General features: G+C 46.6%; 1 protein-coding gene across 1 annotated transcript; it reads left to right on the top strand.

Moving 5' to 3' along the window:
- Positions 1-407: 407 nt before the first annotated feature.
- LOC121007870 lies at positions 408-38485 on the top strand. The gene is made up of 6 exons (XM_040440127.1): positions 408-447; positions 8296-8369; positions 14431-14815; positions 31339-31453; positions 34805-34878; positions 37727-38485. Exons 2-6 carry the CDS (start codon positions 8316-8318, stop codon positions 38053-38055), a joined length of 957 nt encoding a protein of 318 aa, XP_040296061.1. The 5' UTR covers positions 408-447; positions 8296-8315; the 3' UTR covers positions 38056-38485.
- Positions 38486-60948: the final 22463 nt, after the last annotated feature.

Here is a 60948-nt window from a genome sequence, read left to right as displayed (position 1 = left end):
GTCAACAAGCAGGCTTATTCTATGCCAGGGACACTCAACCTGCGGGTTGCAAAACTACAACTCCCAGCATGCCCTAATAGCTGTAGGCTGTCCAGGCATGCTGGGAGTTGTAGTTTTGTAACAGCTGGAGGGCTGCGGATTGGGCATCCCTGTTCTGTGGCATATATCAGCATTAAAGGGTTAACGACCTGCAGTCCACTGACAGCAGGACGCTCAAAGTACTAAAGAGCGACATGTAATAATTCCAATGGCAATAGATCAGTCAACAGCAGCCTGGCTGAGGATTTCCAGCTTCTTTTTCGATGTCGTCTCTGTCTTTTGCACAGGTCAGTTGCGCGGTCGGGATAGGGTAGAATGGGACCGAAGCCTCAGACAAAAAGTCAACCTGATTCGTGAGCAGTTCCGCAATCGCCCCATGGAGATCGTTGTCCCGGTGTTTGTATACAGGTACTCACCTCAGTTCTGCTGATTTTGGGGCCTTTAATGCAAATTTATATAAAAACCGCCCACTTAGAGGTCAAATGATAGCATTTTATACTATCTATATGATAACGGGGTCGTTGGCGCCAGGACGTCTACGCTGCATGGCCGTCGTGGATCTGTAAACCAGGTTATGGGGCAAGAAGCAAAGCAGGCCGCCACACCTGACAATTTGTAGGCATAATACTACTCACATATAGTGCCGATATACAAAACATCCATATAGTGTCCAAACAGCGTAAAGCATCCAATTAAGACTATTAAAGGGAACCTGTCACCGGGATTTTGTGTATAGAGCTGAGGACATGAGTTGCTAGATGGCCGCTAGCACATCCGCAATACCCAGTCCCCATAGCTCTGTGTGCTTTTATTGTGTAAAAAAAAACGATTTCATCCATATGCAAATTAAAGGGGACGCGCAATCCTGGGCCTTTTCTCTGCCGTCCGGTTCTCTGGCCCTCCGGTCGGTGGAAGAATTTTTTAAAGACTTGGGATTAATTTATGATGATCCAGATCGGGTCTCGATGGCGGAATCTAAATTGCGTAATTTATTACAAGGTGAACATACTGCCGAGGCTTACTGCTTTGAGTTTAGGAGATGGGCTACCGAGTCAGAGTGGAATGACCCCGCGTTACGTAGTCAGTTTTGTCAGGGGTTATCTGAGAGATTGAAAGATGCCCTTGCCTTTCATGAGTACCCGGATACATTGGAGAATGCTATGTCTTTGGCAGTACGGTTAGATAGACGTATTAGAGAGAGGTGTAAGGTTCCCTCCGCGCAAGGGATCCCTTCTGTGAGTGGTTTCGTCTCACCTGTTCCCCAGGGTGATATGACATGTAACTCTGGGGTAGGGGAGGAACCCATGCAGCTGGGTCAGGTATCTTTCCGTTCTGGTAGTAGAGACTTTAGGAGGTTGCATAAACTTTGTTACTACTGTGGGAAAAGTGGTCATTTTATTTTTGCTTGTCCTTTTGTTAAACCGCAGGTTGATGAGATAAAAATCACAAAGAGGTTTACTTAAAGAGAAAAAAGAAACATCCCTGACTCTTGGTAGTGTGAATGAGGTGGTGGAGCAAGCAGGTATACAAGCTCCCTGTAATACTTGTTTTCTCCTTCCAGCTATGGTGGCGCTAGACTCAAGAATTTTTTTTGTTGAAGTATTCATTGACTGTGGTGCTGGGGTAAACCTTATTGATTTTCTTTTTCTTCAAAATCTGGGTCTAAGTACTTGCACTTTAGAAAGAGAGATTCCGGTTTTCGCAATTGATTCTTCCCCTCTTTCTCAAAGGAGTCTCACTCATATTGCTCCTGGTATTCTGTTAAGGGTGGGTGATTCACATGTTGAGATCATGTCTTGTTTTTTCATGAAGGACTTGCCCACTCCTATAGTCTTAGGGTTACCGTGGTTGACAAAACATAACCCTACCATAGATTGGCAAGCAAGACAGATCATGGGTTGGAGTGAGTTTTGTTCGAATAATTGTCTTGGCACATCTATCTCTGGTGTGTCTACTACGGCTCTACCTCAGTATCTCTCAGATTTTGCGGATGTCTTTTCGGAGGGTGGGGCTCAGGAATTGCCCCCTCATCGTGACTATGATTGTCCAGTTAATCTCATCCCAGGGGCTAAGTTGCCAAAGTCTCGGCTTTACAATCTTTCTCAACCTGAAAGAGAGGTCATGCGGAAGTATATTGCTGAGAGTTTGGCAAAAGGTCATATTAGGCCATCTAAGTCTCCGGTGGCAGTGGGTTTATTCTTTGTAAAGAAAAAGGATGGATCCGTGACCCGTATCCCCTTCCTTTGATCTCCGATCTTTTTGATCAGATTGTTGGAGCCAAGGTGTTCTCCAAGTTGGATTTTAGAGGGGCCTACAATCTGATCAGAATCAAGGAAGGGGATGAGTGGAAAACGGCCTTCAACACGCATGAGGGTCATTTCGAGAGTCTGGTTATGCCTTTTGGGTTAACTAACGCGCCAAATTGGAGAAATGTGTGTTTTCGGTGCAGGAGCTTCCGTTTCTGGGATATCTGCTTTCTGACTCTGGTTTTCGTATGGATCCTAAAAAGGTCCGGGCGGTTCTGGAATGGGACCGACCGGAGAATCAGAAAGCTTTGATGTGGTTTTTGGGGTTTACTAATTATTATAGAAAATTTATCTTGAACTATTCTACCATTGTAAAACCTCTGACCGATATGACTAAGAAGGGCGCCGATGTCTCTGTCTGGTCGGATGAGGCATTGCAGGCCTTTTCGGCTATTAAGGAATGTTTTGCAACTGCTCCCATTCTGGTGCAGCCCGATGTGTCTCAGCCATTCGTGGTGGAGGTTGATGCATCAGAGGTGGCGGTTGGAGCTGTGTTGTCGCAGGGTTCATCCCCTGGCAAATGGGTTCCGTGTGCTTTTTTTTTCCAAGAAGCTTTCGGTCGCCGAGAGGAATTATGATGTAGGAGATAGGGAATTGCTGGCCATCAAATTGGCCTTTGAGGAATGGCGTCACTGGTTGGAGGGGGCGTCTCATCCCGTTACTGTATATACGGATCATAAGAATTTGGCTTACCTGCAATCTGCCAAGCGTCTGAATCCTAGGCAGGCCAGATGGTCACTGTTCAATTTTGTGGTTACTTTTTGCCCGGGGGTTAAAAACGACAAGGCTGATGAGTTGTCTCGCAGTTTTCCTGGGGGATGTTGTTCAGAGGATCCTGCTCTGATTTTGGCTGATGGGGTGGTGGTCTCCGCTCTGCACCCCGAATTGGAGATGGAGGTGTTCGGAGCCCAGGAGGGGACTCCTGGTTCTTGTCCCCCAGGGAGGTTGTTTGTTCCTGATGGACTGCGATACAAGGTATTCAAGGAACATCACAATACTGTCCTTGCTGGACATCCTGGGGGTAAGTCCACCTTTGATCTTGTGTCCCGGAGGTTCTGATGGCCCGGGTTACGTAAGAGTGTTGAGGATTACGTAGCAGCTTGTGAAACCTGTGCACGGTCAAAGGTTGCTCATACTTGACCTGCTGGTTCGCTTCTTCCTTTGCCTATTCCATCTAGTCCTTGGACGCACTTGTCTATGGACTTTATTACGGATCCGGTTGTTGACCGTTTTAGTAAAATGGCTCACTTTGTATCGTTAGCCAGTCTGCCTAATGCCAAGACTCTTGCTCAGATTTTTGTGGATAATATCGTGAAATTGCATGGCATTCCCTCGGATGTGGTTTCTGATAGGGGCACGTAGTTTCTCTCCAGGTTTTGGAGGGCATTCTGCTCTCGGCTTGGCATTCAACTTTCGTTCTCTTCGGCTTTTCATCCGCAGTCAAATGGGCAGACAGAGCGTACCAATCAAAACCTGGAGACCTACTTGAGGTGCTTTGTGGCTGAGAATCAGGAGGACTGGTCCTCATTCTTGTCCCCAGCAGAGTTTGCTTTGAATAACCGTAGGCAGGAGTCCACAGGTAAGTCGCCATTTTTTGGTGCATACAGTTTTCATCCTCAGTTTGGTACCTTTTCTGGGACTAGTTCCTCTGGGATGCCAGAGGAGGAGAGATTTTCTTCTGCCTTGTCTTCTATCTGGCAGAGGATCCAGGTGAATTTAGAGAAGATGGGTGAGAGGTATAAGCGAATGGCTGACAAGAGACGTATGACTGGTCCGGACCTGTGTGTGGGTGATCTGGTGCGGTTATCTACTAAAAATATTAAACTGAGAGTGCCATCTTGGAAACTGGGTCCAAGATTTATTGGCCCTTACAAAATATCTGCGGTGGTCAATCCAGTAGCGTTTCGTCTGGATCTTCCACAGACTTGGAGGATCCATGATGTGTTCCACAAGTCTTTACTAAAGAAATATGTGAAACCGGTGGAACCATCGCCATTTCCTCCTCCCCCTGTTCTGGTTGATGGAAATTTAGAGTTCGAGATCTCCAGGGTTCTCGACTTAACAGTTCTTCGGGGTTCCCTTCAGTATCTGGTACACTGGAGGGGATACGGCCCTGAGGAGAGGATGTGGGTTCCGGCTGTGGATGTTAATGCCAGCCGACTGGTGAGGGCTTTTCACAGATCCCACCCGGATAAAGTTGGGCCGGGGTGTCCGGAGGTCACCCGTAGAAGGGGGGGTACTGTCATGCCCTGCTCAGGTCATGTGCGGAGGTCTGCTAGGTTAGCAGCACATGTGTAGCCTTTTATTATTGTTTTTGAGTGGAGCTGTATCCGCCTCCCTTCAGGTGCACTGGGTGGGGTCATTGGTAAGAGTTTAAATTACGCCCACTCCCAGTGTCCTGGGCGGGTTATAGCTTCTGTCTGGCTCAGAGGAAGGAAGGAAGGATTGACTGTTCCTGCTCAGCAATAGATAAGTTGGTTTTGTTTTATTGTGGTTGTCTGTCTAGGCTGTTAGAGAGACGCCTGCCCCCTCCAGTTCTGAGGGAGCAGGCTGCCTCTTTTCCCCTTTCACCATCTTAAGGATTCTAGGGAATCTTCAGCCCAGGCACGAGGACACATTCATTCCCACCTTCAGGGTCTGAATGTGGGCATAGTAGTCTAGGGAGAGCTGGTAGGGATTTGTCAGGAGGTGACCCCTTTCCCCAGCTTCTTGCCTAGACACTTGTTTGTTATATCCTGTGTATCTTGTATCCTGTCTGCCGTGACAGATATATTGGTATTTGGAATGTGCACCATAGTTTCCTTTAGGTCCAATGTACTCCTGCTTTAGGACAGTGCACCTTCCGCGCTACCGGCGGAGCTACTAACTCCAAACCACAGGCCCTGCCTTCGATGGGGGCATCCACATTCTGATATTTTTTCCATATCCGTCTTCTACTTTACATTTATATCCATGGAGAGCTAAGAAGAACCACCTCTCTGGGATTCTGTTCCTTACACTAATCCATCCAAGTCAGGGGTCATGGTCTGAAGCCAACCTATATGACCTACCCACCTTCTAGAACCAAAGGGCATCCATTGTCTGCTTTATGTCCAGGCATTCCTCCCTTGATGACTTTCTGCTCAGTTAAACCACAGGATCTTCTTCCTCGTTCAGATCGGTGACAACACCGCACCCAGTTCTACCTCTGAAGCAATATATTGGACAATATACTCTTTCTTTAAATTAGGAACCGGTTTCTCACAGTCAGCGTCCAGTGTATTGTAGCAGGTGTAGACGATTTTTTAGGTCAATAAGTGTTGGCCCCAAGGCAAAAATTTGACAAAAATTCACCAGGAGTGGGATCATTTTGAATTGCCTTGACTTTGTTTAAAATTGGGGTGCAATTACTCCCCTGCCCATGATATTGCCAAGACAATTGGCTTCTTGAGGTCTATGGAACATTTTTCAGGACTGGCGTTGAACCATGTTTTCCTGAGGGAGTTGATAACTTTTTGTGCCTCCAGAATGTATTATAAACCACAAAGTCATCTAAATGATGCCTCAGATCCAGGTCCATAACTCATCAAAATGTGGTCAGAGCACCTAGTGGACCAGATGGCATGTTCACATATTGGAATGAGCCATCTGGGGTAGAGAAGGTCTTCTCTTAGGATTCCTCAGACAGAGATATTGGCCCCTTAACCTTTGGTGAGGTCTAGAGATGTTATACCTCCGACTGGCTGAAGTCTTTCGGTTACTTCATCAGCTTGGAACATGGGGAGGGTACACATCAAACTTACAGACCTTCATCTGAAGTCAGAGCAGAACCTGGATTTTCAGAACCTAGGACATTGTTGTGTGTTTGGGATTCAATACGAGCGTGCATTCACTCGGACCGGGGGATCTCGAACACAATTTTTATGATGGATTACATCAGTTTGACCTGGTGGCTCAGTAGAGATGTCACTCTTACTTTGAAAAAACTCTTTTGCTTCTTGTTTTTGTGGTTGTAACTCTTGATAATTGGACCTTGGGGCCCAGGAGATTCACTGCTTTGCACTAAAGAAGGTCTCAATGACTGGGAGTGGGACAAAGTGGTATTGAAATGTCCCATTGGGATGCGTATCTGGCACGTAGGACAGAAGTCTTTAATGTCTTTGTATCCTGGGCCAGAAGAACCGCTGCAAGATGTTCTCCTGGGTATATCTTCCCAAAATGTGACAGTGGGCCAGTTCAGGGACATTGCGCCTTTAAGGTTAAGGTCTCCGTTCCCCCCACTCCAAAAAAAAAAAACTTCCCTCACATCATCCACTCTATACAATAGAATGTGGATATTTTTTTCTGGGAATTTCCAAGTCGGGCAGTTCCTGTGAGGAGAGCGCTCTCGGGCTTAGTGCCAACTAAAACACAAGAGGGGAAAAAGAGTATTTTCAACACAATCAGCAATAACAGTACCACTGGACATATTTGCTGTGTCCTCTTTGTCGGACTATCTTAGGGTCTTTACCCAAAGTGACATGAACAAGGGAAAGCCACAGCCAAGAATGAGTTCACGTAGGAGTCCAGGTACAGATGTAGCACATGTTAACCTGACACTTAATGCAAAATACAGTTACAGTACACTTTAACTTGACATTTAAATGGCTTTCCTTGCATTGTCAATTTAAAGTATGCTGCAATTAATGCATTAAGTGTAAAGTTAAGGTTTGCTATATCTGTGGACCTGAGCTTCGGAGGTCCCTGAGCCATTGGGTATTCTTTTGTCTCCCTGTTCACCCACTATTCTGCTGTTTATTCTGAAGCTGCACTACTTCAAACCAGACCCCCACACACAGGACAGAGGGGTTTCCACCTAAATCCCTTTCAGTGACCCTTGGGCCATTTTTTCCACTGCCTCATTTGCTAAAAGTTGTTTCTTTAAAGGGTAGAGTGCGAACCAAGGTTTGACCCCCAGTAGAAAAGGAGAGGACCCCAACTAGGCCCCCCTCTTGCCCTGGTCTTGCATGGTCTGCCACTATGGTAGTTACGCCTCTGGCCCGAAGTAAGGTGACTACACCACCTGTGTCCAGAAGGGCTGGGCACCATCTGTGGAGGCATTCTCTAGGGTTCAAGCCATGTATCAGGCATCTTGGGAGGTTTACTGGGATCATACTGCTGATGATGTGCCCTCTGGACAAAAGCTGAGCTAAAGTGACCCCCTTCTCCCCCGGGGGCACAAGTATTTCTTCTTTAAGCACCAGGTCTCGTTTTGCAATCTCTGCCGACAAGTCACGATAGACTGTTAGAGGTACCATCAGCTCCTTAGTAGAGCCAAGGCATGGACGGTCTCAGCAGCCTCTCCTTCCACCGTCTATCGTAACCTCCTGAGCAACCTTCTTAGAAGTGCCCTGTGGAACAGTCCCAGACGGCTTTAGCGCTGCACGTGGCTTCATCATGGGCAGGTTGTTTGTTGCTGGGCCTGCATGATCCCGCATGTTGCTTTGTATCAGGTGCTGCACCGACTGCTCCATGTGTGTGAACAGCGACTTTACTTGTTGGCTTTTGCAGGTATTTCTTTACGTCATTGCTCTTTGCAATCAAGAAGTAGCACCGACAGTGCCCAATCCTCCACCCACCCTTCAGAACAGAAACCAGCGGCTTTATTTTCAGTCCAAAAAACAAGTTTAGCTTCTCTTCATCATAAAAATGAACAGATGATAACAGAAACAAGCTTCTCATGCTGCAAAAATAATTATACCGCCCATTACAGTGCATATAGAGTATAATTTTTATGATATTTAGAGAGCTACACCATAGGTAAGCTGCCCGTCATCTATCATATTGTGTTTTTTTTGTGTTTTTTTTACATATAGGAGTCTCAGGGCTCCCTAGGAAGCAGTTGCCCAGTTAGCCACCCCATCAAACCAACCCTGAGGATAGATCCCTTGCAGGCACCATATAACCAGCTTTGCTCCTCTATTTCTTTCAGCGCAGAGAGTTTACTCACAGATGAGCGATATGAGGAGATGGAACCCTTCCTCCGAGGAGCTCACAACATCACAGGTAACATAAACCTCCCGAATGTGTGTGTCATCAACTACATAAATGGGTTATTCAGGAGTCTAGGAAATCTGGAGTGGAGATATGGCAGTCGTATGGTTACTCAACATTCCTAGAAATAGATCTAGAACAGAATGGAGGACCACCCAGCTATGGAGCTAGGCAGGGGGATTTGCAGGTGACCACTACCAGTGGGATCCATAATTTCAGTAGCATTGGGATGGGGGGGGGGGGGCAGTTTCAGAGTATTAGCGCTGTATATATGTTTCTTGTAGATATCTATCCCATTGTTGTCCTGACCAAGATCAGAAGTCATGCAAATATGGCGGCCAAGTGTTACGACAAGTTTAAGGCTTTGGGAGCCATCCACATCTTCCAAGTAGAGAACTACACGGTGGAAGAACATGAGCATAACCCTGAGACGCAGACGGAAGTGCTGAAATTCCTGGACACCTGTCTTCAGGAGGTGGACGAAAACATCTCCAGGAGGACAGCTATTGATCCTCAGCACGTCTACGTGCATCAGGCTATGGAGCAGGTGCACAACATGATACAGAAACAAAATGAAAAGAACGAGATGAAGGTCCAGGTCCTAGAAGAGAAGTGTGAGAAGGGTGAAGAGGAAATAAGACGAATGAGACAAATATGTGATGAAAAAGATCGAGAGCTACGAGAACTGCGCCAGTCGAGGAAGAAACCCAAGTGCAGGCTGCAGTGAGCATGTCCCCGGACCTGCCTGCTCTTCTCTTGTATATGTATTCCTCGGTTATTCTTTCTGACATTCCCATGTCAGTAGGGTGGGTCCCTACACAATTTGATGTGTCAGCGCTAATTGGACAGATAGTGTAGGGACTCATCTCATGGTCATCAATTTTTTCTTCAGTGCAAGAAATAGTAACAGTCAATAATAATCAATTCATATGATGAAACCTTCTCCCGGAAGAGAGATTGGGCTAACGTCTAGAATCTCTAAGGCCCCTTTCACACGGGCGTTGCGGGAAAAGGTGCGAGTGCGTTGCGGGAACATGTGCGATTTTTCCGCGCGAGTGCAAAACATTGTAATGCGTTTTGCACTCGCGTGAGAAAAATCGCGTATGTTTGGTACCCAAGATCAATGTTCTGTAGATTGTATTATTTTCCCTTATAACATGGTTATAAGGGAAAATAATAGCATTCTCAATACAGAATGCATAGTACAATAGCGCTGGAGGGGTTAAAAAATAAATAAATAATAATTTAACTCACCTTAATCCACTTGATCGCGCAGCCGGCATCTCTTCTGTCTCCTTCTTTGCTGATTGCAGGAAAAGGACCTGTGGTGACGTCACATGATCTTTTACCATGGTGATGGATCAGGTGATGACCGGAGTGACGTCACCACAGGTCCTTTTCCTGCACACAGCAAAGAAAGAAGACAGAAGAGATGCCGGCTGCGCGATCAAGTGGATTAAGGTGAGTTAAATTATTATTTATTTATTTTTAACCCCTCCAGCGCTATTGTACTATACATTCTGTATTCAGAATGCTATTATTTTCCCTTATAACCATGTTATAAGGGAAAATAATAAAATTATCGGGTCCCCATCCCGATCGTCTCCTAGCAACCGTGCGTGAAAATCGCACCGCATCCGCACTTGCTTGCGGATGCTTGCGTTTTTCACGCAGCCCCATTCACTTCTATGGGGCCTGCGTTGCGTGGAAATCGCACAATATAGAGCATGCTGCGATTTTCACGTAACGCACAAGTGATGCGTGAAAATCACCGCTCGTGTGCACAGCCCCATAGAAATGAATGGGTCCAGATTCAGTGCGGGTGCAATGCGTTCAACTCACGCATCGCATCCGCGCGGAATACTCGCCCGTGTGAAAGGGGCCTAAGTGTGACCGGTCTTTTAAATCCATGGAATGGGGGATATCAACCCGGAAGAGTCCCGGATGGGCAATTTTTTTGGCAAGGAGCGCCCTTCATGGGTGTCTGTGTTACATGACAATAATAATGTGTTTGAAGATCAAGACAAAATGTAATGTCCTTTTTACCGATTTCTCTGATTTGTATACGTCTTCACTATGGAGAAATATCTTCTTTATTCTATTATATAATTGATATACACATGTATAATATGGGCAGCACGGTGGCTAAGTAGTTAGCAGTGGCTCAATGGTTAGTGGTGGCTCAGTGGTTAGCACTGGTGCCTTGCAGCGCTGAGGTTCAAATCTGACCAAGGACAACATCTGCGTGGAGTTTGTATGTTCTCCCCATGTTTGTGTGGGTTTCCTCCTACACTCCAAAGACATTCAGTGATCCCTCAAGATACAATGACCTCAGGATACAATATTTCCGGCATACAATGGTCTTTTCTGACCCATCGTAAGTGGAAACCAGACTCAACATACAATGTCTCAGACTCTGATCCAACCAATCGAGGTCACTTCTCTGGTAAAGTAGTTGTATTAGTTACTAGTTAGCAGCTGTTCCTGACTGTTATCTGTAAGGACTTGTGTTATCTGTCTTAGTTATCTGCCCATTTTTCTCAAATCTTAATTTTCTCTTATCTTGGATGACATTTTGGGGCTTTGGAACCGATTACTCAACTTACAATGGTCGTCCTGGTACCAATTCATAGTGTAACTTGAGGGACCGCTGTACTGATAGGGACCTTAGATCGTGAGCCCCATTGGGGACAGTGTGACGCTAATGTCTGTAAAGCGCTGCGGAATATAGTAGTGCTATATAAGTGCATAAAATAAATAAATAATGTACACTGATGTGAATAAACCGAATATCTATGCTACATGTGGGCTGCCACGGTTGTGATTTACGATGCAAGAAGCTCAGGTAAAGTCTGTGACAGGTGTTCTTAAAGGGCTTGTCCATAATTACTGATCAGGGGCTGGGAGGCGCGGTGGCGCCCCTCCATATTTGCAGCACTGTTGCAATCCCTTCTGGTTCTTTGAGGGAGGTGGTTGTGTTAGCTCATTGGACGGCCATGAGTGGGTCCTCAGGGGTGGAGCAATGGAGCGGAGGTTTTACAAAATGACCCTCTCTTTTTAATGTATACTCCTGGGTTGGATTTGCAGACAGCAGCCATCAGATATTCCATAATGTTGCATTTAAGGATAGGACGGTTCTATTAGAGGCTGTTCTGTTCCGCATAATGTGGATTGCACACACCCGGTATCCATGTTTTGCGGATCCGCAATTTGCGGACTGCAAAACATCCAACGGTCATGTTCATGAGCCCTTACAGTGATAACAGGAATATTACAGATGGAGTATGATGGCCGACAGTCACAGCAACATGCACAAACATACGTGTGGCAGAAGTTACACATATAAGGGATATCCTGCGCTTAAGTCAGTCAGAAACAAGACCCATGCAGCGCACACCAATCACTCACTGGACACATGTGGCAGACAAGACACTTATACGTGGCTCACATGTCACATACGGCACATACACCACTGATACATAGATCATGTATAGCACACACCAGTCACACATAGGAAACACGCAATGCACACGCCAAGACATTGATGCCTAACCCTATTAAGTATAGCGCACTTAGGTCGTCTCACTTCAGTAAATGGCATTTATCATGTAGAGGAAGTTAATACGAGGCACTTACTAATGTATTGTGATTGTCCATGTTGCCTCCTTTCCATCACATTATACACAGCACGTATCCATGGTTACGACCACCGTGTAAACCAGCAGTGGTGGCCGTGCTTACACACTATAGGTAAAGGTGTCGGCCTATGCGCACTTCCAGCCTTTCCCTATAGTGTGTAAGCACGGCCACCACTGCTGGATTACACGGTGGTAATAACCACGGATACGAGCTGTGTATAATGTGATGGAAAGGAGGCAACATGGACAATCACAATACATTAGTAAGTGCCTCGTATTAACTGCATGATAAATGCCATTTACTGAAGTGAGACAAACCCTTTAACCCCTTTAAGCATAAATGTCTGGCATGAAATTTACCAAATCGTAACCTGCTCAGATTGCACATAATCTACATTATAATTAAAAGGGTTGTCCAACCATAATGACCTATCTCCTGTCTACAGGATCGGTGAGAAGTATCAGATTGCTGGGGTCTGACTGCTGGGACACCCACTGATCATGAAAAAAGGGGTCCTGAGACATTCCACTACATTACCGCCAATCTATGTGCACAAGGGTCTTAAGACCACCTTCCCTTGATCATGGGGGTCCCAGCAGTTAGACCCCCACCAATCAGACACTTATCACCTGTCGTGTCGTAGCTGTTGGACCTTCTCACATTCTCTATCCTTAAAGGGGTTCTTTGGGTGTAAAAAAATTTAATTAAAAATCTAGCCCAAAATATGTGTCAAACTTAAACAGAAATGCTCGCCTATTAAAGGGCCGGTGTCCACTTTTCTAGTTATCCTCTATCCACAGGATCGGGGATAACTAAGTGATCCGTGGGGGTCTGAACGCTGGAGCCCCCACTGATCCCCCTTCTTGACTGAGTGTCAGGTCGAGCACATGCCCTGCCTCTCCATCCATTCTCTATGGGGTCGCCGGAGATGGCGGAGTACAGCGCTGGCTATTTCCAGTGGTCCCAAAGAGAATGAATGGAGCAGCAGGGCGGATGTGTGGCCGCCACACCATCAAAAAGGGGGAACAGGACCCGTTCCTGGGATCAGTGGGGGTCGTAGAATCAGACCCCACTATTCATATAGTTATGCCCTATGGTGTGGAGAGGATAACTTGAAAACCTGGACAATCCTCCACCACCAGTATCTCTTTACATGGCAGCAGTGATGCCTGTAAATACGGAATATCATCACCAGTGATGTTCAGTTCGCCAGCGAACACATGCGGGCTGCCATCTTTAGTAAGGTAGACTCACCCGTCCGGCGAAGCACAGGTAAGCTCTTACCTGTGCCGGGAGCCGGTCTAAAATTAAATGCAGTCACCGGGAGCAGGCAGTTCCGAGAACAGCCCGATGAAGGCCCCCGGCGGCTGTTCTCGGAACTGCCTGCTCCCGGTGACTGCATTTGATTTCAGACCGGCTCCCGGCAGCAGCCACAGGTAACCTGTGCATCGCCGAACGGGTGAGTCTACCTTACTAAAGATGGCAGCCTGCATGTGTTCGCTGGGGGCAACTGGAGAAGAGGCAATATAAGTGGTGCATTTAGAGTGGGGGCATCTGGAGCTGGGGCATTTATGAGGGTGCACCTAAAGCAGAGGCATTGGGGGGACCTAGGGCAGAGTCCCCCCAATGCCACTCTGAACTCTGCAGAGAGCAGCACACATTTATAGATCTGTGTCTACTATAAACAAATCCCCTATTTCCCCCTTACCGTCTCCTACAGCTCACTACTGTCACACACCTGAGAAATCAGCCCAGCACCGCAGAGGAGTCCTTCTCTCCAGCAGCCACAGTTTTCTGACAGCAGGGAGGGCAGGAGGATGGCCAGACATGTTCTCTCCTCCTTCACTGCCAGCAGCTCGGGAGGCTTAGAAGATACTGCGTGGCCTCCTGTACAATTTACACCAGTAGGAGGCCACATCACTGTGCGATACTGCCACCTAGTGGCTACAATAGTTATCTCTCCTGCGAAACAAGAGAAATAATTACTCCTCCGTCTTATCTCTGGGCGCAGGAGACTGGGGGCCTACCGAGGATTCCCCCGTCTCCCCGGTGGGCCAGTCCAAGCCTGACTGTCGTCGTTTCAATTTTTCCCTGTTTTTTAGATCTCTGCTTGCTGTCAAACTCATGCAGGTGCTCAAAACCTCTACTGACCCAGCGCTAAGAAAGTGCTTGAATCATGAGAATGGAAGATTGGCTAGACTGATACACTGTAACAACAAACAAGCAGTGGTATCGAGACTATACGTACTATGGCAGCAAGCAGATATCTTAAAAATGGTGGTAAATTAATTTTCAAATACCAAGAAGTTGCAGGACTTTGTTCACGAGAGGCTGGATGGTCCCTTTAAATTGAGGCAGAACCTTTCAGACACCTTTTGAGATAGTTCTCTTTCATTTTCACTTTTACCGAGATATTTAAAGCTGTTTGTTCCAGCTTCCTGGTCACTCCGTCGGCAGCCTGGTCGCCATCATTCTCCACCGTCTGCAGCCCCATCGTATTGTTTCTAAGATGGCGCAGAGCCCTCAAGACATCCGCCAGAGGATTAACCAGTTCACCACTGGAAATGTGCTCGGCTATAACCGGGTGGCCTTGCAAGTCTTCGGGATGTTGGGACATGGGAAATCGTCCCTCATAAACTCAAGTGTGTCTGTGGTGAAGGATGAGGAGTATGAGAACGTGGCCGGAGCTGGATTGTCCGATGGAGGGATGACGATCAGCAGACATGAGCACGAACTTACAGACGCGCTGGTCATGATCGACAATCGAGGATTCCAGAAACTGATGTGGGAGGAGATCGTGGAGGCCTGCGCCCAGCTCCGTAAGTGGCTTTTATCGCGAGTCATAGGCCCCTTTCACACGGGCGAGTATTCCGCGCGGATGCGATGCGTGAGTTGAACACATTGCACCCGCACTGAATCAGGACCCATTCATTTCTATGGGGCTGTGCACACGAGCGGTGATTTTCACGCATCACTTGTGCGCTGCGTGAAAATCTCAGCATGCTCTACTTTGTGCATTTTTCACGCATGGTTGCTAGGAGACGATCGGGATGGGGACCCGATCATTATTATTTTCCCTTATAACATGGTTATAAGGGAAAATAATAGCATTCTGAATACAGAATGCATAGTACAATAGCGCTGGAGGGGTTAAAAAAATAAATACATTTTTTTTAACTCACCTTAGTCCACTTGCTCGCGCAGCCCAGCTTCTCTTCTGTCTTCATCTTTGCTCTGTGCAGGAAAAGGACCTGTGGTGACGTCACTCCGGTCAACACATGGTCCATCACCATGGTAAAAGATCATGTGACGGACCATGTGATGACCAGAGTGACGTCACCACAGGTCCTTTTCCTGCACACAGCAAAGATGAAGACAGAAGAGATGCCAGCTGCGCGAGCAAGTGGATTAAGGTGAGTTAAAATTATTTTTATTTTTTTTTAACCCCTCCAGCGCTATTGTACTATGCAGTCTGTATTCAGAATGCTATTATTTTCCCTTATAGCCATGTTATAAGGGAAAATAATACAATCTACAGAACACCGATCCCAAGCCCGAACTTCTGTGAAGAAGTTCAGGTTTGGGTACCAAACATGCGCGATTTTTCTAACGCGCGTGCAAAACGCATTACAATGTTTTGCACTCGCGCGGAAAAATCGTGCATGTTCCCGCAACGCACCCGCACCTTTTCCCGCAACGCCACATGTGAAAGAGGCCTTAAAGAGGCTCTGTCACCCAGATCCAGTCTACCCTACCAGGTATATAGCCAGGTAGGGCCGACGACGATGCAGACAAAAAACATACCTGTACTTCTCATGTTGGCGATCCGGTCAGGCAGAAAAGGCAACTTTTAAAAATATGCAAATGAGGAATTTGAGCACTCGGAGGCTTCTGCAACGCCCCGTTCATTGTTAATGCCGGCCTTCTGCACCTAATCACGCTCCCATGTCTTTTGATTGGTCACCTAATCCGTTTTGCCGGATCCGGCATTCCGGCAAGTGTTCAGTGTTTTTGGCCGGAGAGAAAACTGCAGCATGCTGCGATATTGTCTCCGTCCAAAAAACGTAAGAGGGACTGAACTGAAGACATCCTGAACGGATTGCTCTCCATTCAGAATGCATGGGGAAGAAACTTTTTCTGGTATTGAGCCCCTAGGACGGAACTCAGTGCCGGAAAAGATAAACGCTAGTGTGAAAGTGCCCTGAGGTGGTTGTCCCATGAAAAATATTTTACTTTTTTCAAACCAGCACCTGGATCTGAATAATTACTTAATTGTAATTACACGTAATTAAAAATGTTTTTATAGTCGCTGAGTGATCCAATAAAATTAATCTGTATAGCGCCACCTGCTGTCTGTTCTTTTCCTAATTTCCCCGTCTATCTCACCCGGAGCTGGCAGCTTGAAATAAATGAAGAGCAATGAATGTGGAGATCTCTGGATCCATGTGAGGTGCAGGGCTGGTCCTAGCTTTGTTAGAAATAGATCGTCATGTGCTGTATGATTTAGATGATTTTTTACATTTAATGCAGGGCCGGCGCAACCATATAGGCGAACTAGGCGTTCGCCTAGGTCGTTGGCCTGCTGGGGGCGCCGTGGTGGGCTCCCCATGACTGGGGCTGCAGCCCTGGGCGAGCGGCTCTTGAGTCGCCCCCAGCGCCGTTACAGTGGGTCCAGGAGGTGGAGGTCCTTCCTAAATATGGCAGAGCAGGCATCTGCTTACCCTTAAGGCAGGTGCCTGCTCTGCCAGTAAATTACCGGAGGAGAGGAGGCGGGCGGCAAGGGAGGCTGTTCTAGCAGCTCCCCACTCCTCCCTCGTGCGCCCTCTGTAAAGTCGGAATATGACGTCATTCCGGCCCCGGCATACTAAACGGCGCGCTGGAGGACTGAGGAGCTGCACCACACTGGACCCCAGGGAGGTGAGTGTTTAACTGAGTGAGTGTCTGCCTGTGTATTTATGTCAGTGAGTGTATGTATGTCTGTCTTTCTGTCAGTAAATGTATGTGTGTCTGTCATTGAGTGTCTGTGTGTATGTCAGTGAGTGTATGTCAGTGAGTGTGGATGTCTGTCGGTCAGTAAGTGTCTGTGTGTTTGTCAGTGAGTATATGTGTATGTTTGTCAGTGAGTATATGTGTGTGTATGTCTGTCAGTGAGTGAGCGTCAGTCAGTGAGTGTCTGTCTGTCAGTGAGTGTCTGTCTGTCAGTGAGTGTCTGTCTGTCAGTGAGTGTCTGTCAGTAAATGTCTGTCAGTGAGTGAGTGTCTGTCTGTCAGTGAGTGAGTGCGTGTCTGTCTGTCAGTGAGTGAATGACATGAGGGGGCGGCAAAAATCCTTGCACCGGCCCTGATTTAATGTTATATTACCTTTAATATTTAAATGTGACCGATTATCTGCTTGTGTAAATTCACCTTTCCCATGTGTGATACTATCTGCTGAGCTGTGTATCTAATCCTCTCCTGTGTGATACTGTCTGCTGAGCTGTGTATCTAATCCTCTCCTGTGTGATACTGTCTGCTGAGCTGTGTATCTAATCCTATCCTGTGTGATACTGTCTGCTGAGCTGTGTATCTAATCCTATCCTGTGTGATACTGTCTGCTGAGCGGTGTATCTAATACTGTCATGTGTGATACTATCTGCTGAGCTGTGTATCTAATCCTCTCCTGTGTGATACTGTCTGCTGAGCTGTGTATCTAATCCTCTCCTGTGTGATACTGTCTGCTGAGCTGTGTATCTAATCCTATCCTGTGTGATACTGTCTGCTGAGCTGTGTATCTAATCCTATCCTGTGTGATACTGTCTGCTGAGCGGTGTATCTAATACTGTCATGTGTGATACTATCTGCTGAGCTGTGTATCTAATCCTCTCCTGTGTGATACTGTCTGCTGAGCTGTGTATCTAATCCTCTCCTGTGTGATACTGTCTGCTGAGCTGTGTATCTAATCCTATCCTGTGTGATACTGTCTGCTGAGCTGTGTATCTAATCCTATCCTGTGTGATACTGTCTGCTGAGCGGTGTATCTAATACTGTCATGTGTGATACTGTCTGCTGAGCTGTGTATCTAATCCTATCCTGTGTGATACTGTCTGTAGAGCTGTGTATCTAATCCTCTCCTGTGTGATACTGTCTGCTGAGCTGTGTATCTAATCCTATCCTGTGTGATACAGTCTGCTGAGCTGTGTATCTAATCCTCTCCTGTGTGATACTGTCTGCTGAGCTGTGTATCTAATCCTATCCTGTGTGATACTGTCTGCTGAGCCGTGTATCTAATCCTATCCTGTGTGATACTGTCTGCTGAGCTGTGTATCTAATCCTGTCCTGTGTGATACTGTCTGCTGAGCTGTGTATCTAATCCTATCCTGTGTGATACTGTCTGCTGAGCTGTGTATCTAATCCTCTCCTGTGTGATACTGTCTGCTGAGCTGTGTATCTAATCCTCTCCTGTGTGATACTATCTGCTGAGCTGTGTATCTAATCCTATCCTGTGTGATACTGTCTGCTGAGCTGTGTATCTAATCCTATCCTGTGTGATACTATCTGCTGAGCTGTGTATCTAATCCTATCCTGTGTGATACTGTCTGCTGAGCTGTGTATCTAATACTGTCATGTGTGATACTGTCTGCTGAGCTGTGTATCTAATCCTATCCTGTGTGATACTGTCTGTAGAGCTGTGTATCTAATCCTCTCCTGTGTGATACTGTCTGCTGAGCTGTGTATCTAATCCTATCCTGTGTGATACTGTCTGCTGAGCTGTGTATCTAATCCTCTCCTGTGTGATACTGTCTGCTGAGCTGTGTATCTAATCCTCTCCTGTGTGATACTGTCTGCTGAGCTGTGTATCTAATCCTATCCTGTGTGATACTGTCTGCTGAGCTGTGTATCTAATCCTATCCTGTGTGATACTGTCTGCTGAGCGGTGTATCTAATACTGTCATGTGTGATACTGTCTGCTGAGCTGTGTATCTAATCCTATCCTGTGTGATACTGTCTGTAGAGCTGTGTATCTAATCCTCTCCTGTGTGATACTGTCTGCTGAGCTGTGTATCTAATCCTATCCTGTGTGATACAGTCTGCTGAGCTGTGTATCTAATCCTCTCCTGTGTGATACTGTCTGCTGAGCTGTGTATCTAATCCTATCCTGTGTGATACTGTCTGCTGAGCCGTGTATCTAATCCTATCCTGTGTGATACTGTCTGCTGAGCTGTGTATCTAATCCTGTCCTGTGTGATACTGTCTGCTGAGCTGTGTATCTAATCCTATCCTGTGTGATACTGTCTGCTGAGCTGTGTATCTAATCCTCTCCTGTGTGATACTGTCTGCTGAGCTGTGTATCTAATCCTCTCCTGTGTGATACTATCTGCTGAGCTGTGTATCTAATCCTATCCTGTGTGATACTGTCTGCTGAGCTGTGTATCTAATCCTATCCTGTGTGATACTATCTGCTGAGCTGTGTATCTAATCCTATCCTGTGTGATACTGTCTGCTGAGCTGTGTATCTAATACTGTCATGTGTGATACTGTCTGCTGAGCTGTGTATCTAATCCTATCCTGTGTGATACTGTCTGTAGAGCTGTGTATCTAATCCTCTCCTGTGTGATACTGTCTGCTGAGCTGTGTATCTAATCCTATCCTGTGTGATACAGTCTGCTGAGCTGTGTATCTAATCCTATCCTGTGTGATACTGTCTGCTGAGCCGTGTATCTAATCCTATCCTGTGTGATACTGTCTACTGAGCTGTGTATCTAATCCTCTCCTGTGTGATACTGTCTGCTGAGCTGTGTATCTAATACTGTCATGTGTGATACTGTCTGCTGAGCTGTGTATCTAATCCTCTCCTGTGTGATACTGTCTGCTGAGCTGTGTATCTAATCCTCTCCTGTGTGATACTATCTGCTGAGCTGTGTATCTAATCCTATCCTGTGTGATACTGTCTGCTGAGCTGTGTATCTAATACTGTCATGTGTGATACTGTCTGCTGAGCTGTGTATCTAATCCTCTCCTGTGTGATACTGTCTGCTGAGCTGTGTATCTAATCCTATCCTGTGTGATACAGTCTGCTGAGCTGTGTATCTAATCCTATCCTGTGTGATACTGTCTGCTGAGCTGTGTATCTAATCCTCTCCTGTGTGATACTGTCTGCTGAGCTGTGTATCTAATCCTCTCCTGTGTGATACTGTCTGCTGAGCTGTGTATCTAATACTGTCATGTGTGATACTGTCTGCTGAGCTGTGTATCTAATCCTCTCCTGTGTGATACTGTCTGCTGAGCTGTGTATCTAATCCTCTCCTGTGTGATACTATCTGCTGAGCTGTGTATCTAATCCTATCCTGTGTGATACTGTCTGCTGAGCTGTGTATCTAATACTGTCATGTGTGATACTGTCTGCTGAGCTGTGTATCTAATCCTATCCTGTGTGATACTGTCTGTAGAGCTGTGTATCTAATCCTCTCCTGTGTGATACTGTCTGCTGAGCTGTGTATCTAATCCTATCCTGTGTGATACAGTCTGCTGAGCTGTGTATCTAATCCTATCCTGTGTGATACTGTCTGCTGAGCCGTGTATCTAATCCTATCCTGTGTGATACTGTCTACTGAGCTGTGTATCTAATCCTATCCTGTGTGATACTGTCTGCTGAGCTGTGTATCTAATCCTCTCCTGTGTGATACTGTCTGCTGAGCTGTGTATCTAATACTGTCATGTGTGATACTGTCTGCTGAGCTGTGTATCTAATCCTATCCTGTGTGATACTGTCTGCTGAGCTGTGTATCTAATCCTATCCTGTGTGATACTGTCTGCTGAGCTGTGTATCTAATCCTATCCTGTGTGATACTGTCTGCTGAGCTGTGTATCTAATCCTATCCTGTGTGATACTATCTGCTGAGCTGTGTATCTAATCCTATCCTGTGTGATACTGTCTGCTGAGCTGTGTATCTAATCCTATCCTGTGTGATACTATCTGCTGAGCTGTGTATCTAATCCTATAATGTGTGATACTGTCTACTGAGCTGTGTATCTAATCCTATAATGTGTGATACTGTCTACTGAGCTGTGTATCTAATCCTATCCTGTGTGATACTATCTGCTGAGCTGTGTATCTAATCCTATCCTGTGTGATACTGTCTGCTGAGCTGTGTATCTAATCCTATCCTGTGTGATACTATCTGCTGAGCTGTGTATCTAATCCTGTCCTGTGTGATACTGACTGCTGAGCTGTGTATCTAATCCTCTCCTGTGTGATACTGTCTGCTGAGCTGTGTATCTAATCCTATCCTGTGTGATACTGTCTACTGAGCTGTGTATCTAATCCTATCCTGTGTGATACTATCTGCTGAGCTGTGTATCTAATCCCCTCCTGTGTGATACTGTCTGCTGAGCTGTGTATCTAATCCTATCCTGTGTGATACTGTCTACTGAGCTGTGTATCTAATCCTATCCTGTGTGATACTGTCTGCTGAGCTGTGTATCTAATCCTATCCTGTGTGATACTGTCTGCTGAGCTGTGTATCTAATCCTATCCTGTGTGATACTGTCTGCTGAGCTGTGTATCTAATCCTATCCTGTGTGATACTGTCTGCTGAGCTGTGTATCTAATCCTATCCTGTGTGATACTGTCTGCTGAGCTGTGTATCTAATCCTATCCTGTGTGATACTGTCTGCTGAGCTGTGTATCTAATCCTGTCCTGTGTGATACTGTCTGCTGAGCTGTGTATCTAATCCTATCCTGTGTGATACTGTCTGCTGAGCTGTGTATCTAATCCTATCCTGTGTGATACTGTCTGCTGAGCTGTGTATCTAATCCTATCCTGTGTGATACTGTCTGCTGAGCTGTGTATCTAATCCTATCCTGTGTGATACTGTCTGCTGAGCTGTGTATCTAATCCTCTCCTGTGTGATACTGTCTGCTGAGCTGTGTATCTAATCCTATCCTGTGTGATACTGTCTGCTGAGCTGTGTATCTAATCCTATCCTGTGTGATACTGTCTGCTGAGCTGTGTATCTAATCCTCTCCTGTGTGATACTGTCTGCTGAGCTGTGTATCTAATCCTATCCTGTGTGATACTGTCTGCTGAGCTGTGTATCTAATCCTATCCTGTGTGATACTGTCTGCTGAGCTGTGTATCTAATCCTATCCCGTGTGATACTGTCTGCTGAGCTGTGTATCTAATCCTATCATGTGATACAGTCTGCTGAGCTGTGTATCTAATCCTATCCCGTGTGATACTGACTGCTGAGCTGTGTATCTAATCCTATCCTGTGTGATACTGTCTGCTGAGCTGTGTATCTAATCCTATCCTGTGTGATACTGTCTGCTGAGCTGTGTATCTAATCCTATCCTGTGTGATACTGTCTGCTGAGCTGTGTATCTAATCCTATCCTGTGTGATACTGTCTGCTGAGCTGTGTATCTAATCCTATCCTGTGTGATACTGTCTGCTGAGCTGTGTATCTAATCCTATCCTGTGTGATACTGTCTGCTGAGCTGTGTATCTAATCCTGTCCTGTGTGATACTGTCTGCTGAGCTGTGTATCTAATCCTATCCTGTGTGATACTGTCTGCTGAGCTGTGTATCTAATCCTATCCTGTGTGATACTGTCTGCTGAGCTGTGTATCTAATCCTATCCTGTGTGATACTGTCTGCTGAGCTGTGTATCTAATCCTATCCTGTGTGATACTGTCTGCTGAGCTGTGTATCTAATCCTCTCCTGTGTGATACTGTCTGCTGAGCTGTGTATCTAATCCTATCCTGTGTGATACTGTCTGCTGAGCTGTGTATCTAATCCTATCCTGTGTGATACTGTCTGCTGAGCTGTGTATCTAATCCTCTCCTGTGTGATACTGTCTGCTGAGCTGTGTATCTAATCCTATCCTGTGTGATACTGTCTGCTGAGCTGTGTATCTAATCCTATCCTGTGTGATACTGTCTGCTGAGCTGTGTATCTAATCCTATCCTGTGTGATACTGTCTGCTGAGCTGTGTATCTAATCCTCTCCTGTGTGATACTGTCTGCTGAGCTGTGTATCTAATCCTATCCTGTGTGATACTGTCTGCTGAGCTGTGTATCTAATCCTCTCCTGTGTGATACTGTCTGCTGAGCTGTGTATCTAATCCTATCCCGTGTGATACTGTCTGCTGAGCTGTGTATCTAATCCTATCATGTGATACAGTCTGCTGAGCTGTGTATCTAATCATCTCCTGTAAAACACTCTATAAACGTTCACCTTTCAACAAACTGTACATAAATCAATGGTGTAGACAAATGAAAGAAACTTCAACTGTGATATAGCTTATCAATGAATAACGCCTCTTTCCCCACTTATCAGCTCCTCCCTCGGCCCCAATTAACATTTTTCCACCTTGAGAAACCAAGATGGACGAAGCTGCTCCTAAAAGTCTTCGGTCAGGGAGGAGGCAGAAGGAATGATCTGCAGTGATAGACGAGATGCTGCAGCAGCTAATAGTATTATATGTTACGTCACGTGTTTTATCCACAGTTAGGGTATGTCCACAGGAAAATATTTTGCTGCAGAAGATCCACGGAAACCACGGCAAAGCCTGCATTAAAATTTACATGAGTTTCGAAGGTCTTTAATAATTGGAAAATAGATATACCAGACCTTAATACCCCGATGGAAATATTGGAGGGATGGAAAAAGGCGTGCTCAGCAACAACAAATGAAGTATGGAGAGAATCTCATTTACGTATTATACACAGAGCCATATATGGTTTTCATTCTAGGAAAAACGCGACGGACAAACTGACCACGTGCCCCAAGTGCCATATGGAGGATACTAACCTCTCTCATGGACTTTGACAATGTCCCAATGTGAGGGATTTCTGGGAAGAAATACGTAAAATGATATCCAGCAAAATGCATGTAAATCTTCCAGACTCCCCTAATCAATGTATTTTTCAGTATGCTGATAATTGTATACCGCTGATTATACATCTCTTTGTGCTGGCTGCCAAAAGATGTCTATTAGCACACTGGTGTCACGGATGATATTGCAGATAGCTGGAAGTTATGGATAAACATCCGACTGGCTTGATCCCAAACTAAGGAGCATAAAGGTGACCCCTATAAAACCCTAAGAGCTCACCCTGACTGCTAAGCAGATACAAGGGTCTCAGAGGTAGGCGATTGCATGCCCTCGTACCTAGACTGTGTGACACCTGAAAACCCTATAATAGTGAGGGGACACGACCACCGGCTCCCTGCACTTAATATGGAGGGAATCAGGGTCACCTAGAATCAAGCCAGCAAGGAAACACAATACATGAAAGGACTTATCTGAACAAGCAGTAACAGAAGTCTCCAGCAGTGAACACTTCAATCCAGGAAGTTGTCACTACCAGAGCTTTGGGACGTTCTCACAGCTCTGTTTCTCCACCCCTGTGATGATGTCACTACTAGAGCTGGGAGGAGTTCTCACTACTCTGTTTACTTTTGGTTTCTTTCACCACAGCTGTTCTTCATGTGTTTGATTTCCCTCTCTTTATATCACCCCTCCTCCTATGATAGGATGTGGATTATAGTTCTCACTTCAGTTGTAGCTCTTGCTTTAGTTTCTTCACTTGTAGCTATCAGTTCACTGGACCTGTGTTCTGCTGCTGCTAGCACTCCGGATATTGCCAGCCTGTCCTTGGATCCGTCTTCTCTGCGGCTGCAACACCTTCAGCTAAGTGTGCAGACATTGTTGTGTTCCTGTTTATTTTCTGACTGGATCTGAGGTGGCCACGGTTCCCTCCATATACTGAGTAGGGCACTGGTGGCCGTGCCCCTTCCACTATTGTAGGGGTTACAGTGGTCATTAGTCTTTGGCACGTGGGCATGCCTCGTTCCGCCATTTGGATCCGGGCATGTGCTTTAGCAGAATAGGGAGAGCGTTGAGGGTCGGACAGGGGTCACCCTTTATCCTCCCTAGTTCTGGGTCCAGTCAGTAGCTCTGTACTGTGTTTTACTAGTGTTGCTCGCAAACAGCCGTGACAGAAGTAGTATAAACCGCAAAGTGAGGCAGTATGGGAGGGAATATAAAGGGAGGCAATTAGTGTAAATAGGTGACAGCTGGGAGAAGGAAAGGAGATGACAAAGTGAAACCAAAACAAAGAACATCATGCAAGAGGTACAGAAGAACGTCTGCCAGACCTTCTCAGAGAGCTGGCGGTGACAACTGGCTGAAACCGGAATGCCCACAACCTGGGGAGGTGATACCACACCTTAAAAAAATGCTTACTTTTAGAGAAAATTGAAGTAGAAAACAATAAGACAGAGTTGACAAGTAAGTTTTTAAAAAAATGGAAAACGTTTATTGAAAGTTTTGCATCTAAAGAAGAAATACAAATGATAGTAACACCATTTCGTCATACATCATGGTATAGATAGCAGATAGATAAGATAGACTCCTGTTAGATGCCTAAGTGGAAATATTGTCAAGATAAGAAATGGGGGGAAGGGACAACCTAAAAAAAAGCTTGTAAATGATCATGGGAAAGATGAGCAAACTTTAAAGGGATGACTGCTGTGCTGAGAGAGGAAAGGGAAGGGGGGGGGGGGGAATCCAGGGAAGATTAGGGTGGGGAAATTATTACTATTACAGTACAATATAATCATTATGTAAGCGGAATAACATGAAGAAAAGTGAGATTGATGTATCTGTTATGTACAAGATCATTGTAAACCGCTGCTTTTTTCAAATGCTTTATTGAAAATAAAAATTATCTTTACAAAAAAAAAAAATTTTTTACATGAGACCTGTGGATTTTGCCTTGATTTCACTATATGTGATGCAAAGGCTGAAAATTCTGCAGTGGAAATCCACAGGATAAAATTGACTCGTTGGGGACTCAAAATCTGCACAACATATTTAAGGGGTTGTGCAATTGATTGGTAAGAGTCTGACTACTGGGACCCCTGCCGATCCTGAGAGGGTTACTATTCCCCTGACGGAGTGGCCAAGTACTACACTTGGTAGTATCTCCGGCAGTCTCATAGAAAATGAATGGAGCAGTTAGGTGCACCCTTGACCTGTTCCTCCATCAGGACAGGGAAGTGAGACCCTCGTTCTCAAGTTGTTTGGCGCCTACCATTCAGTTAGTTATCCCCGTATGCAACGTAAACGACCTGTGTGGACCTCCTGTGTGGTCCTCCATGCTCCTCTGCTTCTCCATATGTGAAAGATGATGGTAGGGAAGCAGAAACTCCTGTTTTCTTTATGTGCGGTGTATGGGAGACATCATAGCAGCTAGTCTACATCTGCCAGATCATAGAGAACTGAGAATTTGAGATGGAGCCTGTGGCGAAACCAACCTCGCCACTGGGTTTTGGAGAGGCCTTTTGCCTCAGGATTATGGCCCATACTAACTTTAAAGGAGAAGACAGACCGGCCGCACAGCTTAAATCTGTCTTTGCAATTGTATTTTGTTATGTGAGGGTACCCAGATAGCTAGTTTTATTGTATTCATGTATTCTGAGTGCCATTCACCTAATGATATGCACTCAGACTTGAGCTATCTGGGGATATGTTAAATGTCTGTGTTTGTTGTGGGGGTGTGACATTGTGTGTTTGGGTGGTCCTGTTGTCTCCACATGTGTATTGGCGATTTCCCTTTGTCCTGAGAGATAATTGAATTGCTCCTCGGGTGTCTCCAGAGCAGAGAGGAGGAAACCATGATGCATTGTGGGGATGTGTTGTGTCTGTGTATCCTGAGTTGCTACGTATCTGTCCTGTGTCACAGTCTTCCTTCTGGTCCCCTAGGGGGACCTGCATAAATACGGGCGGGTAGCCCTCAATAAAGTGTTCCTGTTTTACCCTTTATCATGTTGAGGCTGATGTTTGGGTAACTGATCGACGCTGGGGATTGCTATACGCTGAAGATTTGCTATACTCCCCTGGCATTACTTCTAGCTCTTGTAAGAGCTGTTCCTGCTCTCTGGTTTTAGGAGAGGTTCACCCACTGGAGCCTAGAGCCTTGTCGTAGGTCCAGGGTGGGTAGGAGACGGTGAGACCTCAACCAAGCTTCGGCGGTTCGTGGGGTCTGCAGTGTGTACGGTGTCAAGTGGAGTGCTTGGAGTCCTCGGAAAGCACTAGGAGCATCTATCAACGGAGGTACCCGGTCGGGGTGCTAGGAGATCCGTTACATTTGGTGGCAAGCAGTGGGATGGCGTCCTAGTGTGAGGAGAAGCAGCTCGGAGACACTGTTCATGGAGTATATTGAGGGCAACGCTAGTATCCGTACAGCGCCCCTGGCTACAGCAGCAGGATGGAATCAACTAGTCTTCGGACAGCGTTCTATGACGAAGAGGAGGAGGCAGCCGCAGACTACATGGATGCAGACAGAAAGGAAGTCTGGTATGATGCCCTGGAAAATGCCCAGTGGCGGCGAGGTGAGAGGCTCCCCAGTTATGAGCAGCAGCTAAAGAAGCGTGTGGCGATGTGGATGGGTCTCTTGGGAGAGCAGCCCCTGGATGACTGGGTAACAGAGCTCCAGAGCCTGGTATGTAAGGAGCTTTGGCTAGAGAACGCTTACCAGGCCCTAAGGTGGCATGTCATTCAACATTCCCCCTGGGCAGCTGAGCATGACAAGCCAGAGGGAGAGGAGTTTTATGATCCTGGCTTGTTATGGGAGTCCTTTGCAGAGCCTGACTTCGGGAGCCCTGCACAGTCCAGACTTCAGAACATTTTCTACGAGAGGGAGGCTAGGCTGGATTGGGAGGACCCCCACGAGGTAGAGAAAGACCTGGCTCACCTAGCAACCCTGGAGTGGGAACTGGAGCAGGACTACCAAGATCTCTTCCACTCCATTGAGAGGGCTCAGCGAGAGAGCAGAGTGTCAGACCCAGGTCCAGAGCCCTTCAGCTGGGAGGATATTGTGGAGGTGTACTGAGAGGACCCGACTGAAGTATCCCCTGCTTCAGTACCAGCTACAGAGGTAGGGGACCTCATAGACTGGTCCTGGGGGGAAACCCATATGGCAGGTGGAGATGGGACCGAGATCTCTCCACCGGCCCTACAGGGATGCTGGGCAGTCGGCCCAGATCCCCAACGGCAGCCGGAGTTTCAGGGAGTAGGGACAGTTGGTCCTGCTCCCCAGCGGAAGTATGTTTTGCAGGGATAGGAGAGCATCGTCTCCATGCCCCAGCAGCAGTGTACTTTGAAGGGAGAGGAGACAACTCTCTCTCCCCAACCACAGGGGGACAGCACCCCTAACTCCAATGGTGCAGATGGGACCGCAGTCTCTGCACCAGGCCTACCGGGATACTGGATGGCCGGTACAGATGCCCCACCAACCCCGCCGGAATGCCAGGAGGAGGAGGTAAGCGATTCCTCCTCTCCACAGCCGATTTGCAACAAGGTCCTGGGGATAGGATTCCATTACCACATCCCAGCGGAAGAGCTGGCATCTGGGCAGAGCGCAGTCGGCCTCTGCCCTCCCCTATCCTCTTCTCCAGAGGCTGACTTTCCACAGGCTACCCCAGCGGCAGAGCTGGCATCTGGGCAGAGCGCAGTCGGCCTCTGCCCTCCCCTATCCTCTTCTCCAGAGGCTGACTTTCCACAGGCTTCCCCAGCGGAAGAGCTGGCATCTGGGCAGAGCGCAGTCGGCCTCTGCCCTCCCCTATCCTCTTCTCCAGAGGCTGACTTTCCACAGGCTACCCCAGCGGCAGAGCTGGTATCTGGGCAGAGCGCAGTCGGCCTCTGCCCTCCTCTATCCTCTTCTCCAGAGGCTGACTTTCCACAGGCTTCCCCAACGAAAGAGCCGGCATCTGGGCAGAGCGCAGTCGGCCTCTGCCCTCCCCTATCCTCTTCTCCAGAGGCTGACTTTCCACAGGCTACCCCAGCGGCAGAACTGGCATCTGGGCAGAGCGCAGTCAGCCTCTGCCCTCCTCTATCCTCTTCTCCAGAGGCTGACTTTCCACAGGCTACCCCAGCGGCAGAGCTGGCATCTGGGCAGAGCGCAGTCGGCCTCTGCCCTCCCCTATCCTTTTCTCCAGAGCCGGACATCCCACAGGCTACCCCAGCGGAAGCGCTTGCATCTGGACATAGCGCAGTTGGCCTCTGCCCTCCTCTATCCTCTTCTCCAGAGGCTGACTTTCCACAGGCTACCCCAGCGGAAGAGCTGGCATCGGGGCAGAGCGCAGTCGGCCTCTGCCCACCAAGTACCTCCAGCTCCAAGCTAGAGAGCAACAAGGAAGCAAGGAGTAGCAGATGCCCACTCAACAGCTGGGGACATACAGAACAGAGCCAGGCCCCAAGATTCAAAAGGTCCAGTATTGGGTTGTGGTTGGACTGCCAGACTAACTCAGGTACTGGCTGTGAGGTCAGGTATCTGGTTAGTCTTCCCTGGGAGGGGGAGATGTGTGGCGAAACCAACCTCGCCACTGGGTTTTGGAGAGGCCTGTTTACCAGCCTCTTGCCTCAGGATTATGGCCCATACTAACTTTAAAGGAGAAGACAGACCGGCCGCACAGCTTAAATCTGTCTTTGGAATTGTATTTTGCTATGTGAGGGTACCCAATGGCTAATTTTATTGTATTCGTGTATTCTGAGTGCCATTCACCTAATGATATGCACTCAGACCTGAGCTATCTGGGGGTATGTTAAATGTCTGTGTTTGCTGTGGGGGTGTGACATTGTGTGTTTGGGTGGTGATTTCTGTCCTGTTGTCTCCACATGTGTATTGGCGATTTCCCTTTGTCCTGAGAGATAATTGAATTGCTCCTCGGGTGTCTCCGGGACAGAGAGGAGGAAACCATGATGCATTGTGGGGATGTGTTGTGTCTGTGTATCCTGAGTTGCTGCATATCTGTCCTGTGTCACAGTCTTCCTTCTGGTCCCCTAGGGGCGTGTCCACCCGATGGGGACCTGCATAAAAACGGGCTGGTAGCCCTCAATAAAGTGTGCCTGTTTTATCCTTCATCATGTTGAGGCTGGTGTTTGGGTAACTGATCAACACTGGGGGATTGCTATACGCTGAAGATTTGCTATACTCCGCTGGCTTTACTACTAGCTCTTGTAAGAGCTGTTCCTGTCTCTGGTTTTAGGAGAGGCTAACCCACTGGAGCCTGGAGCCTTGTCGTAGGTCCAGGGTGGGTAGGAGACGGTGAGACCTCAACCAAGCTTTGGCGGTTCGTGGGGTCTGCAGTGCGTACGGTGTCAAGTGGAGTGCTTGGAGTCCTCGGAAAGCACTAGGAGCATCTATCGACGGAGGTACCCGGTCGGGGTGCTAGGAGATCCGTTACAGAGCCTGTAGAGGGCAAAGCTGCTAAAAAGGTCTTATACAATGTCATGCACTTGGCAGCTTGTCCTGAAAACTCTTGCAGTGTACTCAAGTTGTGTGCAGTAGGTGTTTCTGGGTGATGTAGTGCAATATACATTAACCTGGTACAGCTGACTCTCTGCAAGGGCAGGTATAGGTAGAAATAGTTCGTGACGCCAGTGCCAAGTAAACGGTGGCACGCCGTTTGCGGATGCAGGAATAAATTGAGGAAACGTAGTCTTAAAACAGAACTCCAACTTTAGTAGTTTTGCAAGCAGAGACAATATAGGAAATGCAGTTCCTAAGCATACAGTCGATTTTGCAATTCGGTCGATGCAGGCAATTCAGTACAGCAGGGTAATTACAGAGTGTTGAACACAGGACTTGCAGCAAAGGAGCTTGCACTCTAACTCTGTCTGATCCTGGAATGTAGCAATTCTTCACCAAGGCCCATTAACCTAAGTCTGGCTTTATATCCTTGATTATGGCTTAAATAAGTACCTCCTCTGTCTTTCTTAGTACCTCTGACTCTTCTGATCTTTACCTCTGTCTCTCTCAGCTTCTGAATGGTTCCTCAGGCTCTTAGTCTAAGATATTCCTGCTTCTGCATATGGGAATTCAGGAGGGAATCTTCTCCTGAACAACAGGCTTCAGGCCTGGACTTGTCTCGGACATTGTCTAATCTCCAACTGTAGATTACAGACACTAGACTCCGTCTGCCTTGCACTTCCCTGTCTGGCCTTATATAAACTAGGGCTCTCTAGCTCCCTCTATGGACTAGAAGCTGGAATGACACCCCTGCAGGCCTGTACATGCAAGTTTCACAGTAACAGGGAAACACATAACATTACATTACATGACACTCTATAAAACTGACATATACCAACTCCTCCATAACTAAGGAGGGACGACAGCACACCAAGTGACACTTTGGTAGTGACGGGTACTACAGTTCCCGTACACTACACTCTGCTATAGGTTTAGGTACAATTTAAGGAAAATATTTATCAGGCTTATATTTCAGTTAAGTGAATGGTCTGGGGTTTTCTCTCATGGTCCATAACTTTCATTTCAGATTTATGTTTTCTTGTAGGCTCCTTACGAGAAGTCACCTGGGAAAAAGACAACCTGGAGGTGACTTTAGAACAGCTTCCACACAAGTACACAGATCGTCCCAAAGATTTTATTTTACCCGTGTTGGTCTACAGGTATTATACATCCTCCCACGTGTCACATCATAGTTATGTGGATCTCTGTAGTAATGCTGTGGTCATAGATATTACAATCCTTCATGATGATCCTACTGTGAATGTGCGGGATCTGGAAAGACTGGAATTATTAACGATGCTTGTGGTGAGTGATCCAACCACATTCAACCTAAAATACCAATCAAATATTCACCATCCTCAGTGCTAAGGCCCCTTTCACACGGGCGAGTTTTCCGCGCGGATGCGATACGTGAGTTGAACGCATTGCACCCGCACTGAATCCGGACCCATTCATTTCTATGGGGCTGTTCACATGAGCGGTGATTTTCACGCATCACTTGTGCGTTGCGTGAAAATCGCAGCATGCTTTATATTCTATTTTTCACGCAACGCAGGCCCCATAGAAGTGAATGGGGCTGCGCGAAAATCGCAAGCATCCGCAAGCAAGTGCGGATGCGGTGCGATTTTCACGCACGGTTGCTAGGAGACGATCGGGATGGGGACCCGATCATTATTATTTTCCCTTACAACATGGTTATAAGGGAAAATAATAGCATACTGAATACAGAATGTATAGTACAATAGGGCTGGAGGGGTTAAAAAAAAAAAATATATAATTTAACTCACCTTTATCCACTTGATCGCGCAGCCCGGCATCTCTTCTGTCCATGGTGATGGATCATGTGATGACCGGAGTGACGTCACCACAGGTCCTTTTCCTGCACACAGCTAAGATAAAGACAGAAGCAGATGCGATCAAGTGGATTAAGGTGAGTTAAATTATTATTATTATTTTTTTTAACCCCTCCAGCGCTATTTTACTATGCATTCTGTATTCAGAATGCTATTATTTTCCCTTATAACCATGTTATAAGGGAAAATAATACAATCTACAGAACACCGATCCCAAGCCCGAACTTCTGTGAAGAAGCAAGTGCAAAACGCATTACAATGTTTTGCACTCGCGCATAAAAATCGCACATTTTCCCGCAACGCCCGTGTGAAAGAGGCCTAAGGTTTTTATGCAAAGGTTTAACCAAGCCTAGTTTGGCCTAAAAGGGGATATCAAGGATAACCAATCAATATCAGATCGGCGGAGGTCCGACACTCTTCACCCCCACGATCAGTGGTTTTGGGGTATCTCCGCTGCTAGAAGTTAGCGACAAAACTACATCGTTCCATCCATTGTGCACTGGACGGAGCTGGTAACTGCAGTGCATTTCAGTGTATAGTTCTGGAGCTCCCCCGAAACAGCAAATCGGATCCAAAACAATCTGATGCTTTACAGTATTTTGTAGTCATAATTTTTTCTTGCATTGACGTAGCTGTACAGGGAGTGCAGAATTATTACGCAAGTTGTATTTTTGAGGATTAATTTTATTATTGAACAAGAACCATGCTCTAAATGAACCCAAAAAACTCATTAATATCAAAGCTGAATATTTTTGGAAGTAGTTTTTAGTTTGTTTTTAGTTTTAGCTATTTTAGGGGGATATCTGTGTGTGCAGGTGACTATTACTGTGCATAATTATTAGGCAACTTAACAAAAAACAAATATATACCCATTTCAATTATTTATTTTTACCAGTGAAACCAATATAACATCTCAACATTCACAAATATACATTTCTGACATTCAAAAACAAAACAAAAACAAATCAGTGACCAATATAGCCACCTTTCTTTGCAAGGACACTCAAAAGCCTGCCATCCATGGATTCTGTCAGTGTTTTGATCTGTTCACCATCAACATTGCGTGCAGCAGCAACCACAGCCTCCCAGACACTGTTCAGAGAGGTGTACTGTTTTCCCTCCTTGTAAATCTCACATTTGATGATGGACCACAGGTTCTCAATGGGGTTCAGATCAGGTGAACAAGGAGGCCATGTCATTAGATTTTCTTCTTTTATACCCTTTCTTGCCAGCCACGCTGTGGAGTACTTGGACGCGTGTGATGGAGCATTGTCCTGCATGAAAATCATGTTTTTCTTGAAGGATGCAGACTTCTTCCTGTACCACTGCTTGAAGAAGGTGTCTTCCAGAAACTGGCAGTAGGACTGGGAGTTGAGCTTGACTCCATCCTCAACCCGAAAAGGCCCCACAAGCTCATCTTTGATGATACCAGCCCAAACCAGTACTCCACCTCCACCTTGCTGGCGTCTGAGTCGGACTGGAGCTCTCTGCCCTTTACCAATCCAGCCATGGGCCCATCAAGACTCACTCTCATTTCATCAGTCCATAAAACCTTAGAAAAATCAGTCTTGAGATATTTCTTGGCCCAGTCTTGACGTTTCAGCTTGTGTGTCTTGTTCAGTGGTGGTCATCTTTCAGCCTTTCTTACCTTGGCCATGTCTCTGAGTATTGCACACCTTGTGCTTTTGGGCACTCCAGTGATGTTGCAGCTCTGAAATATGGCCAAACTGGTGGCAAGTGGCATCTTGGCAGCTGCACGCTTGACTTTTCTCAGTTCATGGGCAGTTATTTTGCGCCTTGGTTTTTCCACACGCTTCTTGCGACCCTGTTGACTATTTTGAATGAAACGCTTGATTGTTCGATGATCACGCTTCAGAAGCTTTGCAATTTTAAGAGTGCTGCATCCCTCTGCAAGATATCTCACTATTTTTGACTTTTCTGAGCCTGTCAAGTCCTTCTTTTGACCCATTTTGCCAAAGGAAAGGCCTAATAATTATGCACACCTAATATAGGGTGTTGATGTCATTAGACCACACCCCTTCTCATTACAGAGATGCACATCACCTAATATGCTTAATTGGTAGTAGGCTTTCGAGCCTATACAGCTTGGAGTAAGACAACATGCATAAAGAGGATGATGTGGTCAAAATACTCATTTGCCTAATAATTCTGTACAGGGTGTATAAGGGGTGGAGGTTTTTGCAGGATGACTTGTATATTCAGTGGCACCATATTGGGGTACGTGCTTAACTTTTATGAAATGTTTCTGGCGGATAGAAATAAAATGCAATTCCACTTTTTTTTTTTTGCATGTTGAGCATTTCGCCACTCATCTACGGATCCTGTTCACTTAACTCCTAAGTTGCCGTGGTAAACTGCCACATCCACTGATCCTGGACCTGCATACACGCTGACTGTCGGCCAGACAAAAACCATTGAGAATGCCTTTATTATGTCCATTGCTGGTAGTTTCATTAGTGAAAAGTCCTGAAGGCCCAACTTAAAGGGAGTTTGTCATGGACTTTTCACTGAGCAATGGACATAATAAAGCCATTCTCAGCATACCTGTATATCGTTTTGGTTGTCAACGATTGTCCAGGAAACGCTCATCAGTGTTGTATGAATGACATTTATTTTTTATTTTTTTTTGTGTTTCAGCGCCATCTCTGCCCTGGGCGAAGCTGATATGGCCAATATGGAAAAACTGATTACAAATACCTTCAGGGTCACAGGTTTGTTAAAATCCTTCAGCTTTCGTATAAATTAGTTTTGCAAATAAAGCAACTCCAATAAGAATATATAAGGGATATAAAAAGTCTACACAACCCCGTATTTGTGTCCTCTATATATACAGTGGATATAAAAAGTCTACACGCCCCTGTTAAAATGTCAGGTTTCTGTGCTGTAAAAAAATGAGACAAAGATAAATCATTTCAGAATTTTTTTCCACCTTTATTGTGACCTATAAACTGTACAACTCAATAGAAAAACAAACTGAAATCTTTTAGGTAGAGGAAAAAAAACTAAAATAATGTGGTTGCATAAGTGTGCACACCCTCTTATAACTGGGGATGCAGCTGTGTTCAGAATTAATCAATCACATTCAGAATCCTGTTAAATAGCAGTCGGCATACACCGGCCATCATGTAAAGTGCCTCTGATTAACTCCAAATAAAGCTCAGCTGCTCTAGTTGGTCTTTCCTGACGTTTTCTTAGTCACATCCCACAGCAGAAGCCGTGGTCCACAGAGAGCTTCCAAAGCATCAGAGGGATCTCATTGTTAGAAGGTATCAGTCAGGAGAAGGGGACAAAAGAATTTCCAAGGCATTAGATCTACCATGGAACACAGTGGAGACCGTCATCATCAAGTGGAGAAAATACGGCACAACAGTGACATCACCAAGAACTGGACGTCCCTCCAAAACTGATGAAAAGACGAGAAGAAAACTGGTCTGGGAGGCTACCAAGAGGCCTACAGCAACATTAAAGGAGCTGTAGGAATATCTGGCAAGTCCTGGCCGTGTGGTCCATGTGACAACAATCTCCCATATTCTTCATATATCTGGGTTATGGGGTAGAGTGGCAAGACGAAAGCCTTTTCTTACCAAGAAAAACATCCAGGCCAGGCTACATTTTGCAAAAACACATCTGAAGTCTCCCAAAAGCATGTGGGAAAAGGTGTTATGGTCTGATGAAACCAAGGTGGAACTTTTTGGCCATAATTCAAAAAGATATGTTTAGTGCAAAAACAACACTGCACATCACCAGAAGAACCCCATCCCCACAGTGAAGCATGGTGGTGGCAGCATCATGCCAAGGGGCTGTTCTTCTTCAGCTGGAACTGGGGCCTTAGTTAAGCTAGAGGGAATTCTGAACAGTTCCAAATACCAGTCAATATTGGCCCAAAACCTTCAGGCTTCTGCTAGAAAGCTGAACATGAAGAGGAACTTCATCTTTCAGCATGACAACGACCCAAAGCATCCATCCAAATCAACCAAGGAATGGCTTCACCTGAAGAAGATTACAGTTTTGGAATGGCCCAGCCAGAGCCCAGACCTGAATCCGATTGAAAGTCTGTGGGGTGATCTGAAGAGGGCCGTGCACAGGAGATGCCCTCGCAATCTGACAGATTTGGAGTGTTTTTGCAAAGAAGAGTCAAAATGTGCCATGCTGATAGACTCATACCCAAAAAGACTGAGTGCTGTAATAAAATCAAAGTATAAGTTTAAGGGTGTGCACACTTTTGCAACCATATTATTTTATTTTTATATTTTTTTCTTCCCTCCACCTAAAAGATTTCAGTTTGTTTTTCAATTGAGTTGTACAGTTTATAGGTCACATTAAAGGTGGGAAAAGTTCTGAAATGATTTATCTTTGTCTCATTTTTTTTACATCACAGAAACCTGACATTTTAACAGGGGTGTGTAGACTTTTTATATCCACTGTATAAGGGATTTGCTATTTATGCCAAGATTGGCTATAAGGGTACGTGCATCCGGGGCAAACAAGCAGCAATTTACAGCACCAGTAATGTGGACGAGATTCTGAGAAATCCACAAGCTGCAAAAAAAATCTGCAACGTAAATTAAAATATGTACAATAAATAATATAAATATATACGGTATGTCTTTTTATATTAATAAATTTGTCTTATCTTCTCTTATGTTATGAATATGGAGTTTATAATTTTGCACCATTAGGCCTCATGCACAGGGCCGCCGGACGTGTGCACCACGCATCACGGATGCGGACCCATTCACTTGAATGGGCCCGCAATTCCGGAGATGCGGAATGGAGTCACGGAACGGAACACCGGAAGCACTACGGAGTGCTTCCGTGGTGTTTCTTTCCGTTGTTCCGCACCGCAAATAAATATGACATGTCATATTTTTTGGCGGTGCGGACAGACCACGGACCCATTCAAGTTGAATGGGTCCGGCCAGCTGCACGGATGTTGCCCGTGCATTGGGTACCACAATTGCGGTCTCCAATGCACGGCCGCACAACGGCCTTATTTTTGAATCACCTTTTATTGTATATACTTAGTGTGACAGCTCAGGCCAGGTTCACATAGGGCACTTTTTATGTTTTTGATGCTTTCCTGATCAAAAACAAAGACACAAGCTAGCCATACACATTGCAGAGGTGTCGGCACAGCTACAGCTTCTGACCCCTCTACACATGCATGCTCGGCTGTATCCTAAATGGGGCAGAAATGAGAAGGCTGCTGCTAGGCCCCCAGGGGGAAAGCTGCCGCCAGGCCCCTCGCAGAAAGCTGCCGCCAGGCTCCCTGCAGAAAGCTGCCGCCAGGCTCCCTGCAGAAAGCTGCCGCCAGGCTCCCTGCAGAAAGCTGCCGCCAGGCTCCATGCAGAAAGCTGCCGCCAGGCTCCTTACAGAAAGCTGCCGCCAGGCTCCTTACAGAAAGCTGCCGCCAGGCTCCTTACAGAAAGCTGCCGCCAGGCTCCTTACAGAAAGCTGCCGCCAGGCTCCTTACAGAAAGCTGCCGCCAGGCAGTAAGGTCTGAGCTGTGCAGAGGGACACTCGAATCATTGATCATAACTGTATTCTGAAATCAAACAGGAATTCACCCGATTGTTGTGATCACCAAATGCAGCTCGGACAAGATTGAAGAGGTCAAGAAGAAGTTCGGAAACCTTGGGGTGATGAAGAGAATCTGCCTGGAGAACTACACCGAGAACAACTTCGAGCGAACGGAGGAAAAAGACCAAAAGATTCTGGAATTTGTCAACATGTGCATCCAAGAGGCCGAGCGAGGCCTAAAGATGAGGCAGAATGAGGATCCGCAGACCAGATTCATCACCCAGGCGATTCAACAAGTGAAACTGGAGTCTGACATCTTGAGGAAAAAGATAATACCTCCCCGAAAAAAAAAATTTTGGTTATTTTAGTTTTTTGACATGTAAAAATCTCCATTTTTGGTGTCATTTTTAAGTTGGTTTCACACAAGGTTTTCACCTTTTTTTTTTTCCTACCCGCATTTTCAAAATTGTGTTAACATACCCTTAGGAGTTTTGCTTCTTTTGGCACTTTTTTTGCACAAGTTTTTCTTTTTTTTGTGAAGAAAGTGCCAGCTCCAAACGTCGGTTTAAAGTCAATGGGAAATATGAAATGCATTTTTTTTTTTTACCTACCGACATTTTTCTCCCCATCTTGGGGGTGCATTTTGTCTATGGCTTTAAAAAAAAATTGCAAGTTAAAGCAACGTCATTTCTGCAGTCATTTTTCCATTCCTCTATGGGGGGAAAGTGTCTAATGCCTTAATCAAAAATTCCATTCCATTAAAATAAAAAAATAAAATAAAAAATGCATGATGAATGCCCAAAAAAAGATTTTTTTTTTAAATTTTTTAATTTTTTTTTAGAGGCAAGTAAAAGGCCCTTGCAAATTTGTGTTTGAAAGGGGCCTAATAGGGTACAGTATCAAAGAAATGAACTAAACCCCTGCGACTCTGGCCCACAATCCTCCACAAGAGAACGCGGACGAGAACCTCATGTTCATTTGTAAAAAATTCTGCTTAGCAGCAAAAGATGCCTTTACACTGCCGGAAGTGCACACCATGGGGGCCACTCATTAGGACTGCCTACGCCAGTTTTTGGCATAAAAAGTTGTACGGCCCCATTTTTCTCATGTTCAACTTTTTAAAAGCCTGTGTGCCTCTTTTTATGTTAGGCAGCTGTGTGGGGGTGTGACAGGGGACGGCCATCAGCCTCAGCAAATTCACTAACATTTACAGATTTGTTAGGGGGAGTTCACATCACCGTTTTCATTCTCTCTTGGGCAGAGAAGTGGCAGATGAGGTTTAACACTGACAAATGTAAGGTCATGCACATGGGAAGGAATAATGCAAGTCACCCGTACATACTAAATGGTAAAACACTGGGTAAGGGCTCATCCACATGACCGTATGTATTTTGCGGTCCACAAAACACGGATCCGCAAAAAATACAGATGAGGTCCATGTGCATTCCGTATTTTGCTGAATGGAACAGCCGGCCCCTAATAGAACAGTCCTAACCTTGTCCGTAATGCGGACAATAATAGGACATGTTCTGTTTTTTTTTTCAAAATGGACACACGGAGTAATTTCCCTTTTTATTTTTGCGGACCCATTGAAACAAATGGTTCTGGATACTGTATGCAAAAAAAACGGAACGGACATGGAAAGAAAATACGTTTGTGTGCATGGAAAAGGACTTAGGAATTTTAGCGACCAGCAAACTAAGCTGTAGAAACCAGTGTCAGGCAGCTGCTGCCAAGGCCAATACGATAATGGGTTGCATCAAAAGGGGAGTAGATGCCCGTGATAAGAACATAGTCCTACCACTTTACATATCATTAGTCAGACCACACATGGAGGACTGTGTACACAGACATAGAAGAGGATTCTTTACGGTAAGAGCAGTGAGACTATGGAGCTCTCTGCCTGAGGAGGTGGTGATGGTGAGTACAATAAAGGAATTCAAGAGGGGCCTGGATGTATTTCTGGAGTGTAATAATATTACAGGTTAGGCTGAGTTCACATCACCGTTTTAGCTTTCTGTTCTTCTGATCCGTCAGAAGAAGAGAAAAAAAAAATGAAACACCCCTTTAAATAACGTATACATTAGCATTAGCAGTGGATTCTGGCAGTAGCATAGCGTAGGGGGGGGAGGGCATTGCCCTGGGCGCAAAATTTTAGGGGGCGCCAGCAGGGCCGCACCGCCAATTAGGCAAAGTGAGGCGATCGCCCCAGGCAGCGCGGCCCTGCTCACAAGTGGGGGGAGGCGGCAGGGCACAGGGAGATGAGCGCTTCCATTGTGGCTGTGCTGTAGGGCAGGGGAGGGAGAGGCGTGTCCCTTCCCCGTTCCTCTGATAGTGTCTAGTCACTAGTGCCTGCAGCCTATCAGAGGCTGGTTCAGGCAGCGCGATGACGTCATCCAGATAGTATCCAGATACCCTGGATGTAAGAGGTATGAGGCGCTGTATTACCCTGGATATAAGAGGTATGAGGCGCTGTATTACCCTGGATATAAGAGGTATGAGGCGCTGTATTACCCTGGATGTAAGAGGTATGAGGCGCTGTAATACCCTAGATGTAAGAGGTATGGGGCGCTGTATTACACTGGATGTAAGAGGTATGGGGCGCTGTATTACTCTGGATGTAAGAGGTATGAGGCGCTGTATTACCCTGGATGTAAGAGGTATGGGGCGCTGTATTACTCTGGATGTAAGAGGTATGGGGCGCTGTATTACCCTGGATGTAAGAGGTATGGGGCGCTGTATTACTCTGGATGTAAGAGGTATGGAGCTGTATTACACTGGATGTAAGAGGTATGAGGCGCTGTATTACACTGGATGTAAGAGGTATGAGGCGCTGTATTACCCTGGATGTAAGAGGTATGAGGCGCTGTATTACCCTAGATGTAAGAGGTATGGGGCGCTGTATTACACTGGATGTAAGAGGTATGGGGCGCTGTATTACCCTGGATGTAAGAGGTATGGGGCGCTGTATTACACTGGATGTAAGAGGTATGAGGCGCTGTATTACACTGGATGTAAGAGGTATGGGGCGCTGTATTACTCTGGATGTAAGAGGTATGAGGCGCTGTATTACCCTGGATGTAAGAGGTATGGGGCGCTGTATTACTCTGGATGTAAGAGGTATGGAGCTGTATTACACTGGATGTAAGAGGTATGAGGCGCTGTATTACACTGGATGTAAGAGGTATGAGGCGCTGTATTACCCTGGATGTAAGAGGTATGAGGCGCTGTATTACCCTAGATGTAAGAGGTATGGGGCGCTGTATTACACTGGATGTAAGAGGTATGGGGCGCTGTATTACCCTGGATGTAAGAGGTATGGGGCGCTGTATTACACTGGATGTAAGAGGTATGGGGCGCTGTATTACCCTGGATGTAAGAGGTATGAGGCGCTGTATCACCCTGGATATCAGAGGTATGAGGCGCTGTATCACCCTGGATGTAAGAGGTATGAGGCGCTGTATTACCCTGGATGTAAGAGGTATGAGGCGCTGTATTACCCTAGATGTAAGAGGTATGAGGCGCTGTATTACCCTGGATGTAAGAGGTATGGGGCGCTGTATTACCCTGGATGTAAGAGGTATGAGGCGCTGTATTACCCTAGATGTAAGAGGTATGGGGCGCTGTATTACACTGGATGTAAGAGGTATGGGGCGCTGTATTACACTGGATGTAAGAGGTATGAGGCGCTGTATTACCCTGGATGTAAGAGGTATGAGGCGCTGTATTACCCTGTATGTAAGAGGTATGAGGCGCTGTATTACCCTGGATGTAAGAGGTATGAGGCGCTGTATTACCCTGGATGTAAGAGGCGCTGTATTACCCTGGATGTAAGAGGTATGAGGCGCTGTATGACCCTGGATGTAAGAGGTATGAGGCGCTGTATTACCCTGGATGTAAGAGGTATGGGGCGCTGTATTACACTGGATGTAAGAGGTATGAGGTGCTGTATTACCCTGGATGTAAGAGGTATGGGGCGCTGTATTACCCTGGATGTAAGAGGTATGGGGCGCTGTATTACCCTGGATGTAAGAGGTATGAGGCGCTGTATCACCCTGGATGTAAGAGGTATGGGGTGCTGTATTACCCTGGATATAAGAGGTATGAGGCGCTGTATTACCCTGGATGTAAGAGGTATGGGGCGCTGTATTACACTGGATGTAAGAGGTATGGGGCGCTGTATTACCCTGTATGTAAGAGGTATGGGGCGCTGTATTACCCTGGATGTAAGAGGTATGAGGCGCTGTATTACCCTGGATGTAAGAGGTATGGGGCGCTGTATTACGCTGGATGTAAGAGGTATGGGGCGCTGTATTACACTGGATGTAAGAGGTATGGGGCGCTGTATTACCCTGGATGTAAGAGGTATGAGGCGCTGTATTACCCTGGATGTAAGAGGTATGAGGCGCTGTATTACCCTGGATGTAAGAGGTATGAGGCGCTGTATTACCCTGGATGTAAGAGGTATGAGGCGCTGTATTACCCTAGATGTAAGAGGTATGAGGCGCTGTATTACCCTGGATGTAAGAGGTATGAGGCGCTGTATTACCCTAGATGTAAGAGGTATGAGGCGCTGTATTACCCTAGATGTAAGAGGTATGAGGCGCTGTATTACCCTGGATGTAAGAGGTATGGGGCGCTGTATTACGCTGGATGTAAGAGGTATGAGGCGCTGTATTACACTGGATGTAAGAGGTATGGGGCGCTGTATTACCCTGGATGTAAGAGGTATGAGGCGCTGTATTACCCTGGATGTAAGAGGTATGAGGCGCTGTATTACCCTGGATGTAAGAGGTATGAGGCGCTGTATTACCCTGGATGTAAGAGGTATGAGGCGCTGTATTACCCTAGATGTAAGAGGTATGAGGCGCTGTATTACCCTGGATGTAAGAGGTATGAGGCGCTGTATTACCCTAGATGTAAGAGGTATGAGGCGCTGTATTACCCTGGATGTAAGAGGTATGAGGCGCTGTATTACCCTAGATGTTCTGTAGTGATGGGAGGGGATATAGAATTTGGCCCACACTGTAACAGCCCGGCCCCAGACTTCAGGTCACACTGTGCGTGTTCATTATCTGTACACAGACAGTTATCACTGTGTTATCTGAGGTGTTACATAGGACTGCAGGTGATATCTACTACATTATCTGTAAAAAAAAAAAGGGGGGGCGTGGCCACAGGTTGGGGGGGGGGGGGCGCAATACTTGGCTTGCCCTGGGTGCTGGCAACCCACGCCACTGGATTCTGGTACATAAAATACGCATCGTATACGGATTATAAATACACTTTTGTGAAAAAGGTAATTTGGTGATAGAAGTATCCAGATACAGGTATCAAAAAAATTACTGTTAGGAGTAGGCACCCCTCTCTTTACATTCAAGAGTACATGCATACGGAGTACATTCCGTTTTTTTTGTGGACCAATTTAAATGAATGGTTCCGTATACGGAACGCAAAAAACGGCCCACAAAACGAAAAAAAAAAACAGTAGTGTGTAAGAGGCCTTAGTCCGTAATGTTTCAAATCTTAAAATTCTGTCTAGGATTAAGAGAACGAGAAGACATGACTCTTGATGGTGTTGGAGTATTCCTCAGATCAAAACCGCCATGTAAGAGGTATGGGGCGCTGTATTACCCTGGATGTAAGAGGTATGGGGCGCCGTATTACCCTGGATGTAAGAGGTATGAGGTGCTGTATTACCCTGGATGTAAGAGGTATGGGGCGCTGTATTACCCTGGATGTAAGAGGTATGAGGTGCTGTATTACCCTGGATGTAAGAGGTATGAGGCGCCGTATTACCCTGGATGTAAGAGGTATGGGGCGCTGTATTACCCTGGATGTAAGAGGTATGGGGCGCTGTATTACCCTGGATGTAAGAGGTATGAGGCGCTGTATTACCCTAGATGTAAGAGGTATGGGGCGCTGTATTACACTGGATGTAAGAGGTATGGGGCGCTGTATTACCCTGGATGTAAGAGGTATGAGGTGCTGTATTACCCTGGATGTAAGAGGTATGAGGTGCTGTATTACCCTGGATGTAAGAGCTATGGGGCGCTGTATTACCCTGGATGTAAGAGGTATGGGGCGCTGTATTACCCTGGATGTAAGAGGTATGAGGTGCTGTATTACCCTGGATGTAAGGGGTATGAGGCGCTGTATTACCCTGGATGTAAGAGGTATGGGGCGCTGTATTACCCTAGATGTTCTGTAGTGATGGGAGGGGATATAGAATTTGGCCCACACTGTAACAGCCATACAGCGCTGGACACAGGCTGGAAGAGGCTGCATCACATCGCTGCCATGGAGGTAAGTATAAGTGTTTATTTTTTATATGGGACAATGCTGGCTACTGGCACATGATTTGGGGGGCCATCTATGGGGGGCACTTGTTACTGGCACATGATTGGGGGGCATCTATGGGGGGCACTTCTCACTGGCACATGATTGGAGGGAACTTCTTACTGGCACATGATTGGGGGGCATCTACTGAGGCCACAAATAAGGAGTATTTTATATGGGGGGCTCTGTATAGGGGCATTTTATCCTGGGACAAATCAGGGTGGGTACTATGGGGAAGGGGAGAGAGGAGTACTATGGGGTCATCTACGGGGGCACTAAGAAGGGGTATTTAATACTTGCAAATTATGGGGGAAACTGAGGGCATCTACTGGGGCACGATATATGGGGCATTTTATACTGGTACATTATGGGGAGCACTAGGATGAAGGGGGGAGGAGCACTATGGGGCATTTACTGGGGGCACTATATAGGGGTATTTTATATTGGCACTATGGGGACATTAGCTCAACTGAGGGGCATTGAAATGGGGTATTTTTGCACTGTCACATTATAAGGAGAATTATTACTACTGGGGGGCATTATGGTGGGCTTTGTTACTACTGGGGGTCTATGGGGAACATGACTACTAGTATGGGCACTATGGGAGCATTATTACTTCTGGGGCACAGTGGGGACATGTTGGGAGCACTAGTACTGTGGGGGCACCTTGGCGCAGTATCAGCTTACCACAATCATTTTTGGGGGACGTTTTGTTTACACTATTAGTGTCGGGGGCACTATTTGCTGGGCGCAGTTACTTTAGGGCACTGTGTGCCAATAATTATTGGAGGGCACTATCTGCATGGTACTACTATTATCAGGGGGGTTATCTGTTTCTGCAGTATAATATTGGGGGGCACGGTGGCACAGTATTGGGGGTGGTAGGATGATTTGTCCAGAAGACAGGAGGATGATGGAAAAGTAGTAAACTAAGATTTTTTTTGTCAAACTGCAGAGACGAGAAATAGCAGAAAAATGGCGGTCTGGTCTGAAAGGAGAAGACGAGGAAAGAGAACGTCTACATCAGAGAGATGTCACTGGATGTAAGAGGTATGAGGCGCTGTATTACACTGGATGTAAGAGGTATGAGGCGCTGTATTACCCTGGATGTAAGAGGTATGAGGCGCTGTATTACCCTGGATATAAGAGGTATGAGGCGCTGTATCACCCTGGATGTAAGAGGTATGAGGCGCTGTATCACCCTGGATGTAAGAGGTATGAGGTGCTGTATTACCCTGGATATAAGAGGTATGAGGCGCTGTATTACCCTGGATATAAGAGGTATGAGGCGCTGTATCACCCTGGATGTAAGAGGTATGAGGCGCTGTATCACCCTGGATGTCAGAGGTATGAGGCGCTGTATTACCCTGGATGTAAGAGGTATGGGGCGCTGTATTACCCTGGATGTAAGAGGTATGAGGCGCTGTATTACCCTGGATGTAAGAGGTATGAGGCGCTGTATTACCCTGGATGTAAGAGGTATGAGGCGCTGTATTACCCTAGATGTAAGAGGTATGGGGCGCTGTATTACCCTAGATGTAAGAGGTATGGGGCGCTGTATTACACTGGATGTAAGAGGTATGAGGCGCTGTATTACCCTGGATGTAAGAGGTATGAGGCGCTGTATTACCCTAGATGTAAGAGGTATGAGGCGCTGTATTACCCTAGATGTAAGAGGTATGGGGCGCTGTATTACCCTGGATGTAAGAGGTATGAGGCGCTGTATTACCCTGGATGTAAGAGGTATGGGGCGCTGTATTACACTGGATGTAAGAGGTATGAGGCGCTGTATTACCCTGGATGTAAGAGGTATGAGGCGCTGTATTACCCTGGATGTAAGAGGTATGAGGCGCTGTATTACCCTAGATGTTCTGTAGTGATGGGAGGGGATATAGAATTTGGCCCACACTGTAACAGCCCGGCCCCAGACTTCAGGTCACACTGTGCGTGTTCATTATCTGTACACAGACAGTTATCACTGTGTTATCTGAGGTGTTACATAGGACTGCAGGTGATATCTACTACATTATCTGTAAAAAAAAAAAGGGGGGGCGTGGCCACAGGTTGGGGGGGGGGGGCGCAATACTTGGCTTGCCCTGGGTGCTGGCAACCCACGCCACTGGATTCTGGTACATAAAATACGCATCGTATACGGATTATAAATACACTTTTGTGAAAAAGGTAATTTGGTGATAGAAGTATCCAGATACAGGTATCAAAAAAATTACTGTTAGGAGTAGGCACCCCTCTCTTTACATTCAAGAGTACATGCATACGGAGTACATTCCGTTTTTTTTGTGGACCAATTTAAATGAATGGTTCCGTATACGGAACGCAAAAAACGGCCCACAAAACGAAAAAAAAAAACAGTAGTGTGTAAGAGGCCTTAGTCCGTAATGTTTCAAATCTTAAAATTCTGTCTAGGATTAAGAGAACGAGAAGACATGACTCTTGATGGTGTTGGAGTATTCCTCAGATCAAAACCGCCATGTAAGAGGTATGGGGCGCTGTATTACCCTGGATGTAAGAGGTATGGGGCGCCGTATTACCCTGGATGTAAGAGGTATGAGGTGCTGTATTACCCTGGATGTAAGAGGTATGGGGCGCTGTATTACCCTGGATGTAAGAGGTATGAGGTGCTGTATTACCCTGGATGTAAGAGGTATGGGGCGCTGTATTACCCTGGATGTAAGAGGTATGAGGCGCTGTATTACCCTGGATGTAAGAGGTATGAGGCGCTGTATTACCCTGGATGTAAGAGGTATGAGGCGCTGTATTACTCTGTATGTAAGAGGTATGGGGTGCCGTATTACCCTGGATGTAAGAGGTATGGGGCGCTGTATTACCCTGGATGTAAGAGGTATGAGGTGCTGTATTACCCTGGATGTAAGAGGTATGAGGTGCTGTATTACCCTGGATGTAAGAGGTATGGGGCGCTGTATTACCCTGGATGTAAGAGGTATGGGGCGCCGTATTACCCTGGATGTAAGAGGTATGAGGTGCTGTATTACCCTGGATGTAAGAGGTATGGGGCGCCGTATTACCCTGGATGTAAGAGGTATGAGGTGCTGTATTACCCTGGATGTAAGAGGTATGGGGCGCTGTATTACCCTGGATGTAAGAGGTATGAGGTGCTGTATTACCCTGGATGTAAGAGGTATGGGGCGCTGTATTACCCTGGATGTAAGAGGTATGGGGCGCTGTATTACCCTGGATGTAAGAGGTATGAGGTGCTGTATTACCCTGGATGTAAGAGGTATGAGGTGCTGTATTACCCTGGATGTAAGAGGTATGGGGCGCTGTATTACCCTGGATGTAAGAGGTATGGGGCGCTGTATTACCCTGGATGTAAGAGGTATGGGGCGCTGTATTACCCTAGATGTTCTGTAGTGATGGGAGGGGATATAGAATTTGGCCCACACTGTAACAGCCATACAGCGCGGGACACAGGCTGGAAGAGGCTGCATCACATCGCTGCCATGGAGGTAAGTATAAGTGTTTATTTTTTATATGGGACAATGCTGGCTACTGGCACATGATTTGGGGGGCCATCTATGGGGGGCACTTGTTACTGGCACATGATTGGGGGGCATCTATGGGGGGCACTTCTCACTGGCACATGATTGGAGGGAACTTCTTACTGGCACATGATTGGGGGGCATCTACTGAGGCCACAAATAAGGAGTATTTTATATGGGGGGCTCTGTATAGGGGCATTTTATCCTGGGACAAATCAGGGTGGGTACTATGGGGAAGGGGAGAGAGGAGTACTATGGGGTCATCTACGGGGGCACTAAGAAGGGGTATTTAATACTTGCAAATTATGGGGGAAACTGAGGGCATCTACTGGGGCACGATATATGGGGCATTTTATACTGGTACATTATGGGGAGCACTAGGATGAAGGGGGGAGGAGCACTATGGGGCATTTACTGGGGGCACTATATAGGGGTATTTTATATTGGCACTATGGGGACATTAGCTCAACTGAGGGGCATTGAAATGGGGTATTTTTGCACTGTCACATTATAAGGAGAATTATTACTACTGGGGGGCATTATGGTGGGCTTTGTTACTACTGGGGGTCTATGGGGAACATGACTACTAGTATGGGCACTATGGGAGCATTATTACTTCTGGGGCACAGTGGGGACATGTTGGGAGCACTAGTACTGTGGGGGCACCTTGGCGCAGTATCAGCTTACCACAATCATTTTTGGGGGACGTTTTGTTTACACTATTAGTGTCGGGGGCACTATTTGCTGGGCGCAGTTACTTTAGGGCACTGTGTGCCAATAATTATTGGAGGGCACTATCTGCATGGTACTACTATTATCAGGGGGGTTATCTGTTTCTGCAGTATAATATTGGGGGGCACGGTGGCACAGTATTGGGGGTGGTAGGATGATTTGTCCAGAAGACAGGAGGATGATGGAAAAGTAGTAAACTAAGATTTTTTTTGTCAAACTGCAGAGACGAGAAATAGCAGAAAAATGGCGGTCTGGTCTGAAAGGAGAAGACGAGGAAAGAGAACGTCTACATCAGAGAGATGTCACTGGATGTAAGAGGTATGAGGCGCTGTATTACCCTGGATGTAAGAGGTATGAGGCGCTGTATTACCCTGGATATAAGAGGTATGAGGCGCTGTATCACCCTGGATGTAAGAGGTATGAGGCGCTGTATCACCCTGGATGTAAGAGGTAAGGGGTGCTGTATTACCCTGGATATAAGAGGTATGAGGCGCTGTATTACCCTGGATATAAGAGGTATGAGGCGCTGTATCACCCTGGAGGTAAGAGGTATGAGGCGCTGTATCACCCTGGATGTCAGAGGTATGAGGCGCTGTATTACCCTGGATGTAAGAGGTATGGGGCGCTGTATTACCCTGGATGTAAGAGGTATGAGGCGCTGTATTACCCTGGATGTAAGAGGTATGAGGCGCTGTATTACCCTGGATGTAAGAGGTATGAGGCGCTGTATTACCCTAGATGTAAGAGGTATGGGGCGCTGTATTACCCTAGATGTAAGAGGTATGGGGCGCTGTATTACACTGGATGTAAGAGGTATGAGGCGCTGTATTACCCTGGATGTAAGAGGTATGAGGCGCTGTATTACCCTAGATGTAAGAGGTATGAGGCGCTGTATTACCCTAGATGTTCTGTAGTGATGGGAGGGGATATAGAATTTGGCCCACACTGTAACAGCCCGGCCCCAGACTTCAGGTCACACTGTGCGTGTTCATTATCTGTACACAGACAGTTATCACTGTGTTATCTGAGGTGTTACATAGGACTGCAGGTGATATCTACTACATTATCTGTAAAAAAAAAAAGGGGGGGCGTGGCCACAGGTTGGGGGGGGGGGGGGGCAATACTTGGCTTGCCCTGGGTGCTGGCAACCCACGCCACTGGATTCTGGTACATAAAATACGCATCGTATACGGATTATAAATACACTTTTGTGAAAAAGGTAATTTGGTGATAGAAGTATCCAGATACAGGTATCAAAAAAATTACTGTTAGGAGTAGGCACCCCTCTCTTTACATTCAAGAGTACATGCATACGGAGTACATTCCGTTTTTTTTGTGGACCAATTTAAATGAATGGTTCCGTATACGGAACGCAAAAAACGGCCCACAAAACGAAAAAAAAAAACAGTAGTGTGTAAGAGGCCTTAGTCCGTAATGTTTCAAATCTTAAAATTCTGTCTAGGATTAAGAGAACGAGAAGACATGACTCTTGATGGTGTTGGAGTATTCCTCAGATCAAAACCGCCATGTAAGAGGTATGGGGCGCTGTATTACCCTGGATGTAAGAGGTATGGGGCGCCGTATTACCCTGGATGTAAGAGGTATGAGGTGCTGTATTACCCTGGATGTAAGAGGTATGGGGCGCTGTATTACCCTGGATGTAAGAGGTATGAGGTGCTGTATTACCCTGGATGTAAGAGGTATGGGGCGCTGTATTACCCTGGATGTAAGAGGTATGGGGCGCTGTATTACCCTGGATGTAAGAGGTATGAGGTGCTGTATTACCCTGGATGTAAGAGGTATGAGGTGCTGTATTACCCTGGATGTAAGAGGTATGGGGCGCTGTATTACCCTGGATGTAAGAGGTATGAGGTGCTGTATTACCCTGGATGTAAGAGGTATGGGGCGCTGTATTACCCTGGATGTAAGAGGTATGGGGCGCTGTATTACCCTGGATGTAAGAGGTATGGGGCGCTGTATTACACTGGATGTAAGAGGTATGGGGCGCTGTATTACCCTGGATGTAAGAGGTATGGGGCGCTGTATTACCCTGGATGTAAGAGGTATGGGGCGCTGTATTACACTGGATGTAAGAGGTATGGGGCGCTGTATTACCCTGGATGTAAGAGGTATGGGGCGCTGTATTACCCTGGATGTAAGAGGTATGGGGCGCTGTATTACCCTGGATGTAAGAGGTATGAGGCGCTGTATTACCCTGGATGTAAGAGGTATGGGGCGCTGTATTACCCTAGATGTTCTGTAGTGATGGGAGGGGATATAGAATTTGGCCCACACTGTAACAGCCATACAGCGCTGGACACAGGCTGGAAGAGGCTGCATCACATCGCTGCCATGGAGGTAAGTATAAGTGTTTATTTTTTATATGGGACAATGCTGGCTACTGGCACATGATTTGGGGGGCCATCTATGGGGGGCACTTGTTACTGGCACATGATTGGGGGGCATCTATGGGGGGCACTTCTCACTGGCACATGATTGGAGGGAACTTCTTACTGGCACATGATTGGGGGGCATCTACTGAGGCCACAAATAAGGAGTATTTTATATGGGGGGCTCTGTATAGGGGCATTTTATCCTGGGACAAATCAGGGTGGGTACTATGGGGAAGGGGAGAGAGGAGTACTATGGGGTCATCTACGGGGGCACTAAGAAGGGGTATTTAATACTTGCAAATTATGGGGGAAACTGAGGGCATCTACTGGGGCACGATATATGGGGCATTTTATACTGGTACATTATGGGGAGCACTAGGATGAAGGGGGGAGGAGCACTATGGGGCATTTACTGGGGGCACTATATAGGGGTATTTTATATTGGCACTATGGGGACATTAGCTCAACTGAGGGGCATTGAAATGGGGTATTTTTGCACTGTCACATTATAAGGAGAATTATTACTACTGGGGGGCATTATGGTGGGCTTTGTTACTACTGGGGGTCTATGGGGAACATGACTACTAGTATGGGCACTATGGGAGCATTATTACTTCTGGGGCACAGTGGGGACATGTTTGGAGCACTAGTACTGTGGGGGCACCTTGGCGCAGTATCAGCTTACCACAATCATTTTTGGGGGACGTTTTGTTTACACTATTAGTGTCGGGGGCACTGTTTGCTGGGCGCAGTTACTTTAGGGCACTGTGTGCCAATAATTATTGGAGGGCACTATCTGCATGGTACTACTATTATCAGGGGGGTTATCTGTTTCTGCAGTATAATATTGGGGGGCACGGTGGCACAGTATTGGGGGTGGTAGGATGATTTGTCCAGAAGATGGGAGGATGATTGAAAAGTAGTAAACTAAGATTTTTTTTGTCAAACTGCAGAGACGAGAAATAGCAGAAAAATGGTGTCTGGTCTGAAAGGAGAAGACGAGGAAAGAGAACGTCTACATCAGAGAGATGTCACTGGATGTAAGAAGTATGAGGCGCTGTATTACCCTGGATGTAAGAGGTATGAGGCGCTGTATTACCCTGGATATAAGAGGTATGAGGCGCTGTATCACCCTGGATGTAAGAGGTATGAGGCGCTGTATCACCCTGGATGTAAGAGGTATGAGGCGCTGTATCACCCTGGATGTAAGAGGTATGGGGTGCTGTATTACCCTGGATATAAGAGGTATGAGGCGCTGTATTACCCTGGATATAAGAGGTATGAGGCGCTGTATCACCCTGGATGTAAGAGGTATGAGGCGCTGTATCACCCTGGATGTCAGAGGTATGAGGCGCTGTATTACCCTGGATGTAAGAGGTATGGGGCGCTGTATTACCCTGGATGTAAGAGGTATGAGGCGCTGTATTACCCTGGATGTAAGAGGTATGAGGCGCTGTATTACCCTGGATGTAAGAGGTATGAGGCGCTGTATTACCCTGGATGTAAGAGGTATGAGGCGCTGTATTACCCTGGATGTAAGAGGTATGAGGCGCTGTATTACCCTGGATGTAAGAGGTATGAGGCGCTGTATTACCCTGGATGTAAGAGGTATGAGGCGCTGTATTACCCTGGATATAAGAGGTATGAGGCGCTGTATCACCCTGGATGTAAGAGGTATGGGGCGCTGTATTACCCTGGATGTAAGAGGTATGAGGCGCTGTATTACCCTGGATATAAGAGGTATGAGGCGCTGTATCACCCTGGATGTAAGAGGTATGAGGCGCTGTATCACCCTGGATGTAAGAGGTATGGGGTGCTGTATTACCCTGGATATAAGAGGTATGAGGCGCTGTATTACCCTGGATATAAGAGGTATGAGGCGCTGTATCACCCTGGATGTAAGAGGTATGAGGCGCTGTATCACCCTGGATGTCAGAGGTATGAGGCGCTGTATTACCCTGGATGTAAGAGGTATGGGGCGCTGTATTACCCTGGATGTAAGAGGTATGAGGCGCTGTATTACCCTGGATGTAAGAGGTATGAGGCGCTGTATTACCCTGGATGTAAGAGGTATGAGGCGCTGTATTACCCTAGATGTAAGAGGTATGGGGCGCTGTATTACCCTAGATGTAAGAGGTATGGGGCGCTGTATTACACTGGATGTAAGAGGTATGAGGCGCTGTATCACCCTGGATGTAAGAGGTATGAGGCGCTGTATCACCCTGGATGTAAGAGGTATGGGGTGCTGTATTACCCTGGATATAAGAGGTATGAGGCGCTGTATTACCCTGGATATAAGAGGTATGAGGCGCTGTATCACCCTGGATGTAAGAGGTATGAGGCGCTGTATCACCCTGGATGTCAGAGGTATGAGGCGCTGTATTACCCTGGATGTAAGAGGTATGGGGCGCTGTATTACCCTGGATGTAAGAGGTATGAGGCGCTGTATTACCCTGGATGTAAGAGGTATGAGGCGCTGTATTACCCTGGATGTAAGAGGTATGAGGCGCTGTATTACCCTAGATGTAAGAGGTATGGGGCGCTGTATTACCCTAGATGTAAGAGGTATGGGGCGCTGTATTACACTGGATGTAAGAGGTATGAGGCGCTGTATTACCCTGGATGTAAGAGGTATGAGGCGCTGTATTACCCTAGATGTAAGAGGTATGAGGCGCTGTATTACCCTAGATGTTCTGTAGTGATGGGAGGGGATATAGAATTTGGCCCACACTGTAACAGCCCGGCCCCAGACTTCAGGTCACACTGTGCGTGTTCATTATCTGTACACAGACAGTTATCACTGTGTTATCTGAGGTGTTACATAGGACTGCAGGTGATATCTACTACATTATCTGTAAAAAAAAAAAAGGGGGGGCGTGGCCACAGGTTGGGGGGGGGGGGGGGCGCAATACTTGGCTTGCCCTGGGTGCTGGCAACCCACGCCACTACATTCTGGTACATAAAATACGCATCGTATACGGATTATAAATACACTTTTGTGAAAAAGGTAATTTGGTGATAGAAGTATCCAGATACAGGTATCAAAAAAATTACTGTTAGGAGTAGGCACCCCTCTCTTTACATTCAAGAGTACATGCATACGGAGTACATTCCGTTTTTTTTGTGGACCAATTTAAATGAATGGTTCCGTATACGGAACGCAAAAAACGGCCCACAAAACGAAAAAAAAAAACAGTAGTGTGTAAGAGGCCTTAGTCCGTAATGTTTCAAATCTTAAAATTCTGTCTAGGATTAAGAGAACGAGAAGACATGACTCTTGATGGTGTTGGAGTATTCCTCAGATCAAAACCGCCATGTAAGAGGTATGAGGTGCTGTATTACCCTGGATGTAAGAGGTATGGGGCGCTGTATTACCCTGGATGTAAGAGGTATGGGGCGCTGTATTACCCTGGATGTAAGAGGTATGAGGCGCTGTATTACCCTGGATGTAAGAGGTATGGGGCGCTGTATTACCCTGGATGTAAGAGGTATGAGGCGCTGTATTACCCTGGATGTAAGAGGTATGGGGCGCTGTATTACCCTGGATGTAAGAGGTATGGGGCGCTGTATTACCCTGGATGTAAGAGGTATGAGGCGCTGTATTACCCTAGATGTAAGAGGTATGGGGCGCTGTATTACACTGGATGTAAGAGGTATGGGGCGCTGTATTACCCTGGATGTAAGAGGTATGAGGTGCTGTATTACCCTGGATGTAAGAGGTATGAGGTGCTGTATTACCCTGGATGTAAGAGGTATGGGGCGCTGTATTACCCTGGATGTAAGAGGTATGAGGTGCTGTATTACCCTGGATGTAAGAGGTATGGGGCGCTGTATTACCCTGGATGTAAGAGGTATGGGGCGCTGTATTACCCTGGATGTAAGAGGTATGGGGCGCTGTATTACACTGGATGTAAGAGGTATGGGGCGCTGTATTACCCTGGATGTAAGAGGTATGGGGCGCTGTATTACCCTGGATGTAAGAGGTATGGGGCGCTGTATTACACTGGATGTAAGAGGTATGGGGCGCTGTATTACCCTGGATGTAAGAGGTATGGGGCGCTGTATTACCCTGGATGTAAGAGGTATGGGGCGCTGTATTACCCTGGATGTAAGAGGTATGAGGCGCTGTATTACCCTGGATGTAAGAGGTATGGGGCGCTGTATTACCCTAGATGTTCTGTAGTGATGGGAGGGGATATAGAATTTGGCCCACACTGTAACAGCCATACAGCGCGGGACACAGGCTGGAAGAGGCTGCATCACATCGCTGCCATGGAGGTAAGTATAAGTGTTTATTTTTTATATGGGACAATGCTGGCTACTGGCACATGATTTGGGGGGCATCTATGGGGGGCACTTGTTACTGGCACATGATTGGGGGGCATCTATGGGGGGCACTTCTCACTGGCACATGATTGGAGGGAACTTCTTACTGGCACATGATTGGGGGGCATCTACTGAGGCCACAAATAAGGAGTATTTTATATGGGGGGCTCTGTATAGGGGCATTTTATCCTGGGACAAATCAGGGTGGGTACTATGGGGAAGGGGAGAGAGGAGTACTATGGGGTCATCTACGGGGGCACTAAGAAGGGGTATTTAATACTTGCAAATTATGGGGGAAACTGAGGGCATCTACTGGGGCACGATATATGGGGCATTTTATACTGGTACATTATGGGGAGCACTAGGATGAAGGGGGGAGGAGCACTATGGGGCATTTACTGGGGGCACTATATAGGGGTATTTTATATTGGCACTATGGGGACATTAGCTCAACTGAGGGGCATTGAAATGGGGTATTTTTGCACTGTCACATTATAAGGAGAATTATTACTACTGGGGGGCATTATGGTGGGCTTTGTTACTACTGGGGGTCTATGGGGAACATGACTACTAGTATGGGCACTATGGGAGCATTATTACTTCTGGGGCACAGTGGGGACATGTTGGGAGCACTAGTACTGTGGGGGCACCTTGGCGCAGTATCAGCTTACCACAATCATTTTTGGGGGACGTTTTGTTTACACTATTAGTGTCGGGGGCACTATTTGCTGGGCGCAGTTACTTTAGGGCACTGTGTGCCAGTAATTATTGGAGGGCACTATCTGCATGGTACTACTATTATCAGGGGGGTTATCTGTTTCTGCAGTATAATATTGGGGGGCACGGTGGCACAGTATTGGGGGTGGTAGGATGATTTGTCCAGAAGACAGGAGGATGATGGAAAAGTAGTAAACTAAGATTTTTTTTGTCAAACTGCAGAGACGAGAAATAGCAGAAAAATGGCGGTCTGGTCTGAAAGGAGAAGACGAGGAAAGAGAACGTCTACATCAGAGAGATGTCACTGGATGTAAGAGGTATGAGGCGCTGTATTACCCTGGATGTAAGAGGTATGAGGCGCTGTATTACCCTGGATATAAGAGGTATGAGGCGCTGTATCACCCTGGATGTAAGAGGTATGAGGCGCTGTATCACCCTGGATGTAAGAGGTATGGGGTGCTGTATTACCCTGGATATAAGAGGTATGAGGCGCTTTATTACCCTGGATATAAGAGGTATGAGGCGCTGTATCACCCTGGATGTAAGAGGTATGAGGCGCTGTATCACCCTGGATGTCAGAGGTATGAGGCGCTGTATTACCCTGAATGTAAGAGGTATGGGGCGCCGTATTACCCTGGATGTAAGAGGTATAAGACGCTGTATTACCCTGGATGTAAGAGGTATGGGGTGCTGTATTACCCTGGATGTAAGAGGTATGAGGCGCTGTATTACCCTAGATGTAAGAGGTATGGGGCGCTGTATTACACTGGATGTAAGAGGTATGGGGCGCTGTATTACACTGGATGTAAGAGGTATGGGGCGCTGTATTACCCTGGATGTAAGAGGTATGGGGCGCTGTATTACCCTGGATGTAAGAGGTATGGGGCGCTGTATTACCCTGGATGTAAGAGGTATGGGGCGCTGTATTACCCTGGATGTAAGAGGTATGAGGCGCTGTATTACCCTGGATATAAGAGGTATGAGGCGCTGTATCACCCTGGATGTAAGAGGTATGAGGCGCTGTATCACCCTGGATGTAAGAGGTATGGGGTGCTGTATTACCCTGGATATAAGAGGTATGAGGCGCTTTATTACCCTGGATATAAGAGGTATGAGGCGCTGTATCACCCTGGATGTAAGAGGTATGAGGCGCTGTATCACCCTGGATGTCAGAGGTATGAGGCGCTGTATTACCCTGGATGTAAGAGGTATGGGGTGCTGTATTACCCTGGATGTAAGAGGTATGAGGTGCTGTATTACCCTGGATGTAAGAGGTATGAGGCGCTGTATTACCCTAGATGTAAGAGGTATGGGGCGCTGTATTACACTGGATGTAAGAGGTATGGGGCGCTGTATTACACTGGATGTAAGAGGTATGGGGCGCTGTATTACCCTGGATGTAAGAGGTATGGGGCGCTGTATTACCCTGGATGTAAGAGGTATGGGGCGCTGTATTACCCTGGATGTAAGAGGTATGGGGCGCTGTATTACCCTGGATGTAAGAGGTATGAGGCGCTGTATTACCCTGGATGTAAGAGGTATGAGGCGCTGTATTACCCTGTATATAAGAGGTATGAGGCGCTGTATCACCCTGGATGTAAGAGGTATGAGGCGCTGTATCACCCTGGATGTAAGAGGTATGGGGTGCTGTATTACCCTGGATATAAGAGGTATGAGGCGCTTTATTACCCTGGATATAAGAGGTATGGGGCGCTGTATTACCCTGGATGTAAGAGGTATGAGGCGCTGTATTACCCTGGATGTAAGAGGTATGAGGCGCTGTATCACCCTGGATGTAAGAGGTATGAGGCGCTGTATCACCCTGGATGTCAGAGGTATGAGGCGCTGTATTACCCTGGATGTAAGAGGTATGGGGTGCTGTATTACCCTGGATGTAAGAGGTATGAGGTGCTGTATTACCCTGGATGTAAGAGGTATGAGGCGCTGTATTACCCTAGATGTAAGAGGTATGGGGCGCTGTATTACACTGGATGTAAGAGGTATGGGGCGCTGTATTACACTGGATGTAAGAGGTATGGGGCGCTGTATTACCCTGGATGTAAGAGGTATGAGGCGCTGTATTACCCTGGATGTAAGAGGTATGAGGCGCTGTATTACCCTGGATGTAAGAGGTATGGGGCGCTGTATTACCCTGGATGTAAGAGGTATGGGGCGCTGTATTACCCTGGATGTAAGAGGTATGGGGCGCTGTATTACCCTGGATGTAAGAGGTATGAGGCGCTGTATTACCCTGGATGTAAGAGGTATGAGGCGCTGTATTACCCTAGATGTTCTGTAGTGATGGGAGGGGATATAGAATTTGGCCCACACTGTAACAGCCCGGCCCCAGACTTCAGGTCACACTGTGCGTGTTCATTATCTGTACACAGACAGTTATCACTGTGTTATCTGAGGTGTTACATAGGACTGCAGGTGATATCTACTACATTATCTGTAAAAAAAAAAAAGGGGGGGCGTGGCCACAGGTTGGGGGGGGGGGGGGGGGCGCAATACTTGGCTTGCCCTGGGTGCTGGCAACCCACGCCACTGGATTCTGGTACATAAAATACGCATCGTATACGGATTATAAATACACTTTTGTGAAAAAGGTAATTTGGTGATAGAAGTATCCAGATACAGGTATCAAAAAAATTACTGTTAGGAGTAGGCACCCCTCTCTTTACATTCAAGAGTACATGCATACGGAGTACATTCCGTTTTTTTTGTGGACCAATTTAAATGAATGGTTCCGTATACGGAACGCAAAAAACGGCCCACAAAACGAAAAAAAAAAACAGTAGTGTGTAAGAGGCCTTAGTCAGTAATGTTTCAAATCTTAAAATTCTGTCTAGGATTAAGAGAACGAGAAGACATGACTCTTGATGGTGTTGGAGTATTCCTCAGATCAAAACCGCCATGTAAGAGGTATGAGGTGCTGTATTACCCTGGATGTAAGAGGTATGGGGCGCCGTATTACCCTGGATGTAAGAGGTATGAGGTGCTGTATTACCCTGGATGTAAGAGGTATGGGGCGCTGTATTACCCTGGATGTAAGAGGTATGGGGCGCTGTATTACCCTGGATGTAAGAGGTATGAGGCGCTGTATTACACTGGATGTAAGAGGTATGGGGCGCTGTATTACCCTGGATGTAAGAGGTATGGGGCGCCGTATTACCCTGGATGTAAGAGGTATGAGGTGCTGTATTACCCTGGATGTAAGAGGTATGGGGCGCCGTATTACCCTGGATGTAAGAGGTATGAGGTGCTGTATTACCCTGGATGTAAGAGGTATGGGGCGCTGTATTACCCTGGATGTAAGAGGTATGAGGTGCTGTATTACCCTGGATGTAAGAGGTATGGGGCGCTGTATTACCCTGGATGTAAGAGGTATGGGGCGCTGTATTACCCTGGATGTAAGAGGTATGAGGTGCTGTATTACCCTGGATGTAAGAGGTATGAGGTGCTGTATTACCCTGGATGTAAGAGGTATGGGGCGCTGTATTACCCTGGATGTAAGAGGTATGGGGCGCTGTATTACCCTGGATGTAAGAGGTATGGGGCGCTGTATTACCCTAGATGTTCTGTAGTGATGGGAGGGGATATAGAATTTGGCCCACACTGTAACAGCCATACAGCGCTGGACACAGGCTGGAAGAGGCTGCATCACATCGCTGCCATGGAGGTAAGTATAAGTGTTTATTTTTTATATGGGACAATGCTGGCTACTGGCACATGATTTGGGGGGCCATCTATGGGGGGCACTTGTTACTGGCACATGATTGGGGGGCATCTATGGGGGGCACTTCTCACTGGCACATGATTGGAGGGAACTTCTTACTGGCACATGATTGGGGGGCATCTACTGAGGCCACAAATAAGGAGTATTTTATATGGGGGGCTCTGTATAGGGGCATTTTATCCTGGGACAAATCAGGGTGGGTACTATGGGGAAGGGGAGAGAGGAGTACTATGGGGTCATCTACGGGGGCACTAAGAAGGGGTATTTAATACTTGCAAATTATGGGGGAAACTGAGGGCATCTACTGGGGCACGATATATGGGGCATTTTATACTGGTACATTATGGGGAGCACTAGGATGAAGGGGGGAGGAGCACTATGGGGCATTTACTGGGGGCACTATATAGGGGTATTTTATATTGGCACTATGGGGACATTAGCTCAACTGAGGGGCATTGAAATGGGGTATTTTTGCACTGTCACATTATAAGGAGAATTATTACTACTGGGGGGCATTATGGTGGGCTTTGTTACTACTGGGGGTCTATGGGGAACATGACTACTAGTATGGGCACTATGGGAGCATTATTACTTCTGGGGCACAGTGGGGACATGTTGGGAGCACTAGTACTGTGGGGGCACCTTGGCGCAGTATCAGCTTACCACAATCATTTTTGGGGGACGTTTTGTTTACACTATTAGTGTCGGGGGCACTATTTGCTGGGCGCAGTTACTTTAGGGCACTGTGTGCCAATAATTATTGGAGGGCACTATCTGCATGGTACTACTATTATCAGGGGGGTTATCTGTTTCTGCAGTATAATATTGGGGGGCACGGTGGCACAGTATTGGGGGTGGTAGGATGATTTGTCCAGAAGACAGGAGGATGATGGAAAAGTAGTAAACTAAGATTTTTTTTGTCAAACTGCAGAGACGAGAAATAGCAGAAAAATGGCGGTCTGGTCTGAAAGGAGAAGACGAGGAAAGAGAACGTCTACATCAGAGAGATGTCACTGGATGTAAGAGGTATGAAGCGCTGTATTACCCTGGATGTAAGAGGTATGAGGCGCTGTATTACCCTGGATATAAGAGGTATGAGGCGCTGTATCACCCTGGATGTAAGAGGTATGAGGCGCTGTATCACCCTGGATGTAAGAGGTATGGGGTGCTGTATTACCCTGGATATAAGAGGTATGAGGCGCTGTATTACCCTGGATATAAGAGGTATGAGGCGCTGTATCACCCTGGATGTAAGAGGTATGAGGCGCTGTATCACCCTGGATGTCAGAGGTATGAGGCGCTGTATTACCCTGGATGTAAGAGGTATGGGGCGCTGTATCACCCTGGATGTAAGAGGTATGAGGCGCTGTATTACCCTAGATGTAAGAGGTATGGGGCGCTGTATTACCCTGGATGTAAGAGGTATGAGGCGCTGTATTACCCTGGATGTAAGAGGTATGAGGCGCTGTATTACCCTGGATGTAAGAGGTATGAGGC

Source organism: Bufo bufo, chromosome 7 (genome assembly GCF_905171765.1).
Source record: "Bufo bufo chromosome 7, aBufBuf1.1, whole genome shotgun sequence".
In the NCBI taxonomy this organism is placed as follows: Eukaryota; Metazoa; Chordata; class Amphibia; order Anura; family Bufonidae; genus Bufo; species Bufo bufo.
This window is presented reverse-complemented; position numbering and strand designations above follow the sequence as displayed.

Coding starts and splice junctions, on each gene's coding strand:
- LOC121007870 (XM_040440127.1), top strand. CDS start 8,316: ATGAGCGATATGAGGAGATGGAACCCTTCCTCCGAGGAGCTCACAACA. Junction 14,816..31,338: donor GGAGGCCTGCGCCCAGCTCC/GTAAGTGGCTTT, acceptor GTTTTCTTGTAG/GCTCCTTACGAGAAGTCACC. Junction 34,879..37,726: donor AAATACCTTCAGGGTCACAG/GTTTGTTAAAAT, acceptor GAAATCAAACAG/GAATTCACCCGATTGTTGTG.